The 53,235-nt window shown below is 41.4% G+C and overlaps 1 protein-coding gene across 1 annotated transcript; it reads right to left on the bottom strand.

Moving 5' to 3' along the window:
* Positions 1-17,973: 17,973 nt before the first annotated feature.
* On the bottom strand, positions 17,974-49,765 carry LOC311076903 (uncharacterized protein). Its single transcript, XM_084105417.1, is given in 82 exon segments — positions 17,974-18,096; positions 18,238-18,369; positions 18,486-18,581; positions 18,671-18,775; positions 18,885-19,055; positions 19,144-19,269; positions 20,336-20,539; positions 20,659-20,967; positions 21,072-21,196; positions 21,288-21,420; positions 21,424-21,453; positions 21,549-21,732; positions 21,818-22,014; positions 22,225-22,343; positions 22,546-22,672; positions 22,748-23,137; positions 23,222-23,312; positions 23,397-23,542; positions 23,638-23,814; positions 23,920-24,162; positions 25,965-26,220; positions 26,326-26,462; positions 26,560-26,683; positions 26,778-26,895; positions 26,986-27,073; positions 27,164-27,301; positions 27,303-27,629; positions 27,721-27,891; positions 27,976-28,125; positions 28,222-28,340; positions 28,492-28,630; positions 28,713-28,816; positions 28,898-28,996; positions 29,090-29,153; positions 29,267-29,359; positions 29,514-29,625; positions 29,797-29,824; positions 29,928-30,084; positions 30,169-30,312; positions 30,407-30,621; positions 33,152-33,376; positions 37,341-37,353; positions 37,571-37,702; positions 37,806-38,018; positions 38,022-38,129; positions 38,214-38,384; positions 38,480-38,605; positions 38,688-38,891; positions 39,023-39,331; positions 39,452-39,576; positions 40,052-40,217; positions 40,323-40,506; positions 40,590-40,786; positions 40,879-40,997; positions 41,167-41,293; positions 42,354-42,743; positions 42,829-42,919; positions 43,007-43,152; positions 43,241-43,417; positions 43,524-43,766; positions 43,857-44,112; positions 44,199-44,335; positions 44,441-44,564; positions 44,647-44,764; positions 44,875-44,962; positions 45,062-45,126; positions 45,227-45,527; positions 45,620-45,790; positions 45,878-46,027; positions 46,125-46,243; positions 46,468-46,606; positions 46,687-46,790; positions 46,871-46,969; positions 47,063-47,126; positions 47,249-47,341; positions 47,507-47,609; positions 47,765-47,792; positions 47,899-48,055; positions 48,140-48,283; positions 48,378-48,592; positions 49,508-49,547; positions 49,689-49,765. Coding segments are annotated over 80 exon segments (12,036 nt in total). The 5' UTR covers positions 48,585-48,592; positions 49,508-49,547; positions 49,689-49,765; the 3' UTR covers positions 17,974-18,081.
* Between the last annotated feature and the right edge of the window lie 3,470 nt (positions 49,766-53,235).

The raw sequence follows: 53,235 nt of genomic DNA, 5'->3' as shown, positions 1-53,235 counted from the left end.
GGTCCTCCATCGGGCCACCTCCCTCCTGAGCTTTTGTTTTGTTCCTTGTTCTGTCTTGTAGTGTCTGGGAGCCACTCCGTTGAAGGGGGGTAATGTCACAGTGTCTGGTTGTGTTCCCCGTGTTTCCACTAGATGTCCTCCTTTTCCCCACGGTGTCATGCACATGAACTTCAACTCCCACAATTCCTGTCTGTGTATTACACTCAGGTGTTAATAATTGTAATCACCAGCTGTCTCTCGTTTTCCCCTCGTCATGCATGTATTTAATGCCCTGTTTGTCTTGTGTTCTTTGTGGATCAATGTTGTATGTCACACCACTCCAGTTCTCGTGTTTTTCCTTGCCTGTTTGTTGTTTTGATATTGCCTGTGTAACCCAGGTCACTGACTTGATCAATAGTAATTATAATCATTTTATTTTTATTAATATCTGTTTAGTATTAATAACAAAAGAACGCAGATAAGTTAATTTAAGTTTTATATTATATTATATTACAAAAGAATATCTAGAAAAAGAAATTGGCCAAAGAAAGTTTAGATCGGATGAGGTCGGAGGTTAGCCCCGCCTCCAGGAAGGGAGTTCGTTTTCATAGCGCGGAGAAACAAAAACGAGAGCAGCAGAGAGTGTGACGAAGAAAAAGATGACGCAGATTGACGCTAGACAGCTGCATTGTTCATAACTAGAGATTCAAAATAATCTAAAAATAGATTATTTTAGTGAAAATACCATTAGAAGTCACAATTTAAATGTAATAGTCGGATGTCGGTTTGACAGACGAAGAGATTGAGACGAACGGAAAAAAGTTTGAAGTGCACGTAAAAAAAATTAAGACTGAAACCATCTAGATTGAGGCCAAACCTAAAGAAAACCTTTTTATTTTTCTCTTTCACTTACTTTTTCTTGGTGAGTACCATTTTTGCAATAATATGTGTATACTGAGTGGTTTTGAAATATGGAAAGTTATCATTTGAAATGTAATGTGACAGATATGCATCTAAAAACGCTAATTGAATCTATATTTTCATGATAACTGTGTAAATAATGTTTAAAGGTTCATAATATGTATATTTGTTAAATTTATCTATGAAGAAATGTTACATGTGACGCTAGCTTTGCTAGCTGTGTGCATAGGTTTCAATATACTAAGTGAACATGTGGTTGATTAGCATGTATGTTCAGTGCATTGGAAATTGAGTGATAAACCAGACAACTTAATTTAAACAGTTTATTGAACAGCTGAATAATGATTACTTTTGGCTTTGTTCCTGCAAGGCCGGGTTTTTTTGTTTGTTTTGTTTTGTTTCTCGTTTTCTTGAGCATCGTTGCCTATTGAGTCCTGATCTGTCCCTGCCGTGGATGACTGTTCTGTCGGTGGTTTGGACATGGCGAGCCAACCGTCTGCTTGATCGTACCTGGAAATTAAAAATTCGTTTTGCTGAACTGGTAGGACAAAACATACTCACCTTGAACTGTGCTATTTTGTTTTTTTTTCTCTTTCTGGATTTTCCCTGGATCAATCGTTGGATATTTTCATATGGACTGAACTAAAAATATTCAGTGACAACTGAACATTGAATCCGATTCCCGAAGTTGTTTTTTTTGTTTTTTTTTATACTCTGGACATTGATTTTGAATTGTGAACTTGATCTTGAAACCTAAATTTCCAAATTGAACTAAGGTGTAAATTGTGAACTGAACTACTGTCTAACTTTGCTGTTTATTGTTTATTCATATCATTTTATTTGTCAAAAGATTCAATTCAATTCATTTTTTTTTCCCTTAATAACAATCCCTAGTAATCAACATTTACCTTTGAGTCTGAGTTGCCAAAAGATTCAATTCAATTCATTTTTTTTTCCCTTAATAACAATCCCTAGTAATCAACATTTACCTTTGAGTCTGAGTTGCTTTCTTTCTTTAGTTTCTGTTATAAATTCCCTATACTCCAGTGAGTCGAACCCATCTTCTGTAATCTGGTCCTAGATATAAATAATCGCCTGTACCCACGTTATTATACCATAAAACGAGTAGCTGTGGGTTACAGGTAAAAGTTGGCGAGCCAGACAGCCAGGAGTATACAAATAAATTTTTTAACAGATTTAAACAAACAGTAAGCAATTTGTAGTCATGGAAATTGTGAATAGGGAAAATATCAAAGTTCCGAATTCAGTTATTGTCAGTGGCATAACTCTCTCTGACCTGGACCAAGAGCTGGAAGCCAGTCTGAAGGTATATGGTTCGATCAAGCGCAACTTGCTTATCGATGACCCAGAATCAGAGTACCACCGCAATGCAATTGTGGAGTTTGTTAATGAATCTGCCATGAGTGATCTGGAGCCCTCACTGCCTATGGTTATCCAAAGTATTGAAGATGCAAATGTTGCTTTCCATGTTCGTAGCCTAGGGAGTGTGTATGCCTCTGCAGTTAGTAGCAGTGCTACTGAAGAGTACTTGGAGAGCCTGCAGGCCATCGCCCAAGCCAGTGGAATGTCTCTGCAGGATGTTCTTCAAATTGAGCTGCAAAAGATCTCTGTTTCAAAGTTTCCACCAAACGAACCCTCTAGACCTGGTACTCCTGCACAAGTGATTCTAGAACCTAAAAACCCTGCCAAGGAGAGCACACCGGTAATGTCACCTTACCAGCTGAGAAGCCCTCACACTAGCGTTGCTGAAACAGTGTCTGTGAACCTGCCTACAAGTGCGCTGAATCCTCCAGGTATTCAGCGGGTGGTGATGGAGCATGTAGTGAAAACCAATGATGCAATGTCCTCTTCTCATGCCATTTTGCGTCTTAAAGCTTTCTCAGGAAGGAGTCCAAGACCGAGTACTGAACCTGACTTTGATACTTGGCGGGCCAGCGTTGACTTTCTACTTAACGACCAGTCACTCTCTGACTTGCATAAAACCCGAAGAATTCTTGACAGTCTGCTGCCCCCAGCCTCAGATGTTGTCAGGCATGTTGGTCCAGACGCATTACCAGCACAGTGCCTTGAACTTTTGGAATCTGTGTATGGCTCAGTGGAAGATGGAGATGAGCTGCTAGTGAAGTTCATAAGTGCTCTACAAAACCAGGGAGAAAAACCTTCAACTTACTTGCATCGTCTCCATGTGATGTTGAGCGCCACAATCAGGCGTGGTGGTGTTACAGAAGTTGAACGCCATCGTTGTCTTCTCAAGCAGTTCTGCCGAGGGTGCTGGGACAACAACTTAATTGCCGATCTGCAGCTGGATGGAAGGAAAACGTCACCCCCTTCTTTTGCTGAACTTGTAGTACTCATTCGTACTGCAGAAGACAAACAGTCACTAAAAGAGGAGAGGATGAGGAAACACCTTGGATTAAGTAAGCATGCTCCTGTTCCAGTCAAGTTCCGAACTACCACTCACCAACAGTCTGTCTATTGCAGCAATGTACCTGATGAGCCTAAGGATGAAGTGCAACATAACCCAAGTCAAAAGCAAAAGTCAACTAAGCCTAAAAGTAATGTTGATAAGTCTGAAGTAGATGCACTTAAGAAAGAAGTCGCACGGCTTCAAACCCAGATTTCTATGATGAAGGCTGACCCTGTTAGAAAAGAGAAGACTCATTCTGATGGGAATGAACTTTACGAACTGAAACGTCAAGTAGCTGAGCTCCAAGCTAATCTTGTTCCAAGAGTACCAGAGAAGTATTCAGAGAAACCTTCAGCTTCCAGGAACTTTCCTGTGAAATATAGATCCAGGATGATGGAACCAGAGATGAATGAAAGCACACAACCCATTTGGAATTCAGCCAACAGACCCCGTCCTGGCTATTGCTTTCGGTGTGGAGAGGACGGACATCTTGCAGTCAATTGTGAGAATGATCCAAATCCCCGCAGAGTGGAAGAAAAGCGTCGTGAGCTGAGGGACCGTCAAGCCGCTTGGGACTTGAGGAATTCCTCTAACTTGCAATCTTTAAACTGAGATCAGTCTCTGTCGTGGGGCAGACAGAGACTGGCAAAAGAGAACAATGCCCAAAGAAGCATGGCCGTCTGCACAACCAGAATGTTTATGGCACTCTATGTCATGAGTTACCTGCAGGATTGGTGGGAACCAGGTGTACTGCCAGGATTCAAATTGAAGGAAGAGAAGTCAACTGTCTTCTAGATACCGGATCACAGGTAACCACCATTCCTCGATCCTATTATGAAAGGTATTTATCCAGACATCCCATGAAGTCATTGGAGCATTTGTTAGAAGTTGAAGGAGCCAATGGCCAGGCAGTTCCTTATTTGGGTTATGTGGAGGTCAGTCTGAAGTTTCCCAAAGATTTCCTTGGTATGGAAGCTAAAGTCCCCACCCTGGCATTAATAGTTCCTGATCTGATGAACTCACCACAGATTCTCATTGGAACAAATTCACTTGATGTGTTATATGCCAACTGCACTCAAGGAGAAACATCCACCTGCAAGTCACTCTTCTATGGCTATCAAGCGGTGATAAATGTTCTGGAGAAGAGGAAACAGCAAACTTCTGTTGAAACAGTGGGGTGTGTAAAGTTGAAGGGAAACCAACCAGAAGTTGTGCCAGCAGGATGTACAGTAGTCCTTGATGGCCTTGTTCAAGTGAAAGGTCCTCTGTCTGAGAAATGGGTGTCAGTGGAGTTACCTGCACCATCTTCTTTACCTGGTGGTCTTCTAGTAGCTTGTGGTCTGCACAGTCTACCTGCAAAACAACGTATTACACAGTTACCCGTGGTAATGAGAAATGAAACTCAAACTGACCTAATGATTCCCGCGAAGGCTGTCATTGCTGAAGTTCATGCGGTCCAAAGAGTAATGGGGAAAGAGTTTTTCAAAGGAGTTGAAAGTGAGAAGATGGAGTTAAATCCTCCCATGATCCCTATTGACTTTGGAAATTCCCCTCTATCACCTGAGTGGAAGGAGAGGATAACATCCTTACTGAACTCAATGCCTGATGTTTTTGCATTGAATGATTTGGACTATGGTCACACTGATAAAGTGAAGCACAGAATAAAGCTTAGTGATGAAACCCCATTCAAGCATCGAGTTCGTCCTATTCATCCCCAGGATGTGGACGCAGTCAGAAAGCATCTACAAGAACTTCTCGAAGCAGGTGTCATCAGAGAGTCAGAATCTCCATTTTCGTCTCCAATAGTTGTTGTACGGAAGAAGAATAACTCTGTGCGCCTATGCATTGACTTCCGGAAGTTAAACTCCCAGACTATAAAGGATGCCTACGCCCTTCCTAATCTGGAAGAAGCTTTTTCAGTCTTGACCGGATCAAAATGGTTTTCAGTCCTTGATTTGAAGTCAGGCTATTATCAAATTGAGATGGAAGAGTCTGATAAGCAGAAAACCGCCTTCGTATGCCCACTTGGTTTCTGGGAATTTAATAGGATGCCGCAAGGAATCACCAATGCGCCTAGCACGTTTCAACGGCTGATGGAACGATGTATGGGAGACCTAAACCGGAAGGAAGTTCTTGTGTTCATTGATGACCTCATAGTTTTCTCGAACACTTTGGAGGAACATGAGACAAGATTGATGCAAGTACTCAAAAGACTCAGAGAGTTTGGATTAAAGCTTTCACCGGAGAAGTGTAAGTTTGGTCAAACATCTGTCAGATACTTGGGCCACATCGTATCTCAAAATGGAGTGGAGACTGACCCTTCAAAAGTAGAAGCCCTTAAAACCTGGCCAAGACCTACAAATCTGAAGGAGTTAAGATCTTTCCTCGGATTCTCAGGTTACTACAGGAGGTTTGTACAGGATTATTCGAAGATTGTGAGGCCTCTTAATGATCTTACGACTGGATATCCTCCACTGCAAAAGGATCGCAGAAAGAACATGGATAAGACAAAACAGTACTTCAACCCAAAGGAGCAATTTGGAGAAAGATGGTCCAAAGAGTGTCAGCAAGCGTTCGACACTGTCATTGCAAAACTTACATCGGCTCCAGTGTTAGGATTTGCCAACCCTAAGCTGCCATATGTGTTGCACACTGATGCTAGTACCAGCGGCCTTGGTGCAGCACTGTATCAAGAACAAGACGGGCAGATGAGAGTCATTGCTTTTGCAAGCCGCGGACTTACTAGAAGTGAAGCAAAATATCCAGCACACAAGTTAGAATTTTTGGCATTGAAGTGGGCCGTTACTGCCAAATTCAATGATTACTTATATGGAGCTGACTTCACGGTGGTGACTGACAGTAACCCGCTGACATATATCTTAACCTCCGCAAAACTAGATGCTACCAGCTACAGGTGGTTGTCAAGTCTGTCGACTTTTAGCTTTAAAATCCAATACCGGGCTGGAAGTAGGAATCAGGATGCGGATGGATTGTCAAGACGCCCACAAGAGGAAGTTCCTGATGATCTGGAAACGAGAAAGGAGAGGGAAAGAATCAGGCAGTTTGCTTACCATCACTTGACCGATGCCCCACAGTTGGTTGTTTCACCAGAAGCAATAGAAGCAATCTGTGACCGCCATCAAGTATGGCAGCAGTGTGACGACTCTGATTCCTTGTACCAACCAGTGACTTTAGTGGAATCTCTCGCGGTTGGAGCGGATGCCTTACCTCAAGCGTTCCAGCAGGAAGACACTTACCAGTCTGGAGAAATTTCTCAGTTGTCTGAACAAGACTTAAGGAAAAGACAGCGAGCGGATCCAGAAATTGGAATGGTTATCAAGCAGCTGGAATCCAATGAAAAGCCCTGTTCTAAGACCATGCCCTCTGAATTATCCCTGTGGTTCAGGGAGTGGAATCGTTTGGAGCTTAAAAATGGAGTGTTGTTCAGGAAGAGGCAAGAGCAAGGAGGTGAATCATATCAATTAGCACTACCTGCTGATCTTCGTGATATGGTAATGAAGGAGCTACATGACGAAATGGGTCATTTAGGCATTGAGCGAACTGTGGATCTAGTTCGATCCAGATTCTTCTGGCCTAAGATGTCGTTGGCTGTAGAACAAAAAGTAAAAACCTGTGAGCGATGTGTCAGACGGAAAACTCTGCCAGAGAAAGCTGCTCCATTAGTGAATATCAAAACCAGCAGACCATTGGAGTTAGTTTGTATGGATTTCTTGTCACTTGAGGCGGACCGAAGTAACACCAAGGACATACTGGTGATAACGGACCATTTCACAAAGTATGCTGTGGCTGTACCAACAAGAAATCAGAAAGCCCAGACTGTAGCCAAGAGTCTGTGGGACAATTTTCTAGTACACTATGGGTTTCCTGAGAAACTCCATAGCGACCAAGGTCCAGACTTTGAGTCTCGCACCATAAAAGAGCTGTGCAAAGTAGCAGGAATATCCAAAATAAGAACTACTCCATACCATCCAAGAGGTAATCCGGTAGAACGGTTCAACCGGACCCTCCTACAAATGCTAGGAACTCTGAGTACTAAGGAGAAGTCAAACTGGAAGGATTTCGTCAAACCTCTAGTGCATGCCTACAACTGCACGAGGAATGATGTGACTGGATTCTCGCCTTACGAACTGATGTTCGGAAGACAACCCAGACTACCAGTTGATTTAGCTTTTGGGCTACCAGTCAACAGTCAGCCTGAATCCCACTCAAAGTATGTGCAAAACCTCAAAAACCGACTGGAGGAGAGCTACAAGGTAGCAACAGGAAATGCTTCTAAAGTAGCTGCACGTAACAAGAGGAGATATGATAAACGTGTTGTTGCCTCTGAATTGGATGTGGGTGACCGTGTGCTTGTGAGAAATGTCCGTATAAGGGGAAAGCACAAGCTAGCAGATAGATGGGAATCTGATGTATATGTTGTGATTAAGAAGGCTGGTAACTTACCTGTCTATACAGTCAAACCTGAAAGGAAGGAGGGACCCCTTCGGACATTACATCGGGATTTGTTGCTGCCATGTGGGTTCCTGCAGATGGACAACTCTGAAGAAACACTTACCAAAGAAGTACCTCAGAAACCCAGAACCAGAACGGTTTCTGCCAGAGAACCTGAGGAATTTGAAATCCAAAGTGAGCATTCGGAATCTGACGACGATCCAATTGAGTACAATGTTCCTGAAAGGATACTAGAAATTGAAACTCGAATAGTGTCAAATACAAACCCTGTTACTTCTTCTGGAAGTGGAAGAACTGTGAACTTACCCAATGTGGAACCTGTGTCAGAGAAGGATGCAGAATATCTTATTTGGGAAGAACCTGTTAGTAATGCAAACTTACCTGAACCTGTGGAAGGAAATGTAATGGATTTATCGGAGAATGAAGTTGTTGATGAAGACTTGGAAGAAGAATCTGAAAGAGGGATTGAAGGAGAGCATGATCCAGAGGAACCTCCTGGTGATCATAACAAATCAGCAGAAAACTTAAAAGGAGAAGATAGAAGTGATAAAGCTTTTTCACAAAAAGAAAGTGTTATTTCTGGAATTCCTGAAAGGGGTCAAAATGAAGAAACTGAACCTGTGGGAGGACTAAGACGTACCCAAAGATCCCATGAACCCCCAAAAAGACTTCACTATCCCCAGTTGGGGAATCCTCTCAGTTTGGTGATTCAGTCTTTGTTTTCAAGTTTGAGTACAGCGTTCACTAATTCGCTGGAAGACCCGGACCCCCCTAGCAGTTCACAAGGCATTGTGACTGTCCAACCTCAGATGCAGAGGGACCTGCATACATTCAGGAGGGGAGAGTGTAACCCAGGTCACTGACTTGATCAATAGTAATTATAATCATTTTATTTTTATTAATATCTGTTTAGTATTAATAACAAAAGAACGCAGATAAGTTAATTTAAGTTTTATATTATATTATATTACAAAAGAATATCTAGAAAAAGAAATTGGCCAAAGAAAGTTTAGATCGGATGAGGTCGGAGGTTAGCCCCGCCTCCAGGAAGGGAGTTCGTTTTCATAGCGCGGAGAAACAAAAACGAGAGCAGCAGAGAGTGTGACGAAGAAAAAGATGACGCAGATTGACGCTAGACAGCTGCATTGTTCATAACTAGAGATTCAAAATAATCTAAAAATAGATTATTTTAGTGAAAATACCATTAGAAGTCACAATTTAAATGTAATAGTCGGATGTCGGTTTGACAGACGAAGAGATTGAGACGAACGGAAAAAAGTTTGAAGTGCACGTAAAAAAAATTAAGACTGAAACCATCTAGATTGAGGCCAAACCTAAAGAAAACCTTTTTATTTTTCTCTTTCACTTACTTTTTCTTGGTGAGTACCATTTTTGCAATAATATGTGTATACTGAGTGGTTTTGAAATATGGAAAGTTATCATTTGAAATGTAATGTGACAGATATGCATCTAAAAACGCTAATTGAATCTATATTTTCATGATAACTGTGTAAATAATGTTTAAAGGTTCATAATATGTATATTTGTTAAATTTATCTATGAAGAAATGTTACATGTGACGCTAGCTTTGCTAGCTGTGTGCATAGGTTTCAATATACTAAGTGAACATGTGGTTGATTAGCATGTATGTTCAGTGCATTGGAAATTGAGTGATAAACCAGACAACTTAATTTAAACAGTTTATTGAACAGCTGAATAATGATTACTTTTGGCTTTGTTCCTGCAAGGCCGGGTTTTTTTGTTTGTTTTGTTTTGTTTCTCGTTTTCTTGAGCATCGTTGCCTATTGAGTCCTGATCTGTCCCTGCCGTGGATGACTGTTCTGTCGGTGGTTTGGACATGGCGAGCCAACCGTCTGCTTGATCGTACCTGGAAATTAAAAATTCGTTTTGCTGAACTGGTAGGACAAAACATACTCACCTTGAACTGTGCTATTTTGTTTTTTTTTCTCTTTCTGGATTTTCCCTGGATCAATCGTTGGATATTTTCATATGGACTGAACTAAAAATATTCAGTGACATCTGAACATTGAATCCGATTCCCGAAGTTGTTTTTTTTGTTTTTTTTTATACTCTGGACATTGATTTTGAATTGTGAACTTGATCTTGAAACCTAAATTTCCAAATTGAACTAAGGTGTAAATTGTGAACTGAACTACTGTCTAACTTTGCTGTTTATTGTTTATTCATATCATTTTATTTGTCAAAAGATTCAATTCAATTCATTTTTTTTTCCCTTAATAACAATCCCTAGTAATCAACATTTACCTTTGAGTCTGAGTTGCTTTCTTTCTTTAGTTTCTGTTATAAATTCCCTATACTCCAGTGAGTCGAACCCATCTTCTGTAATCTGGTCCTAGATATAAATAATCGCCTGTACCCACGTTATTATACCATAAAACGAGTAGCTGTGGGTTACACCTGTCTGGATTTTCGACCACTGCCTGTGTTTGGACCTTGATTTTTGGATTGCCCTGAAATAAAGCCTCACCACACTGCATTTGGATCCCGTGCTCTTTTCTCTCTGTGCGGTCGTGACAGCCGGGGCCTGATGAAGACATCGAGCAACCCGTCATGGTCCCGATGGTCGTGGATCACGACTACGGGGCCAGTCGTACTGTATGTGTGGACCGGGAGCGGTATGAAGATGCGTTAAGGGAAATCGAGACGCTGAGAGAGCAGCTCCAAACATTTCATCTTCATCACTCCTTTGGACTTAAACGGTTTGCTTCGTCGCCTGAAGACATCAGATTTTACACCAGGTAAGATAGTTGTAATATCAACATCTTCTCATAACTGTTTACTGAATGACTAACTGACTAAGTTATTAATTTTATCTCTGTCTTTTTAACTAATTTTAATTGTAATACTGTATTTTAGATTCCCCTCATACGAGCATCTGGTGGCGTTCTGGAACCTGATCGAGGCAGCAACAGCAAAAATTGCTAGGGTCACTAGGGCAAAGAACCTATGCTACTACCACAACAATTGAAAGCCCTTTAACCAGACCAACTGTAAGTTTTTTTTTTTTTTTTTTTTTTTTTTTTTTTTTCTCTCTCTCACACACTCTCTCTCTCTCTCTCTCACTCACTCACTCACTCACACACTCACACACTCACACTCACACAGATACCAAAGCATGAAAAGGATGGTTTTGAACTGACACTCATTAATAAAGGTGTAATGATACCCTTTTTTCATGATTCAATACATATGAGATACTGAACTCACAATACAATATTATTGCAATACTTCAAAACATGGAAAAAGGTTAACAAAAATGTACTGTTGATTAAAATGCTAAATTTGGTATTACATTGGGGTGGAAATGAACAGGCTTGCCTTGGTGCTGGTAACGCAATGCACAGGACAATAGAGACACCAGAATAACAATATTCATGATTCTAAAGCTGATACACAGATTTATTGTACACGAATATGCTTGCACTCTGTTACATTTGGCATTATAAGGAACCTCAAATATTCCCCCTTTGTATTATTATACATTATATTCAACATTATATATAGTAGTTTAATGTAGTACTGACACTAAAACTCTGTAAACTGGATTTTATTTTTATCACAGTAATTTTAATTTTGGGTTAACTATACACAAAACAGATATTCACTATCCACGATTCATATTGTTGCATTTTTGTATTGCGATATATTGGTACACCCCTACTCATCTCATTAAACTCATCTCCCCCCAGAAACTGCTGCCGATAGATGAGCTCTTCCTCTTCCTCACATACCTGTCCACTGGCTGTACCCAGAGAGAGTTGGGTCATAGATTCAACATCCACAGAGCAACAGTCAGCCAAATCATTGTGACCTGGGCCAACGTCCTCTACAGCTTACTGGGCTCGGTCTGTATATGGATGTCTCCTGCAGCTGTGAAGGCTAGTCTTCCACACGACTTTGATGGCTGCTACAGCGACACACAAGTAGTGCTTGATTGTACAGAGCTATGGTGTCAAACACCTTCATCCCTTCTCCTTCAGAGTGAAGTTTTTTCCAACTACAAGTCCCACTGCACCTTTAAGGCTATGGTGGGCATGTCCCCTCATGGAGCCCTGACTTTTGTGTCAGCACTCTTTGAGGGTTACATGAGTGACAGGGAGGTGTTTCGTCTGTCAGGGATTACATCACTCTTAACACCTGACATGGCCATAATGGTGGACAAGGGATTCTTGGTGGATGACCTTGTACCCGGACCTGTTCATCGTCCTGCCTTCCTCTCCAAGAGGGCCCAAATGTCAGAGGTGGATGTTCTGAAGATGCAGTCCATTGCCCGTTTGAGGGTGCACATTGAAAGGTTAATCAGAAGAGTAAAAGAGAATAAACTGTTTGATACCACTATCCCTGTCACAGTGTCTGTTGTGTTCCACTGGGTGTCACTAGAGGTCCCTTCTTTCCAGTCTCCATTCTTCCTGGAACCACATTTCCCATGATGTCCTTGTTTGTTCCCATCACTTGTGATTACACCTAGCTGTTCCCATTTATGTTGTTAGTGTCTGTGCATAAATACCCTGTTGTGTTAGTTCATGTCACGGAGTCATTATTGTATGTCACTCGTCTACACTAAGGTCTGTTTCTAGTCTGTTCTCGTTTTTGTTCTTGCTTGTTTTGTTTTATTGTTATTCTGACGGATTAAATGGTTTTCGACACTGGCATGGACGACTACGATTCTGATTATTATAACTTAGACGCTTGCATGGATGACGATGATTTGGACTGCCTTGAGTACTGTGTTGCTGCATTTGGATCCACCCATTTCTCCGCTAGCAATCATGACAGAATGACTCCGTCATCAAGTGGATCCAGCAGCATGAACCTTCTACAGGCTTTTGCGTTTGTGGCCCGTCAAAGGGAGGAGGCCATGACGCTCAGGTTTCCCAAGGACTTTTCGTCCAACGACGGAGAGTCGTTTAGAGGAGAGCGTCTGGCCCGGTTTTCGGGGACCCGTGGAGCTCGCAGAGGAGGAAGTAGTAGAGGTGAGTCCCGGACTCAGTCTCTACTTCGGTCTTCCTTCGACCATGGGTCAGTGATACACAGACCAGAACACCCTTCGCCGCGGGTCCTGTCCCGTCCTGAACCTGCACCTCGCCAGAAGGGACGACGGAGGAGGAGGAAGACTTCCTCCGTGTCTGTTCCGGTGGTCCCAGTTCTGGTGGTCCCGAGTCCGGTGATTCCAAGTCCGGTGGTCCCAGAGGTCCCCGTGCAGCCCGCTGTTGTCCAGGAGGTCTCCTTGCAGCCCGCTGCGGTCCCGGAGGTCCCCGTGCAGCCCGCTGTTGTCCTGCAGGTACCCGTGCAGCCCGCTGTTGTCCCGGAGGTCCCTGTGCAGCCCGCTGTGGTCCTGGAGGGCCCCGAACAGCCCACGGTCTCCCTGGAGGTCGCCCCCGAACAGCCTGCTGTGTTCCCGGAGGATGTCCCAGAACTCCCCATCATCAGTCCTGCCATGGCCAGGAAGGCTGTGTTCCTTTTTTATGTAGTGGCAGTTCTGCAGGCATGGAGGAAGCAGATGAGTTCTGCTGATCCTGAGACTGTTCATGTCACGCCTGTCGATTCAAAGACTGTGGTCACGTCTGCCGAGCCTGTTCACGTCACGTCTGCCGAGCCTGTGTCTTCGGACAAGATGGCCGCCACAGAGATTGTTCATGTCACGTCTGCCGAGCCTGTTCACCTCACGTCTGCCGAGCCTGTGTCTTCAGACAAGATGGCCGCCACAGAGACTGTTCACGTCACGTCTGCCGAGTCTGTTCACGTCACGCCTGCCGAGCCTGTGTCTCCTGACAAGATGGCCGCCGACGAGCCTGTGTCTGTTTCTGAGCCTGAGCCGGTGTGTGTATCTGTTCCTGTTCCTGAGCCGGTGGTGTCTGTTCCTGAGCCGGTGGTGTCTGTTCCTGAGCCGGTGGTGTCTGTTCCTGAGCCGGTGGTGTCTGTTCCTGAGCCGGTGGTGTCTGTTCCTGAGCCGGTGGTGTCTGTTCCAGTTCCTGAGCCGGTGTCGGTGCCAGTTCCTGAGCCGGTGTCGGTGCCAGTTCCTGAGCCGGTGTCGGTGCCAGTTCCTGAGCCGGTGTCGGTGCCAGTTCCTGAGCCGGTGTCGGTTCCTGTGCCATGGCCGCCCGAGGGTTCGTCTCCGCCGTTGCCGCCCGATGGACTGTCTGTTCCGCCCTGGTCGCCCGATGGACTGTCGTCTCCGCCCTGGCCGCCCGATGGACTGTCGTCTCCGCCGTGGCCTCCCGAGGGTTCGTCTCCGCCGTGGCCGCCCGATGGACTGTCTGTTCCGCCCTGGTCGCCCGAGGGAGAGTCTCCGCCCTGGCCGCCCGATGAACTGTCATCCCCTATGTCTATTCCCTCCCATGGTCCTGACCCTCCGTCCCTCCCCCTGATCCCCCACAGTTCCACCTCCCTCCTGGACTTTTGTCGAGTTTTGTTTGCTGTCGTGGAGCGTCTGGTAGCCACTCCGTAGTGGGGGGGTTATGTCACAGTGTCTGTTGTGTTCCACTGGGTGTCACTAGAGGTCCCTTCTTTCCAGTCTCCATTCTTCCTGGAACCACATTTCCCATGATGTTCTTGTTTGTTCCCATCACTTGTGATTACACCCAGCTGTTCCCATTTATGTTGTTAGTGTCTGTGCATAAATACCCTGTTGTGTTAGTTCATGTCACGGAGTCATTATTGTATGTCACTCGTCTACACTAAGGTCTGTTTCTAGTCTGTTCTCATTTTTGTTCTTGCTTGTTTTGTTTTATTGTTATTCTGACGGATTAAATGGTTTTCAACACTGGCATGGACGACTACGATTCTGATTATTATAACTTAGACGCTTGCATGGATGACGATGATTTGGACTGCCCTGAGTACTGTGTTGCTGCATTTGGATCCACCCATTTCTCCGCTAGCAATCATGACAATCCCTCTCTCCATTGCAGGGAGCATAAACCAAATCTTCAGTCGCTTGTCTCCTCTCAAACTACCAAAATGGACCTCTGGTAAAGAAATGGAGTTTATGAATTGAGAAACTGTAGCCATATCTTCTTCCAAAGAGATCGATATTAATTTTTTTTGTGTTCAACATACAGTATTCATAAGAATAACATTATCACTTTGTAAATTGTCTCTAAATTGTCTTGTATATAGTTTTATGAATTGTGAGAACTTGAAGGTGCAACACAATAAAAAACACCTAAAAATCACAGGCATGGTCATGTAATAATTTGCAGTTTAGAGTTGTTAAAGAGGCAGTTGTAGTGCCAGAGACATCCGAGTACAATACTTCTCTTGAGTACAATGGTAATAAATGACTGGTCTTTTTCTTGGGGTGCTCAGTGTTAAAATACTTTTATTGTGCTTAATCATAAAAACATCTGTACCTTTCACATTTCACACAGAACATACAACATTTAATTGGAAACACTACTAACACCAACTCTTGAAGTATTAGACATTAGACATTTCTGTATGTAGACATAGAAATAAAACCTGTCTACATTTTTTCTGATTGCATCCAAAACATCACTGTCTCTGTAAACTCTTTGGATGAGTATGTCTTCCTCAGCTGAAACAACAAAATCACACCAATCCATTCCCGTAATTAGCATCTGCCCCTGCACTTGCCAGTAATAAGCATGGGTTTTTTTTAGCTCCAATTTGCCTGACTCCATTTTCAAATATGGGCAGTCAACGTAGCTTTTAACATTCGGACATTTCATCTCAATCAGCCCAAACGGACATGGCTCTGAAGGGTCAAAGATGATCCCGTCTGGAGACGCCCCCAGCCAAGGAGCATCAGGGTGAATGACCAAACCACAGGGGTAGTGGTTGACCCTTTTTATTTGACTATATTCCCAGATAGCATCCGCCTCTAATTCAAGCCCCCTCTTCATAGCCGCTGTCTGACGGGTCCCTTGCAGTATCCGGATGGCCAGACCTTCTTCAGTCTTTTCCCGAACCTGGCAGATCTCTCTGAATCGTGAGGCAGTCAGTCTATGCCGCCTCAGCTGATGCCATTCCGTACATGAGCTTTGTTCTCTGGTAGCACATTCATATTGGTCTGCCATGTCCCAGGTGACCTCCAGACTCCTATGGTCAAGCTGTTGTGGTTCAGTGCAGACAAACATACAACTGGATGGCTGTAGGCGGTAATTCTGAAGAGGCAAAGATGGTTGTGGTGGGGCAGCATGGAAGGACAGGTTTCGCTTTGCTATTGCTGGTTGTTGGTAGGACAAGGGACTACCGGCTTGAACCTTGCCCAGGGCAGAGCGTTGAGCTCTCTCGGCCACCGTACATATGCATAACAATGCATTTAAAAGTTAATGGCCAAATAACGGATCTTTATAAAAGTTCACGTTGCTGTTGCAGATAAAATAACACGGATAACATTACATAAATATTTTTTATCAGCTTAGCCAAATGGGGTCGACATACGCGACAAACATACGCGTCAGCGCGTTTTGCTGGATTTTTTTTCACATAGCACCAAAATAGACTTAAAATAGGCCTACTCCGTCATTTGTGGTCATACAGACTTAAGAAATATGAAAAAATAAACTGTAAAATGTCTACTTTTGTATGTGTCCACTTACAATCGAAACAAAACATTATGTTTTTGTAAAATAAAGAGAATAAACAGGGTATTTCTGCCTCTCGGTCTCGTGAAGTTTTTTTTTGGAGCACATCTCTAAACTTAAACAAAACTCAGAGAATACTAGTGACACTAGTCACACAGACATGAGCAATATATCTTTGTGAGCATTTAAGTTTCTGCTATTAAATTATCTATTTCAAAACGAAAACAAATATTCTGTTTATGTAATCTGTATGAAAAGAGAGAGATGTCAGTCATTCTGATGGCAACTCATTATCTGCTAATGTGAACACGCCTACGGAGAGCGCAAGCTATTGAAACGCAAATGATCTGAGGCAATCCATGCAAACCTGTCAACGCCCACATCAGCTCGTTAAAACACATCAAGTTTTATCAGATTAATGTACTTTACGTCGTCTTGCGACACTGTAAGGAATAATAATAGCGCAATAGTAATATAATCCTGGAAAAGATTTACCTCAGAAGTGCTGGTTTCGGTTTCATTTCAAGGAGCAACGGATCCAGCTGAGGATTGTGAATATTTAGTTATTTATTCTTAAGTGCTTTGCTCTAATCGCGATATATTGTATGTAAACCGCCAGACTAAAAGACCCCCCAAAAACGAGCGTCAAAGTTTGGCGTGCTGGTGATTCGTGAAAAGTCTAATCTAAAAAATGTCTTAACCAGTCCTAATTAGGACATTTGGGCCTGATGGGTAAGGAGTAAGATTTGGTTTCTGATGGTTGTATTACATCATAAACAGCTTAAACAACTGATTTTTTATTCTGACTGTGGTTTTTGTTCATTTCTGTTTTTGTTTTGTTTATTAATATTGGTACACACTGTGTTTATCTATACTTTTTGTCACTGTTTACACTCTTATTTGTGTTTTAATCAATAAAAAAACCTGGGAGAAAAAAAATGAAAATGAAAAAAAAAACAGGTGGTGTGCCAAAGTTGTAGTTGTAGTTGTGGGTGGAGCGCCGATTCCACATGTAGGTGAATTTATGTCTACACTTCTGTGAAGCCCTGACTCTGCCCCAGTACAGTTTGTGTTAAGCCATCGCATTCGCAAGTCTGGTTGTTTGATGAGAAAGAGATGAAATGTAGTTGAAATAAACGCGTTAGGAATCCGAACAGCTGTTGCAGAGGAGGAGGACTATTATTCTGTAGAGAGGAACTGATGAACAACTGACGGCACGGTTTGATGTCTGGTTGACCAATCAGCGGAAAAATGGGCGTTTCATTCCCGCTCAAATGTAGAGATGAATATTCAAGCTGATTGTTTTCAACCCCAGAATGTAAAAACAAAATATCAAGCCAAAATCTTCTTTTTTTTAAAATGATAAATGAAAAAGACGCAGTGTTCTATATTTCTTTCAATATTAAGTAAAAAAGTGAATGTTCGGAACATATCGTGTTATTCCTGACAAAGCTATTATGTACTTTTATAACTTTAGAAATATTTCAGTACTTAAGTGATAATGTCATTATTTTGATCAATTCATTATTTTGTATTTATTTGTGAGTAACATTCCTCTAAAGATCACTCCAAAACAAAATGTTTGCACATGGTAAGGACAGATTTATTTCAAAAAGAATTTTAAAAGTAATTCTACAGAACAATCATATTATATGACTTCAGTAGAGGCTCCCTTTGGGTTTGGGGGTTTCACTCTTCTTTGGCCTAAAACAAAATGAAGCACATTCATAAGTCATGTAAGTAATCAGTACATTCTCAAGAATAAGCTGAATACTACATATGTTTCTACTCTTTAAATGTGAGAACGCATCTACTGAGTACAGACTCTGAAATTATGCAACTGACCTTTCCAGCATCACGGCTCTTGGCTCTGAGCTTGTTGACCTGAGACTCAGAAATGTCAGCACGCTCCTCAGCCTCCTCAAGCTCATGCTGCACCTTCCTCAACTTGGACAGGTGAGTGTTGGCTTGCTCCTCCTAAAGAGTAAAATTTTTACCATGCTTGTTAACTAAGCTGTGGAGCAGCAGTGATATCTCACCAGTAAATAAATTACTAATTAATTAATAATCAATGTGTAAAAATATATACATAACGCCTCCTCAGACTGCCTCTTGTAGACTTTGACCTTCAGCTGCAGCTTATCAACCAGACCCTGAAGTCTGTTGATGTTCTTCTTGTCCTCCTCAGTCTAAAAACAATTGCATAGATTTATTCTAAATATTTGACTATAAATGCATGTATGAATGACTCAATGGATTTAGTCAGACATGGTCATACCTGATAAGAGAGCTCTTTCACTCTCCTCTCATATTTGCGGACACCTTTAACAGCATCAGCTCCACGTCTCTGCTCAGCTTCAACTTCAGCCTCAAGCTCACGGACCTTTGATAGCACATAAAAATTCTCAGACAAGTACAAGTAGTCATTGGGAACCTGAAATAATGCTTTAATTTTAAAATAATGTTTGTTGTGATCCTTTAAAAGTTCTCACCCTGCTCTCCAACTTCTGGAGTTGTTTCTTTCCTCCTTTCATGGCCAGACTCTCAGCCTCATCCAGACGGTGCTGCAGGTCCTTCACTGTGACCTCCAGATTCTTCTTCATCCTCTCAAGGTGAGAACTGGTGTCCTGCTCCTTCTTCAGCTCTTCTGCCATCATTGCAGCCTTTTGCATTAATACAGAAAGTCATTAGATCCACATTTTTCAAGTAAAGAAACATCTTTTGAAACATTTGGCAGCTACTGTTGCTCACATCAGTGATGGCCTTCTTGGCTTTCTCCTCTGCATTTCTGGCTTCCTGTACAGTGTCATCAACTTCACTCTGGACATGAATAAGGTCAGCTTCAAGCTTCTTCTTGGTGTTCAGGAGACTTGTGTTCTACAAAATTAAAAGCAATAGTTTAACCATTTTGAAATATGCTCTCAATTTCCTTCATTGTAAGTAGGGATTCTCCGATCAGTATTTTTGCAGCCGATCCTGATCATTCAGGCTTTAAAATGTAAGCTCTCTGTTAACTCCTTTCACCCTGAAAGGCATTTTTAATGATTTCACATCTAAGTGGCATACTTTTTCATGCTTGACATGATGATTATTAGAAAGTATACATGACATGTCATAAAATCAAGTTTGAGCTTGTTCACAATCATGTCAACTGCATCTGATCCAAATTCTGTGTTGAAATCTCAAAGCAATCAAAAGTTATGGCATTTAGAACCATGGTAGCCTTTTATCAAAAGTCCAAAAACCTCTCCAAACAAGTGATTTGAGTGTTTTACTGAACATAAGAACTACTTACATGTGTAAATGCCACAAAGCATAAAAATATTTATAATAACATAGAATAAGTAACAAGCAATAAGATCCCAAATGATGACTGATGATCTTCCATCGCTGTTTCAGCTGTGCGCTCCAATTCTATGGCACACAGTAAATCTCCTGTCAATCTGAGCGATCAAACCAATCAAAGTGTGCTCCACATCATCTCTACCCACCATACCCAAGATCCAGTTTCCATTTTTTGAACTTTCAAATGACAATGGAAAAACTGCGTCATTATCGCGACACGATCAGATCCTGGAAGTCCTATAGCTTTAGCCAAGCAGCATGTCATGTTACTCCATAAGGATTTTCTTAAGAGCTACGCATCATGTTATGTTGTGTGGGCTCATTTGAATCGAGACAGCCTGTTCTCAATAAAGATGTGTGATTTACTATGTTTTACTGATGTTTCGCGAAGTTGCAAAACAAAATGTGGCACAAAAGCCTCATCTGTATACTGTTTACATGTTTACAACATTACTGTTTACCATTTTTATGGTATTATGTCAATAAATTGCAATCGGTTTGTGAAATTGGCCAAATTTAGTGACTACCGATAGACTATCGGCCGATACCAATCTGCGGCTGATCGATCAATGCATCCCTAAAAACAAAATGCCCTTACCTGAGAGTGCAGCAGCCCAACACGCTCACTGGCGTCCACCAGCTCTTGTTCAGCCACTTTGCGGCCTCTCTCTGTCTGCTCCAGAGCAGATCTCAGCTCCTCAATCTCAGACTGCATCAGAGTGTTTCTGCGCTCCACCATGGCCACCTGCTCCTTCATGTCTTCATGTCCTCTCTGGGCATCATCAAGGTGCAGTTGGGCATCCTGAACATAACAATAGCTTTAGAATAAGCTTTCAATGTGCTTTCTGGTGACCTTAACCTAACAAAAGTTAGATTATACAAACATATTACTACATCCCAAGTCGAACAGAAGTCAAATACCTTGAGCTGTCCCTGAACGTTCCTGAGCTGTTTCTGGGCCTCAGCAGCCTGGCGATTGGAGTGGCTCAGCTGAATCTCCATCTCATTAAGGTCTCCCTCCATCTTCTTCTTGATTCTCAGGGCATCATTCCTGCTCCTGACTTCAGAGTCCAGAGTGCCCTGCATGGATTCAATGACTCTCTGGCTGTTCCTCTTGATCTGCTCCATCTCCTCATCCTTCTCTGCAAGCTTCCTGTCAATCTCACTTTTGACCTGATTTAGCTCAAGCTGGACACGAAGAATCTTGGACTCCTCATGCTCCAGGGTGCCCTATGAAATATAAAAACAACATGTAATTTCAGAATTAAAATAATATTTAACAACACAGTAAAATGGTTTGAGCAAGAATGACATATTAATCTCCAGATACTCACTTCGGCCTCTTCCAGGGCCGTCTGAATTTCTGACTTCTCAGTCTCCACTGTCTTCTTGGCCTTTTCCAGTTCATGGATGCTCTTACCAGTCTCACCTAACTGCTCTGTCAGATCTGAAATCTCCTCTACAAGTTATAAAGAAAATATTATCAACATAAATATATTGTGAATCACTACATCTAATTAGTAAGTCGCTTTGGATATCTCGAATCTTACGCTGCAGATTCTTGTTCTCTCTCTTGAGGGTCTCCAGATGATCCAGACTCTCCTCATAGGAGTTCTTCATCTTGAACAGTTCAGTACTGAGTGAACGAGCCTCTTTCTGGGCACCTTCCAGCTCTGCCTGACCTTACTCAAATTTCTGCTTCCATTCTGCCAGGACCTTTGGTCCAGATATTTCAGGGTCAGGTTTCATATGTAACATGTTGAACAAAGCCCATTCTGGCCATGCTTTTAAAAAAGAGAAATTGATTGTACCTTGTCAAAGTTTCTCTGCTTCTTGTCAAGGTTGGCAGCCAAACCATTGGCTCTCTCCACATCAATCATGAGGTCCTCCACCTCACCCTGGAGTCTCTGTTTGGTCTTCTCCAGAGATGCACATTTAGAGTTTACAGCCTCAACTTGTTCCTCTGCCTCTTGCAGACGCTGAGCCAGCTTCTTTCTGTTATATTTTTGTAACATTTAGTCAGAAGATGCATGCAATTGCACAAATTATTAACACATATCACTTCTTTTGATGTTCATACTTGGACTCTTCAAGCTCCTCAGTGCGCTGGATGGCATCAGTTTCATATTTGGTTCTCCACTGAGCAACCTCACTGTTGGCCTTTGACATTCCCCGCTGCAGCTCAGCCTTTGCCTCCTGCTCTTCCTCAAACTGCTCACGGAGCAGGTCACAGTCATGACGGGCTGATTGCACAGCATGGGCCAGTGCGGTCTTAGCCTAAAGGACAAAGTCACATTATATTTTCATTAATTCATTTAGCAGACACTTTTATCCAAAGCAATTTACTAATTAGCAATACAAAATGTGATAGCTTTATTGTATTACATTAGCTTTGTTGTATAGTGTTGTTTTAATTTTTTTGCATTATATTAGCTTTGTTGTGTAGTAAGTGGAAATTATGTGTTTGTTTTCATTATGCTATATTACCTTAACCTCCTCTTCAATATGCCTCTTAAGCTCCTCGATTTGCTGAGTGAAAGCTTGTTTGCCTCTGGTGAGCTGAGAAACCAGAGCCTCCTTCTCCTCCAGCTGACGGCCAAACTCACCTGTATAGATTTAAATTCACTGTGTCAGATTGTGCTGTCTCTATCAGTTACTATCAAAACAAACTCTTTGAAAGCAAAATGTAAATAAGTGTGTTTTCTTCTGATAAGACTGTCAGAAATTCAGTGCTATATATAATCTTAATACACCACACTCAGTTACTGTTGGAATACTATTAATTTATTCATGATTGTCATTAGTTACCATTTTCAGTTTGAAGTCTTGCTCTATGAGCACTGAGGTCATTTAACTGGCGGATATTCTCATCATTCTTGGATTTTATTTCACTAAGTTGGTCCTCAAGTGTGCGGCACATCTTCTCAAGATTAGCCTGCAAATACAAAAGTCATTAGATAATTGAAAAACTTCAACATGTTATGTATTCTTTAAACATAAAATTTCCTACTTTTCCTTTGGCAACAGCTTCCATGTTGCTGGAAAGATCGTCAATCTCCATTTTGAATTCGCTCTTCTCTTTCTCAAGCTTCTGCTTGACACGCTGCAGGTTGTCGATTTGCTCTCCCAGCTCGGCCACACTGTCTGCCTGCTTCTTGCGGAGAGCAGCAGCAGTAGCTTCATGCTGGAGGGTGGACTCTTCAAGATCACGACGCAGCTTCTGGAATTCAGCTTCACGCTTCTTATTCATCTCGATCTGAGCAGCAGTGGCTCCTCCAGCCTCCTCAAGCCTCTCACTGATCTCCTCAAGTTCCCTGGAGAGATCAGCTCTCTGCTTCTCAACCTTGGCACGAGCAGCGCGCTCAGCCTCGATCTCTTCCTCAAGTTCCTCAATGCGGGCCTATGGTGGAAAGTAATTCATTTGATTTTTATTGTTCAGCATTTAATTATATTGATCGTAATGTTGAAAAAAATCTCAAAATACCTGAAGCTCCTTGATCTTCTTTTGGAGTTGAGCACCCAGAGATTGTTCATCTTCTATCTTGCTAAGCAGCTGGCTTGTTTCAAAGTCTTTCCTGTGGGTGTTCAACAATGAGTGGTTTGCAAAACAAAAACAAAACTTAACAATAATGTTTTCAAAGATTTTATGCTTTAATTACTTTTTTATTTTCTCCTCTGATTGCTGCTTGTCATTCTCCAGGTCCATGATGGACTCTTGGGCTAATTTCAGGTCTCCTTCAAGCTTTCTCTTGGCTCTCTCCAGGTCCATGCGGAGCTTCTTCTCTTGTTCAAGGGAACCCTCAAGCTACAGGGCAATGATAAATAAAATATGTTCACAGCAAAAAAAACAAAACAAAGCTAATTTGATGAATTAATAACATGTTTACATTATCAACTCACATCATCAACTTGCTGCTCAAGCTTTGTCTTGGATTTGGTCAGGGTGTTGACTTTGTCCTCCTCGGCCTGAAGATCATCCAGTGTCTGCTGATGTGACTCTTGGAGGGCTTTCTTCTCCTTCGTAAGCTTGGCAATGCTCTCATCCTGAGCGGCCATTTCCTCTGTCAAGTTCTTCACCTGTGTGATTTTTGTTCCAAATAAGCTTATATTTTACACTTCATTTTCTATATCAACACATAAAACAGAGATTAAATCTAATCTTAAACCAACTCAATCTCCAACCTTATTCTCAGTGGCATGTTTCTCCTTCTCCACTTTAGCCAAGGTGAGCTCCAAGTCATCAATGTCTTTCTTCAGCTCAGAGCACTCATCCTCCAGTTTCCTCTTCTTGGCTGTCAGTTCAGCATTGATTTCTTCCTCATCTTCCAGTCTCTCAGTTGTCTCTTTGAGTTTAGCTTCAAGCTGGATTTTGCTTTTGATCAGACCCTCACACCTCTCCTCAGCATCTGAGAGATTCTCAGATTCCTGTTAAGAAAATAGGTTGCTATATCATTGGAAACCACATTGCTCATTTTAACGTGTCAGACTGCAACTCATACTGTGTGTGAAGAAAATCTCTCTTGTGTTAAATTTAGGGCAAGTTAACGCGACAATAACGCTTTAACAGTTCAAAAAAATAGTGACGTTAATGTAGGCTTTATTTGACGCTATGAATCACCCGTAGGTCAAGCCAGGGTTGCCAGATCTACGTTTTTCCCTACATCAAACATTATTTGTAGCTCCTCCCGTCCAAAAATAGACAAAATAAGTATATTCTTTCACTTTAATATATCTCGAAAAACATGCATGAATCTCAGAAGGTATTCTGATTTCATATATATATATGAAAGATACAGTATACAACTTACTGAAATCCGTATCATGACTCATAATCACTCAATCTGTGTTTAAACCACGGAAAGATGTCAATAAAACAGCTTGTGAACAATATCACTTAGGGCCCTATTTTAACGATCTGAAACGCAAGTGTCAAAGCGCAAAGCGCAAGTAACTTTGTGGGCGGGTCTCGGCGCTGTTGCTATTTTCCCGGCGGAATAAATGGCTCTTGCGCCCGGCGCAAATCTAAAAGGGGTTGGTCTGAAGTAGCTTCATTATTCATAGGTGTGGTTTGGGTGTAACGTGAAATAAACCAATCAGAGCGTCATCTCACATTCCCTTTAAGAGCAGACGCGCTTTTTCCTTGGCGTATTGCTATTATAATGGCGGATTTGCCAGGCGCGCGCCAGGAGCGGTTCACAGCCGAGGAGAGCAACGCTCTCGTCACGGCCGTAAAAGAGAGAGAAGTGACACTGGGGATGGAGAAACACACCCAAATTAAACAGGCATATAATAATGTGGGTAAATGTGTAAGCTAGATGTATGCTTTTATAATAAATTGTATATCTATCTATCTATCTATCTATCTATCTATCTATCTATCTATCTATCTATCTATCTATCGTTTGTAATAATATGATTTGCAAAAATGAAAACTGCTGCTTCTGTGTAGATTAGAGAATCAAAGTGTATGCGCGTTGTGCACGCTATACATTATGGTCAAGCATGCGCCCTTAAAATAGCATAATGAACAACGCGCGACGCGCCACTGACTTTAGACTAGGTTTTTTCTGGCCAGTGGCACAATTGTTTTATGGAACAGTAAAATAGCACCAGGGATTGTTTGCGCCGGGACACGCCTCCTTTATTGCGCTGAACCGCCCAGGGAGCGCAAGTTCATTCCCTAGTTTAGCGATGTGCTTTTGTGGAGGGAAAAGCGCGCTTTGCGCGGGTGCAAAATAGGAATGAAACATGCGTCGGTGTACAAAGTCAATTGCGCTGGGTGCAAGATAGGGCCCTTAATGTTACATTTACCTCAGGAAAGTTATCAAGTTGTCACTCACAGTTTGTTAGTTAGCTATAAAAACACTAGAGAAGAGCTTATTTACTGTTAATTATATATGTATGTTTGAATAAATTCGCCATGAAGTGTTTATGAAAACTACCTTATAACTAAGTTTTATTTGAGTGTAAATAGCCTATTATATCTGGATATAAATAGCAGTTGAATATAATAGCTCTGTTGTTAATTTAAAAATATAATATTATAGTGTACCAAATGAGAAGGTTCTCTGTATTGTTTGCAGCATTATTTGGGAGAGATTTTTTTTTCCTTAAGGAAAAAACAAATTATTGGTATCAGTACTGGCATCGGCCGATATCATTCTGAATAATCAGCTATCGGTATCAGCAGAGAAATGTATTATCGGTGCATCTCAAAAAATACTCACAGATGCTACTTGTAGCTGTAGATCATTTTTCTCTTGCAGCAGTGATACCATCTTCTCTTCAAGTTCCTTCTTTTTGGCTTCAGCCTTGGCAAGATCTTCTTTGCATTTTACAAAGTCCTCTTTCATGTTTGCCAGCTCTTTCTCAGTTTCGGCACTCTTCAGTAGAGGCTTAACCTTGTAGTAAACCTTCATCCATGGCCAGTGTTTGACATTCATGAATGAACGGATGTTGTATTGGATGGTGTAAATGGACTCCCTGAGAAAAATTCATCATTAAATGCCATAATCATTATAATTATATAAATTATAATTTGTTTCCACAGTTATTGTTGATGTCATCTTTACTAATGACAATACTCACCTCCTTTCCATCATCTTCACAAATTCCCTCCTCATCACGTAGCCACGGCAGAGAGCCTGAGTCATTGTGACCAGAGTAGCCAATTTCTCATCACGCATCTCCTCAAGAACACCCAGAAGACCAGCTTTGAAGAACACCTGAATTTAGGTAAAACAGTAAATCAAAAAATATTGATTTAACCTGTAAATGACCATGATTACCGAATCTTTGAAATTTGTAAAGCTAAATATGAACCTTTGTGGTTCCAAATCTGTACTCGTCATGATTAACGTCGATGGATCCCAGGAGTTTCTCACTGGCCTTCTTGTTATCAATAAACTGTCCCTCTGGGATAACACTGGCATTCAGCACCTTGTATCTATGGAAGATGGGAATATTTATCAAAATGATTTATATCTTCTAATAAAGAGTCTCCAACAGGAAATTGTATTTTCATGTGGTGTCATTTATACCTCTGTTTGAAGTCACCATAGAGGATTCTGCTGGGGAAACCCTTTCTGCAGATTCTGATACCCTCCAGAACACCATTACACCTCAGCTGGTGGATAACCAGGAAGTTCTCCATGAGACCTATAACAAAGTTTACACCATTAACTTGGTAAATTAATTTCATCATATAAATTGAGTGGCAGAATATCTGTAAACTTTTTAATACTTTACCTGGAGTCTTGGACTCATTGGGAATCAAGCAACGCACAAAGTGAGGGTGAGTGCTCCTCAAGTTGGTCATGAGTTTGCCCAAGTTCTCCTGTGAAGAATAGAAAAGGGTTACCATGCTTTGTATTTCTCTTTTTCTTCAAATACAGAAATATTGCTGTGAGGTCATCTCTATACATACCCTGAACTGGGAGGACACAGTCTGCATGGAACCACCCTTCTTCTTGCCTCCTTTTTTACCAGTCTCTATTGAGATAACAAATACAAAGGAACATGTATAAATGCAAAAACAAGAAAGAAAGTGCAAAGCTAAATCAAAGTTTTGTTAAATAGATTTTTTCTTTACCCTCAACAACAGGTGGGTAGAGAGTAGCCAGCAGTTTGACAGAAGACTTCTGGTACAGCTGCACAGCAGAATCATTCAGTGGATCCTTGTTCTTGTCCAGCCAGCCAGAAATGTTGTAGTCCACAGTTCCAGCGTAGTGAACCAGGGAGAAGTGGGCTTCAGCCTTGCCTTTGGCAGGCTTTGGTTTCTGGAAAGCATTGCTCTTGCCAAGATGCTGATCGTATAACTTGTTCTTGAAGGAAGTGTCTGAAGCCTTGGGGAACATGCACTCCTCTTCAAGGATGGAGAAGATACCCATGGGCTGTTTATAAAAGAATGTTGTTTAAGTATTACAATTTTAAGATTTCAAGCATAGAAATTGGAAATGAATAAGGTCATAAACCAGTAAAAACCTTCTCAATGAGCTCAATGCAAGCAGCCAAGTCCATGCCGAAGTCAATGAACTCCCAAACAATGCCCTCCTTCTTGTACTCCTCTTGCTCCAGCACAAACATGTGGTGGTTGAAAAACTGTTGCAGTTTCTCATTGGTGAAGTTGATACACAGCTGCTCCATGCTGTTGAACTGGATGAAGAAACAGAACCATTTACTGACTTCTGAATATCACTCAATGTTCCATTAAAAAAGAGATAAAAGAATCATTCTTACATCAAAGATCTCAAAGCCAGCAATATCCAGCACACCAATGAAGAAGTTTCTTTGTTGTTTTGTGTCCAACATCTGGTTGATACGAATGACCATCCACAAGAACATCCTCTCATAGATAGATTTGGCCAAGGCACTAACAGAGTTGTACACCTGTAAGTAGAATAGAGTGGATATTTCATTCTGCTTCTGCAATAATTAGCCATAATTTGAGGTTAAACACATGGCATGCTGGAAATGTTACTATACCTGTGCCACGGTCTGGCCTTTGGTCACAAACTCATTTCCGACCTTGACTCTGGGGTAGCACAAAGCCTTCAGCATATCAGCAGAGTTCAAACCCAGAAGATAGGCGACTTTGTCAGCCTCTGCAAATAAAAAAGTTGCACAAAAATCCATCCCTTTTCTTGCCATGAAAACTAAATGAAAACCACCCTTTTCTTTGTGAAAATAGAAATAAGGATCTCTCCATTCAAAGCATTGCATGTTATGACACATATTAGTACAATTTAGTCTCACCCTCTGTGCCATCAGGCTCAGCCTGCTCCTCACGCTGCTTCTGCTTGAACTTCATGTTGCCATGATGAAGCACAGCTCCAGTGAACTTGTAGATCCCCATTTTCTCCTCATTAGTAAAGCCCAGAATGTCAATAGCAGTCTGAAAATTACAGAGAAGAATGCACTCTAGGGATCTTTTCTGCCATATAACCATACAGTTTGTCAATATTCAAATGACTCACATCAGTAGCAACCAGCTCCTCTTTATCATCAATGCTGGCCACTGTGATCTGACCCATACTGCACATAGGGTAGTCATAGGGGTTGCTGGTGATTAGCGTCATTTCTGTAAAATAGACAGATTTTTAGAAACAGTGTCTTACAATATTATCTGGCATTTAACAATGAATGAAATGTGTGCACCTACCAAGCAGCTCAGGCTTATGGTTGGTCATCATCTGGTAGAAGATGTGGTAGCCTCTCTCATCTGGAAGCTGGAATGTCACTCTAGACTTCTCCAGCAGATCTGTTGAGAGAATGTTCTTGAGTCACAATCATCTGAAGAGTGACAGATCAAGACAAATGTTCAGGGTGGATCAATGAAATCGTGTCCACCTACATGTCTCAATGTCAGCACTAGCCAGTTTTCCAGTGGTGCCGAAGTGAATTCTGATAAATTTACCCTGTTTGAAACAAAATGGCACAATACATAAATAATCTCTTTATATAAAACTCTGTATAGAAAAATCCAACACAACTGACTAACTTTATTGTAAATAAAAAGTGGTTTACTTACAAAACGAGAGGAGTTGTCATTTCTCACAGTCTTGGCATTACCATAAGCCTCAAGCAGAGGGTTAGCAGCAATGATCTGGTCCTCAAGAGAGCCCTGTGATGTTTGAAGGGTTTTCAGTTATTTTCATTTATTTTCTATTTAATGACTAAACACTATGTATAGGCACTTCACAAATTCACATATAATGTGAGATGAGTGTAAATCACCATCATTCAAAATAAAATGTATGTAGTTTTATATATCATACCTGCATTTTGCCAGGAGTATCTTTCTTCTTTTCACCACCTGCCACTGCAACTGTGGCAAAGTACTGGATGACACGTTTGGTGTTCACAGTCTTTCCAGCACCGGATTCTCCACTGGTTTATGAGAGATTATAGAAAACAGAAATTTAAAAGACATCTAGACTTTTCAAAGTATATTCAGAAGGTCATTCTTAAATTCTGTTTTGTAAATATCTCCATATAGATTTGCCATTTACATTATACTTTAATTTTTGTCATGGTCTGAGATTAAATGAAAATACTTACGTAATCAGGACAGACTGGTTTTCTCTATCTGTTGATTGTAATGTGTAAAATATCCGATAAATATTTCTTATATTAACATCATCAAATTCACCTTAATGAATTCTATAGAATTCAATTCCATAATGTCTTACCAGTCAGCATGAACTGATATGCGTTGTCAGAGACAGAGAAGATGTGGGGTGGAGCCTCCATACGCTTTTTGCCTCTGTAGGCAGACACCACTTCTGCATCATACACTGGGAGCCACTTGTAGGGGTTCACAGTTGCACAGAAGAGTCCAGAGTAGGTCTGAAATGAGCAGAGACGTGGTCAGGTTGCAACAACACAGACCAAATTAACTTAAATGCTTTTGTTTGTTGTTTCAGAACTTACGTAGATCATCCATGCAGCATAACGCTCTTTGAGGTTATACAGCACAGAGGCTTCATTGAGATGGGTCATCATGGCCATGTCCTCAATCTTGTCATACTTGGGAGGATTCATTGGGTAGACGTCATCTTCCTTTACTGTTCTCTCCTTTAAATTTGATAAATTAGATATTAGATATAAAAGAAAACAATGTAATAAGTAATTTAATGAGCATCTACATTAAGTAGAAATTAAAACTCGCCTCCTGAGTGTCAAGCAAAATAACTGTGGCTTTGCCACCGTCTTTGCTCTTGATTGTTCCCTTGAGGTACAACTCTTTGACATCAGCCACATAGCAGGCAGTCTTGGCATCAAACGGTTTGCTCTGAGCCTCAATTCTCTCCCTCTCAGGCTTACGAAGGTAAACGGCAGCCTTGCCATGAACGGCCATCTCAGCGTCCGTACTCATGGTGGCGGCTTACTAAAATTTGGATAAGAAACATTGACATGCTTTTTGAATCAATAAAATAAGTATTGATAATCAAACATACTGTCCACAAACAGTATTCATAGAGGGTCTCATGTAGTTAAGGTCTTTATAGAATATTAAAGTGAAAAGGCCTAAAAAGTGTGAACACAATAGTCCTTAATTTATGGCGTCTCTAATTAAATCATCTGTCACAATATGCATTTTGTTGATACATTATAACACATAAAAAACTGCAAACTAAACTTTTTCAACACTTGTTTTTTTGTATCAGTTATATACCACAGTGTCCATATTTATAAAAAAAAGTGTCAAGAGTCCCACTTAAAATCTGCCAATAGACAAGTATAAAATTCTTAAGTAATTTATCAATAAAAAAAAAAACAGCACATCTACGATAAACTAGAGTCTACATGCATCAGAAAACATGATAATATTCAACCACGTCTTTTTAATGCAGTAATGCAGTGTGTTGCTACCACCTACCTTCCTCCTTTTGAAGACCAGATGAAATTTTAACACCCTGTAAAAGAATTCAGTTTTAAAAAAAACTACATTTAGGCATATATGGTAATAATATCTTTTTAAAGACTTTTTCTGTCATATCAATTCACTTAGTATAATCTCATACTAACAACAACATCAAATGCAAAGTATTTCAGCTTCTTACCACAAGCAGGAACTCCTCTAGGCTCCTATGAGACTGGCTGTGCTCTCTTCAAAACTTATATTGAGGTCAATTTGCACACTAAGCAGAGGCTATAAATGGATAAGTCCTAATTTATGGTAAGAAGCTACACCTATTCTCAGTCATCAACAGATATGACATCATTTTACACATCAGTTATAGGTATCACATAACTTTGACAATGCAATAGTTTGATAATGTGTCCATAATTTAAATAAATTACATGATAGACAATCATATATACTGTATTTTTTTTAATTTACATATTTTTAAATATCTTTTTAATTGACTGACAGGAAAAAAAATCTATTGATTTTAATTTGTGGGGAATTATTTTCATTTGCAGATTAAATTGGAATAATATTAAAACAAACATATAAAGACACATTTGATATTGAATATTTTTCACAAAGTCAAGCACGTATAACAGAAATGGCCATATAAGTGATTGACTGCATGGAAGATCGCCATCCAAGCTGTCTCATAAAAAAATACCATAAAAGCTCCCTCCCAGTGTATGAGTCTAGTGTCTATTTATACCTAATGTTTTTGATGGGTAGACTATATTACTCAATGAGGGGAAAGATTCAGTGATTTTCCATTTGCTTTGTCGTGAACACTGCTGTGTTTCCATTTTTATTTCTGTTTATTGCAATGTTTCCATATTTTAATGTTAGACATCTTTAAACTTAATTAGAAGTGGTACAATAATTTGGACTCATTCAAAGTTTATTCTTTAACATGAATTTTAAGTTCACATGGAACAAATGACAAAGTATTGTTGCAATTAGTCATCACAACAGTAAAGAACGTCTAACCTCAAATTCCAAAGATATTGTCGTGTATGAAGGACCTAAAGGATTTTTTTAAAATCATTGCTCATTTTAAGGTTTTAAAGACTCACTTGTATTTGATTAAAAACACTGAATTAATCTATTCAATCTTACATTTCCAGCATCACAGCCGGAGGCATTGCTTGTAGGGGGAAAGTTGGGAAAGTACAAGGGGCCCAGAGCTTTACATAATATTGACAGTAACAAATATACAATCAGGATAATAACATGAACAGGCAGACAGACGGTGATTATATCACATAAAAAAAAAAAAAGACTAAAAAAAAGTAAGGCATGCGTGCAGATCTGGCGCCAGCCAAGCGCTGATGAGGGGGCGTCTGAAATACCAGATATGCAGTGTATATAAGGCCTACACAATCACATTACCACGGCACGACAACACCACCAAAATCAATGTATGCCTGCTTAACCCACATGCTCAGCTCATTGCGACCCGTTTAACGGAATATTGCGATTAAAACAACCTGAACCGCTACAAAGACAATATAACGCTGACAACTGCGACTAATTATCAAACATTTTAAATCACAAGCAAAATATTTAATCGTACCTTTAGCCTCAGTAGAGCTACAATCTTCTCTTCGATGAGTGAAACCTCCTCAGCAGTAACTCTTTCAATTCGAATTTTCTACTTAGGTCATTTTCCAATGCCAGCTGGATCAAATGTGCTTTTCGTCTATGCAACATGCTGCGTCTGCGCTCAGAAAATACATTCTTCAGCGTTGAGAGAGTTCTCGCACATAGCAGTCGAGGCCCCAAATGTTAGTGCGTGTTTTAAGGCAGCCTGCACCACTGGCATGGCTTGGAAAACGCTGGAGTTATTTGAAAGAAGTTTGAACAACGTCACTTTCTCGTCCTGGCCTGTGCACAGTGTTTGCCAACACTGACGTGAAACGGTGAACTGAGACTCCACCATTTTGGTGTTCGTTAAATCCAATAGTAGTTGCACTTTCCCCGCATTCAAAAAGTTCTCACTACCAGGGTCCAGTGCATCCAAAGCTGCCATGTAGTTGCTATTACATTCGCTGAAACGCACGGACATTTCTCCCAAAACGGAGTCAATAATGCTAAAAAACTGCCGCTTGCACTCCTGTTCAATGTTCACTTCACGCTGACCAACCCTTTCATCCACAATGTAGTCTAGCAGAGTCTTACTGGGCTGTCGCTGCCATTTTGGAGGGGCAGGAACCGCATCATCTGCACCTATACTTTCAGCCCACAGTTTCACAAACTCTGCATCTGATCATAGACTTTCAATGCAAGAAGCGCTGCCAATGAGCCGAATTGCCGTCAATGTATCCGTTTGTTCAGCTTGCTGCATCCTATTCGGTGGATCCATTAGGCCCAAAACTTTGTACATCACACAGGCAAGAAATTTGAAAGTCGGTTCTGTGATGGCCTTGTGAAGTCCAACAGCTTCAATTTTTACGTCAGCACCTTTTCTTGTGGTTGTGATTTCATTCAGATAATCTACAAGTGTGTCGTGCGATTTCAGCACCACGGACACCGCCTCAAGGTGTCCAGTCCATCGTTGATCCAGCAGCCTTTTAAGCTTCTCTCCCTTTTACTGTGCAGCTACAGTTGGCTTTCTCAGAAATTGTTTAATTTTACAATTTTAGAATTCTTGCCAAGGTGTTTTTATTCCCAAGGTGCTGCATGTACTTTTTCATTGTACACTTGTGTTCTCATTTAAGCATCTCTTCTTGACAGACACAGATCTAGCTTCAGTGGCAGGAGAGATCAATATATCAAAGAAAATACAGAAATGATCGGACAATCAATTAAATGTTTAGACCCTTACTGATAAGTAAATCTAGAGTGTGTCCACGATTGTGTGTGGGTCCAGTTACATGCTGAGTCAGATCAAAAGTTTTTAAACAGTTTTGATTTCTTTTGCCATATTGGTTTCTGCATTATCTATGTGAATGTTAAAATCTCCAGCAATGGCAAAACAGTCAAACTCTGCAATTGTTGATAACAGTTCTGTAAAATCCTCAGCAAAGGCTGGATAGTATTTTGGAGGCCTGTAAATAATGATAAGTAAAATGCATGGAGCACCTTTTAACACAATACCCAGATATTCGAAAGACGGGTAATTCCCAAATTATATTTGCTTACATTGATAGATATCTTTAAAAAGAGCAGCTAGACCCCCACCTCTCCTACCCGCTCTGAGTCTGCAGATCTTAGTTTGACGTGTAATAGGCACAAGATTAGTTGGGTTTGCTGTACGGCTATTGAAGGCCTTAGACTTTCTATCTTGTAATAGAACAGCAATAGGCCTATGTCACACTTCCTGCTTCCGGAACGCGGAGTAGGGATTCAGAACTTCCGGTCAACAGTATTTCTCGATAAGGATTTAGATTATCAGCCATAATGTCTAAACCATCCGAGGTAGACTGACCACGAGCTATGAGGTTGTGAAACGAAGGTTTTTGCTCCTGTAGAAGCTATAAGTTCGTATGAAATCAACCTTGTTTTAAGAAAAACATGTTTTATCCGCGATCTTACGGAAAAAAAACTACACTACCCACAATCTTAAGCGTAGCAGCAACGTCTGCTGATTGGTCCAACTCGGTGTTACCATAGAAACGTTTACCTTACTGGCGAACGGCTAGAGCTATAACAACAATGGTTCTCCCAAAAGAACTTGTACCCTTTCCTCAGTTTTGACGTTTCCACTTGAGAGTTTTCATTTACCATCCGAACCACATCGTCATATGTGACTTCAGGCAGGTTGCGGAGAGATTTGGTCCAGCGGTATCTATCGGACTCCGCCATTGTAAAAAGCTAACCGGAAGAGCCATATCCCTACTAAAAGACATACTTCCAGTCTTCAATTTTTCCGTGACATAGGCCTATAGAGAAAGATACAGGCACACTGGGTTTCCGCTTGTTCTGTAAACATTTGAGAAAGTTACTGTTATCATAGCGGGGACCCAACACATATCACTGAGAGCATAGTTAACGAAAACTATGACGGAAAATGTTCGTTGACGACCTGTTTTTCCCTGACTAAGACAAGACGATGAGAGACGACACCCACGTCATTAAACGATAATTGTGACTATATCAACACATGCAATATCGATGACGAAAAAAGACGAGACTGAAATGTGTTTAAAAAATAAAAACTTGACCAAAACTACTTGTTTTTGTCATATAAAGGAGACGACAACACATTGACTGTTTTTACGAGCTTCATGCTTACGGTTGCCGGATTTCAATCATTTAAACCCCCAGTCAGAGCTTTTCTGTTAAAAGAACACGTTTTTTACCCGGTCTTTTCAATAGTATCTGGCAACCATGCGCGCGCACTCTCTCTACACTGCTGAAGAAGCACGGATGATCTGAAAACACAGTGCGTCTCATCGCCATGCCTCCAGGCTGCCTGCACAGTCCCTTCAGACGAAGAAATGGATGACATGTTCTCTAGGCACCCTTTTAAACTTCCTGGTCACACTAGTAGTGACGTCATGGCTGTCGCCGGCCAATACAATTGCAGTGATTATACTGAACTTCAGTCATCAGTCATGCTGAGGCGTTCCCCAAAGTGTCTCAGGATGCAGTGTCTCGTTCCCTGTTCTCAGGGAACAAGAGTTACAGTCGTAACCCGAGACGTTTTTGAACGATGGTGCGCAGAGAGATGAATCCTTTTGTTCTATGCTCTGTATCAAATGTTCTCTGCTTTCTGCAGGAACTATTAGATAAAGGTAGAGCCTTTTCAACAGTATAAGTTCATCTCAGCTTGTCATTTGGGGCTGGATTCAGAAACAATAAGCTAGCACCCCTTAATACAGTATAATGATTTATGAGGGTGTGAGACGGTTACTTCCGGTCACTAAGTCTCTGATCCCATCCTGGGATTTATCTGTGGTTCTGGACGTGTTCTTCCAGCCCCCTATTGAACCATTAAAGAGTATTGATTTACAGTGTCTTTCTTTAAAGACAGCTTTACTGCTTGCTCTCACTACATCAAAGCGGGTGAGTGAATTACACGCTTTGTCTGTACATTCTCACTGTATGCGGTTTTCAGTGGGTGGATCGAAAGTTACACTGAAAACTAATCCGGAGTTTGTTCCTAAAGTCAATGAGACATCAGAAGCACACCTTTTTCTACATCAGAAGAAGAGCGGTTAAACTATCTGTGCCCGCACTTACGTGCAGAGGATGAGTTTGTTACGAAAGAGCAGTCCGCTCTTCGTCTCTTGTGCTGACAATTATAAGGGGGGACCCATTTCGTTTTACCACTCTCTCACTGAGTAGTAAACGTGATTGTAATGTGTTACAAAGACGCAAAAATTTACAATATTTATCAGGGCTTCGAGCTCACTCCAGAAATGGTTTCCTCTTGGGCACTGTTCAGAGGTGTCTATTTAGGACATTTGGAGCTGGCCAGCTGGGCATCACCGCAAACATTTGCGAGATATTATAGACTGGATGTGACTGAGCCATCTCTGGCTCATTCAGTGCTTGGTGTGGGAGCGTTGTGTGATACATCATAGTACTCCACACGTGTCATTCACTCATATTTTTGTATTTCAGAAAAACACCTGGTTGCTTGCTCATTATAGGGTATTATATTATAAATGCATGCATTATATTATAAATTAATTAAATTATATTATATTAAATATAATAATTATAATAAATGTATATATATAAATATATATTATATTATAATATAATATAATTTAATGAAAATGAGAAATGAGATAGGTTACAGATAGCTTTTTCCAGGTATTATATTTACTTTTTAGATCTCTGGATCATCTGTAGAGGCTTAATTGTGCTAACTGGAAGGCTAGTTCACAGAATATTGCAATAGTCAATAACATCAGTCCAGGGTGGAAACTGAAATGTTTGAGCAAATGCATTCAGTAAACATGAGAATTCAATTTTATGAAACCTTTTGAACTTTTATGGAACCTTTAAAAGTTCAAATTTGGTTTCAAGACACTCTTGATACTCAGCACACTTGTGATGTGAATAATAAGGTTTAATGTAATCATATATATCCGATATTAGTGTTGTACTAGTGTATCTTGTTGAAAATCACACAAAGGCTAATTATTTGCTGAAATAAAAAGTTTTATTAAGAAAGGTACTTTTACATTAAACATTCATATTATATGACTTTAATGCTCCTTTCAAGTGTTAAAGATTCATTCTTCTTTGGCCTGGGAAAGAAGGAAGAGTTAAACATTAGTCTTATTAACAAAAATGTTCTTCACTTTACATAATGAAGAGAATACAGATGTGCAAATGTCATACAGGATATGTAACATCAGCAAAATGCAATTACTATAGTTCCACTACTACTTCTAAGAGGTAGTTCATATATTTGGATAAACAAGTTGAATAAATAATGCAAAAAACTAATCTACTTAGTCTAACCTTTCCGGAATCACGGCTCTTTAGTCTGAGCTTGTTGACCTGAGACTCAGAAATGTCAGCACGCTCCTCAGCCTCCTCAAGCTCATGCTGCACCTTCCTCAACTTGGACAGGTGAGTGTTGCCTTGCTCCTCCTAAAGGTTTTTTTTTAATATGGTTCATGTATCACATTTCATCAAATTCGCATTCCAATATAAATAATTACAGTGTCAAAATGTTCTATTAGATTTTACATACCGCCTCTTCAGACTGCCTCTTGTAGACTTTGACCTTCAGCTGCAGTTTGTCAACCAAATCCTGGAGTCTGCTGATGTTCTTCTTGTCCTCGTCAGTCTTCAAAAAATACACATTTACAAAATTAAGCATTGATCCTTTACTAAAAATAGGCATTGTCAGTGCATACACTATTATACAGACTCTTTTGTCTGAACAAACTTGTGAGGAATATGGTCATACCTGATAAGTGAGCTCTTTCACTCTCCTCTCATATTTGCGGACACCTTTAACAGCATCAGCTCCACGTCTCTGCTCAGCTTCAACTTCAGTCTCAAGCTCACGGACCTAAAGAACATATTATTTTTATTCAAACAAATCATAATATAACATACTTCACCTTGCCCATATCATAACTATAAAGAGGCTTACTCTGGACTCCAACTTCTGGAGTTGTTTCTTTCCTCCTTTCATGGCCAGATTCTCAGCCTCATCCAGACGGTGCTGCAGGTCCTTCACTGTGACCTCCAGATTCTTCTTCATCCTCTCAAGGTGAGAACTGGTGTCCTGCTCCTTCTTCAGCTCTTCTGCCATCATTGCAGCCTTTTGCATTAATACAGAAAGTCATTAGATCCACATGTTTTATGTAAAATGTATGTAAGCGTCTTATGCAACATTTGGCAGCTACTGTTTCTCACATCAGTAATGGCCTTCTTGGCCTTCTCCTCTGCATTTCTGGCTTCCTGTACAGTGTCATCAACTTCACTCTGGACATGAATAAGGTCAGCCTCAAGCTTCTTCTTGGTGTTCAGGAGACTTGTGTTCTACAAAATGGAAAGCAACAGTTTGAACATTTTGAATGATGCTCTCAATTCCCTTAATTTCAGGGAAACAATATGCCCTTACCTGAGAGTGCAGCAGCCCAACACGCTCACTGATATCCACCAGCTCTTGTTCAGCCACTTTGCGGCCTCTCTCTGTCTGCTCCAGAGCAGCTCTCAGCTCCTCAATCTCAGCCTGCATCAGAGTGTTTCTGCGCTCCACCATGGCCACCTGCTCCTTCATGTCTTCCTGTCCTCTCTGGGCATCATCAAGGTGCAGTTGGGCATCCTGAACATAACAATAGCTTTAGAATGAGCTTTCGATGTGATTTCTGCTAGGCTGTACTTACCATATGTTAGATTATTTAAAAAAAAATATGAATGCATCCCAAAGTCAAAAAGAAAAATTCCTATGCATACCTTAAGTTGTCCCTGAACGTTCCTGAGCTGTTTCTGGGCCTCAGCAGCCTGGCGATTGGAGTGGCTCAGCTGAATCTCCATCTCATTAAGGTCTCCCTCCATCTTCTTCTTGATTCTCAGGGCATCATTCCTGCTCCTGACTTCAGAGTCCAGAGTGCCCTGCATGGATTCAATGACTCTCTGGCTGTTCCTCTTGATCTGCTCCATCTCCTCATCCTTCTCTGCAAGCTTCCTGTCAATCTCTCCCTTGATCTGGTTTAGCTCAAGCTGGACACGAAGAATCTTGGACTCCTCATGCTCCAGTGTACCCTATGAAAAATAAAACAACATTTAAATATAAGAATGAAAATACACACAGTGTGTTGATGAATACAACAACTCAGTATGATGGTTCTAGCAAGAATTCCATATTGATCTCCAGATACTCACTTCAGCCTCTTCCAAGGCCGTCTGAATCTCTGACTTCTCAGTCTCCACTGTCTTCTTGGCCTTTTCCAGCTCATGGATGCTCTTACCAGTCTCACCTAACTGCTCTGTCAGATCTGAAATTTCCTCTATAGAGAGAAAAACATATAATATGTGTCATAATGCACATGCATTAATCATATGTGCTTACTTTTTAATGTTCACTGATAATTAGAACATTTAAAGGGATAGTTCACCCAAAACTGAAAATGTTATCATTAATTAATTACTCACCCTCGTGTCATTACAAACCCGTAAGACTTTCGTTTATCTTTGGAACGCAAATTTTGATGAAATTTGAAAGTTTTCTGTCCCTCCATAGACAGCTACATAATTGATTCTTTGACACTTCAAAAAGGTTATAAAGAGATCATCAAACTAATCCATATGAATTGAGCTCTCAGATTTCATCAAAAAGATCTTAATTTGTGTTCGGAAGATGAACAAAAGTTTCACGAGTTTGGAACGACATGAGGGTCAGTAATTAGTAAAATAATTTTCATTTTGGGTGAACAATTTGGGTGAAAAAAGTTTTTTTTTCTAATTTAACGGTTTCATTCTTACGCTGCAGATTCTTGTTCTCTCTCTTGAGGGTCTCCAGATGATCCAGACTCTCCTCATAGGAGTTCTTCATCTTGAACAGTTCAGTGCTGAGTGAACGAGCCTCTTTCTGGGCACCTTCCAGCTCGGCCTGACCTTCCTCATATTTCTGCTTCCATTCTGCCAGGACCTTTGGTGGAGATATTTTAGGATAGAGTTTGTTTAAAAAATGTTGAACAAAGCCCATTCCAGCAATACTTTACAAAGAGAATATGATATGACTAAAACTGTTTACCTTGTCGAAGTTCTTCTGCTTCTTGTCAAGGTTGGCAGCCAAACCATTGGCTCTCTCCACATCGATCATGAGGTCCTCCACCTCACCCTGGAGTCTCTGTTTGGTCTTCTCCAGAGATGCACATTTGGAGTTTACGGCCTCAACTTGTTCCTCTGCCTCTTGCAGACGCTGAGCCAGCTTCTTCCTGTTAAGTAATACACATTATTTTTAATTCTAATCTATAAAATAGCTGTGAGAGTTAGGAATATTATACAGTAATATACATACTTGGACTCTTCAAGCTCCTCAGTGCGCTGGATGGCATCAGTTTCATATTTGGTTCTCCACTGAGCAACCTCACTGTTGGCCTTTGACATTCCCCGCTGCAGCTCAGCCTTTGCCTCCTGCTCTTCCTCAAACTGCTCACGGAGCAGGTCACAGTCATGACGGGCTGATTGCACAGCATGGGCCAGTGCGTTCTTAGCCTAAGGGACAAAGTCGCATAATATTATTGTATTATTGTCTCTACAGTAAAGTAATTGACAAGTATGTGCATGAATTGATTATGCTGTACTACCTTAACCTCCTCTTCAATATGCCTCTTAAGCTCCTCAATTTGCTGAGTGGAAGCTTGTTTGCCTCTGGTGAGCTGAGAAACCAGAGCCTCCTTCTCCTCCAGCTGACGGCCAAACTCACCTGTATAGATTTAGATACACTGTGTCAGACTTTTCTATGTCTCTATCAGTTTATTTAAAAACAAATGGATGTAAGATTGTATCAGTGTTACAGTCAGAAATTTTTATAATTATTGTTAATTATTGACATTAATTACTTTTGATATAATATGAATTTGTTCATGAGTTACCATTTTCAGTTTGAAATCTTGCACTTTGAGTACTGAGATCATTTAACTGACGAACGTTCTCGTCATTCTTGGACTTAATTTCACTAAGTTGGTCCTCAAGTGTGCGGCACATCTTCTCAAGATTGCCCTGCAAATACAAAAGTCATTAGATATTTGAAAGAACTTCAAGACTTGTTGTATGTGACCCGTGCTGGCAAAATGAGTCACAATGAGCACATTTTCAAAAATGAGTTATTGTTATTTACTTTTATTCTTATCAAAAAACCTTCATGTACTGTATGATGATGTATGATTTATTGGAATCAGACAAAAAAGGATTGCGCTACACCTATTTGAAGTCAATAGTCAAAAGTATATTTTGAGAAAAACCTAGTTATTCTGAAGGATCCAAAACAAAATCACCCAGCAACCATACCTTAAAATCCATGGTAATACCACCAAATTTGGCACACACCAAATCAAAACCAAATATCTATAGGAAAAATATATATTACATTTTTTTCCATGATACCACAATTGTTTGATTAACATTAATGAGACAGCAGCCTGTCTATTGAGACCTACTGTAGTGCACATATCTAATATAATGTTACATAGCTGATGTTTTTCCCCAACAGTTAACCAAACGTTCACTTAAGGCATAACAGATAAGGTTTACGTGAATATTCGCCAAGACAGATATTTTGAAATACTGCAATTCTGTGGACATGTGTATATTAGGATTGCGTGCTGTCTGAGAGGCGTCTTTGTGCTTTGTGTTGATCTGTCAGTCAGTGCAAGTAAGATCATTTTGTTTACATCAGCATGAGTTTAAAAATCATATTTCATTGGTTCAGACTTAAGCCATCGAGAATTCGCTATGAATATTAAAACTTGTGCTGAGGGGAAGCACCAGTCGTTGAGAAGCGAGTAAAGAAAAATGGCAATTTTTCATGGATTATTAGAACAAAGGAAAGATTTAGGAAGGTACACCTCTCAGAAAACGTAAAAATAAAGATCATTTTAGATGTTTAATTACTATTTGGAGCATTGGGATCGCTAGAAGAGGGCTTAATGAACCAATTTTTGTGAATGAAAATGAAATTCGACCAAAATTTACATTTGGCTGTAGCTCGTAATTAGCACATGCGTATTCCGACACATTTTGCCAGCATGGGTCACATATATTCTTTAGAATATTTCCCAACCTTTGCTTTGGCAACAGCTTCCATGTTGCTGGAAAGATCATCAATCTCCATTTTGAATTCACTCTTCTCTTTCTCAAGCTTCTGCTTGACACGCTGCAGGTTGTCGATTTGCTCTCCCAGCTCGGCCACACTGTCTGCCTGCTTCTTGCGGAGGGCACCAGCAGTAGCTTCATGCTGGAGGGTGGACTCTTCAAGATCACGACGCAGCTTCTGGAATTCAGCTTCACGCTTCTTATTCATCTCGATCTGAGCAGAAGTGGCTCCTCCAGCCTCCTCAAGCCTCTCACTGATCTCCTCAAGTTCCCTGGAGAGATCAGCTCTCTGCTTCTCAATCTTGGCACGAGCAGCGCGCTCAGCCTCGATCTCTTCCTCAAGTTCCTCAATGCGGGCCTATGGTGGAAAGTAGTTCATTCGATTTTTGGTTATCTGTATTTGATCATAATGATGTAATGTTCGAAAAAAAATCTCTAAATACCTGAAGCTCCTTGATTTTCTTCTGGAGTTGAGCACCTAGAGATTGTTCATCTTCAATCTTGCTGAGCAGCTGACCTGTTTCAAAGTCTTTCCTGTTCAACAATAAGTACTTGTAAAAAAAAAACATAACACAACAATAAAAATGTTCAATGTTTTCAAAGATTTCCTGCTTTAATTACTTTTTTATTTTCTCATCAGATTGCTGCTTCTCATTCTCCAGGTCCATGACGGACTCTTGGGATAATTTCAGGTCTCCTTCAAGCTTTCTCTTGGTTCTCTCCAGGTCCATGCGGAGCTTCTTCTCTTGTTCAAGGGAACCCTCAAGCTACAGGGCAATGATATATAAAATATGTTCACAGCAGAAAACAGTTGATTTGATGAATTAATATAATTAATTTACATAATCAACTCACATCATCAACTTGCTGCTCAAGCTTTGTCTTGGCTTTGGTCAGGGTGTTGACTTTGTCCTCCTCGGCCTGAAGATCATCCAGTGTCTGCTGATGTGACTCTTGGAGGGCTTTCTTCTCCTTCGTAAGCTTGGCAATGCTCTCATCCTGAGCGGCCATTTCCTCTGTCAAGTTCTTGACCTGTAGGATTTTTTGTTCCAAGTAAACTTAAATATTACAATTCGTATTCTATATCAATATATAAAATAGAGATTAAATTTAATGTTAAACCAATTCAATCTCTAACCTTATTCTCAGTGGCATGTTTCTCCTTCTCCACTTTAGCCAAGGTGAGCTCCAGGTCATCAATGTCTTTCTTCAGCTCAGAGCACTCATCCTCCAGTTTCCTCTTCTTGGCTGTCAGTTCAGCACTGATTTCTTCCTCATCCTCCAGTCTCTCAGTTGTCTCCTTGAGTTTAGCTTCAAGTTGGATTTTGCTTTTAATCAGACCCTCACACCTCTCCTCAGCATCTGAGAGACCCTCAGATTCCTGTTAGTAAAATAGATTGCTATTACATTGGAAACAACCTTGCTTATTTTTAATGTAGCCAAAATTCAGTTCATTATAAAATATACTCACAGATGCTACTTGCAGCTGCAGATCATTTTTCTCTTGCAACAGTGATACCATCTTCTCTTCAAGCTCCTTCTTTTTGGCTTCAGCCTTAACCAAAGCCTCTTTGCATTTTGTATAGTCCTCTTTCATGTTTGCCAGCTCCTTCTCAGTCTCTGCACTCTGAAGCAGAGGCTTAATCTTGTAATAAACCTTCATCCATGGCCAGTGTTTGACATTCATGAATGAACGGATGTTGTATTGGATGGTGTAAATCGACTCCCTGTGAATAATTCATCATTGAATGGCATAATCATTATTAAGTTTGCAGTTATCATTGATGTCATATTTACTCATGACAATAATCACCTCCTCTCCGTCATTTTCACATACTCCCTCCTCATCACGTAGCCACGGCAGAGAGCCTGAGTCATTGTGACCAGAGCAGCCAGTTTCTCATCACGCATCTCCTCAAGAACACCCAGAAGACCAGCTTTGAAGAACACCTGAATTTATGTAAAACAGTAAATCAAAATATATTGATTTAACCTGTATAAGCTAAATGACCATGATCACTGAATCTTTGAAATTTGTAAAACTAAATAATGAACCTTTGTATGTCCAAATCTGTAGTCGTCATGATTAACGTCGATGGATCCCAGGAGTTTCTCACTGGCCTTCTTGTTATCCATAAACTGTCCCTCTGGGATAACACCGGCATTCAGCACCTTGTATCTGTGGAAAATTTATCAAAATACTTCATATCTTTTAATTAGGAGCCTCCTAGGAAATGTTGTTTTCATGTGGTCCCATTTACCTCTGCTTAAAGTCACCATATTGGATTCTGCTGGGGAAGCCCTTTGTGCAGATTCTGATACCCTCCAGAACACCGTTACACCTCAGCTGGTGGATAACCAGGAAGTTCTGCATGAGACCTAAAACGAACAGTTTACACCATGAACTTGGTAAATTAACTTCATCATATATATTGAGAACCAAAATATTTGTACGTTTTTTTTTTTTTTTTTTTTTATATATACTTTACCTGGAGTCTTGGACTCATTGGGAATCAAGCAACGCACAAAGTGAGGGTGAGTGGCCCTCAAGTTGGTCATGAGTTTGCCCAAGTTCTCCTGTGGAGAATAGAAAAAGTTTGGCATGCTTTGTATTTCTTTATTTTCTTTTTTTTCTAAAATAATGCAATATTGCTGTGATGTCATCTCTATACATACCCTGAACTGGGAGGACACAGTCTGCATGGAGCCACCCTTCTTCTTGCCTCCCTTTTTAGTATTATCTATTGAGATAAAAATACAAAGGAACATGTATAAATGCAAAAACAAGAAAGTTAGTTCAAAACTGAATCAAAGTTTTGTTAAATAGATTTTTTTCTTTACCCTCAACAACAGGTGGGTAGAGAGTAGCCAGCAGTTTGACAGAAGACTTCTGGTACAGCAGCAGAACAGAATCATTCAGTGGATCCTTGTTCTTGTCCAGCCAGCCAGTGACATTGTAGTCCACAGTTCCAGCGTAGTGAACCAGGGAGAAGTGGGCTTCAGCCTTGCCTTTGGCAGGCTTTGGTTTCTCGAAAGCTTTGTTCTTGCCAAGATGCTGATCGTATAACTTGTTCTTGAAGGAAGCGTCTGAAGCCTTGGGGAACATGCACTCCTCTTCAAGGATGGAGAAGATACCCATGGGCTGTTTATAAAAGAATGTTGTTTATTGTCAAAAATTGGAGATTTTGAGAATAGGATCAATGGAAATTAATAAATTCATAAACCATTGATAACCTTCTCAATGAGCTCAATGCAAGAAGCCAAGTCCATGCCGAAGTCAATGAAATCCCAAACAATGCCCTCCTTCTTGTACTCCTCTTGCTCCAGCACAAACATGGTGTGGTTGAAAAACTGTTGCAGTTTCTCATTAGTGAAGTTGATACACAGCTGCTCCATGCTGTTGTACTGGAGGACAAAAAATGACAGAAACATTTACTACCTTCTGAATATCATTCATTTTGACATAAAAAGAGATAAAAGAATCATTCTTACATCAAAGATCTCAAAGCCAGCAATATCCAGCACACCAATGTAGAAATTTCTTTGTTGTTTTGTGTCCAACATCTGGTTGATACGAATGACCATCCACAAGAACATCCTCTCATAGATAGATTTGGCCAAGGCGCTAACAGAGTTGTACACCTGTAAGTAGAATAGAGTGGATATTTCATTCTGCTTCTGCAATAATTAGCCATAATTTGAGGTTTAAACACATGGCATGCTGGAAATGTTACTATACCTGTGCCACGGTCTGGCCTTTGGTCACATACTCATTTCCGACCTTGACTCTGGGGTAGCACAAACCCTTCAGCATTTCAGCAGAGTTCAAACCCAGAAGATAGGCGATTTTGTCAGCCTCTGTTAAATACATTTTAAAATAAATTATCTTTGCTCTATAGAGTCTGTAGTGTAAAATTATAATAAATCAGGCACTAGGTACTTTCCTTTTTATTTTTAGATTTATTGATATGCACGCAACTTCTAGTTTATATTTACACTAAACATTTTATACACAGTTTCTGTTATCAGCAAAGTCAGTGCAATGGTTACTATTTTAAAGCCCAGGATTACACAAGTCTCACCCTCATTGCCATCAGGCTCAGCCTGCTCCTCACGCTGCTTCTGCTTGAACTTCATGTTACCATGATGAAGCACAGCTCCAGTGAACTTGTAGATGCCCATTTTCTCCTCATTTGTGAAACCAAGAATGTCAATAGCTTCCTGTAAATTACAGAGAATAATAAAATATATGATTTGCCATATTTAAATAGAATGTCAATATTTAAATAGCAATGACTCACATCAGTAGCATCCAGCTCAGCTTTATCATCAATGCTGGCCACTGTGATCTGACCCTGACTGCACATGGGGAAGTCATAGGGGTTGGTGGTGATGAGGCACATTTCTGTAAAATACACAGCATTAATGAAAGAGCATCTTACAATATTATCTGAAACATTGAATGAATGAAATATGTGCACCTACCAACAATCTCAGGCTTATGGTTGGTCATCATCTGGAAGAAGATGTGGTAGCCTCTCTCATCTGGAAGCTGGAATGACACTCTAGACTTCTCCAGCAGATCTGTTGAGAAAATGTACTTGAGTCACAATCATCTGAAGAGTGACAGACAAAGACAACTGTTCAGGATGGATCAATGAAATCGTGTCCACCTACATGTCTCAATGTCAGCACTAGCCAGTTTTCCAGTGGTGCCGAAGTGAATTCTGATGAATTTACCCTGTTTAAATCATAATAGCATAATACATACATAATAATTATAATCTCTTTATAGAAAACTCTGTACAGTAAAATTTAACACAACTGACCATCTGTACTGTAAATAAACAGTGGTTAACTTACAAAACGAGAGGAGTTGTCATTTCTCACAGTCTTGGCATTACCATAAGACTCAAGCAGAGGGTTGGCAGCAATGATCTGGTCCTCAAGAGAGCCCTGTGATGTTTGAAGGGTTTTTGTTTATTTTCAATTGTTTTTCTATTTCATGACTAAACACAATTTATAGGCATTTCACAAATTCACATATCGTATAGTTTGTGAGATGAGTGTAAATCATCATTTTTTAAAATAATATATATGACATAGTTTTGTATCTCGTACCTTTATTTTACTGGCCTCTTTCTTGACACCTGACACTGCAACTGTGGCAAAGTACTGGATGACACGTTTGGTGTTCACAGTCTTTCCAGCACCAGATTCTCCGCTGGTTTATAAGAGATTAGAAGACAGAAGATTGAAAGACATGTAGACTTTTCAATGTATATTCAATCTTTGTTCAGTCTTAAATTCTATTTTGTAAATATCTCCAAAAATTTTCCATCTATGTTATATGGTCTGAAATTAAAATAAAATACTTACGTAATCAGGACAGACTGGTTTTCTCTGTCTGTTGATTGAAATTTGTAAAATATCCGGTAAATATTTCTTATATTAACAGCAACATCAAATTCATCTTAATGAATTCTATAGCATTCAATTCCATAATGTCTTACCACACTGCATGAACTGATATGCGTTGTCAGAGACAGAGAAGATGTGGGGTGGGGCCTCCATACGCTTTTTGCCTCTGTAGGCAGACACCACTTCTGCATCATACACTGGGAGCCACTTGTAGGGGTTCACAGTTGCGCAGAAGAGTCCAGAGTAGGTCTGAAATGAGCAGAGACGTGGTCAGGTTGCAACAACACAGAAAAAAATTAACTTAAATGCTTTATATGTCATTTCAGAACTTACGTAGATCATCCATGCAGCATAACGCTCTTTGAGGTTATACAGCACAGAGGCTTCATTGAGATGGGTCATCATGGCCATGTCCTCAATCTTGTCATACTTGGGAGGATTCATTGGGTAGACATCTTCTTCCTTAGCAACTCTCTCCTATAAATTTGATAAATTAGATATTAGATATAAAAGAAAACAATGTAATAAGTAATTTAATGAGTATCTACATGAAATGGAAATTCAAATTTACCTCCTGAGTGTCAAGCAAAACAACTGTGACTTTGTTACCATCTTTGCTCTTGATTGTTCCCTTGAGGTACAACTCTTTGACATCAGCCACATAGCAGGCAGCCTTGGCATCAAACGGTTTGGCCTGAGCCTCCATTCTCTCCCTCTCAGGCTTACGAAGGTAAATGGCAGCTTTGCCATAAGCGGCCATCTCCGCGTCTGTACTCATGGTGGCGGCTTACTAAAGAGAGACTTATCCATTACAAATTTCATAAATATTCAACAAAGGCAAGACACATAAAATATAAAACACATGAATTGTGTTAGGAAAGAGGCATATTCCTAAGTGTAGGCTTACACATGAATACAGACACATAAAACAATACTAGATAAACATTTAGATAGAAATCAAGAAGCAGGTAAGGGGCCCATTAATGGCAAAAATGTCGACTGAATATGTCTTTCTGGTGAAATGATGGTGTCAGGGGATGGCACATACAGTACAATATGAATTATGGCATATATGAAGTTTCAGAACAATACAGAGATTTTCACTGCCAACTATGAGTCTCACTTGTGGTCTCTTTCTGTGATTTTCTGTGACAGATTTGGTTTCATTATATTCACTTTTCTAATGATTTATATTTATGCAAATCTCATGATGGATTATGATAGCAACACTGCATCCCAAGTTTGAATTTAATCAGACCATCAGTTCTGTAGTTTGAACCAATTTCATGTTTTGCTCTATTATAGCATCATCAATTGACCCTTTCCCGCTTCTTTTTCTGTTTCCTCAGACTGAGTCTGCACAGAAATGTGTCAAATGTCCTCTGCATTTGGGCCAAATTTATATAACTTTCCCACAAGAGGTTCTATGGGCTCTCATAGACTCAAAAGTGGAAGAAGAAAAACAGAATACAATACAACACAATAAAAGTGAATACAATAGGTGGTATATTTGGCACAAAAAATAAAGGGTCAATGGGACCCCTTCCTTAAATTCATCTTACTAATACATTTTGAACACATTTCTTTGTAAATAAATTACAGGTTTTTAAAAACAGCATGCTTCACCAGTTTTCATCTATAATACAGACTATAACAACTGTTTTCCTCTATCCTAATCCACACAGTGAATCATAAACTCACTTGCCTTTTGTCCTTGAGACCAGATGAAATGTTCACTACCCTTGGATTTAAAAAATAAATAAATAAAATCAATTTATTAAAATGTATTAATATAAATAAAAACACAATTACTTTGAGTACAGACGCATAAGTGATGATGTTAAATTCCTTTCAGTCACTCACAGTCAACACAGGCTCTTACCACTTGATGGAACTTCTAAGGTCTTCTCTGCATCTCTTCTGGTCTACGCTCTTGGCTTTTATAGAAGTTGATCATGCACACTAAGCAGAATCTATACATGGGCAGCCTGATATATTTTGATTCTTGAAACCTTTATTGCTTCAAAATATATAGGTCACAGCTTCCATCTCAAAGTGCATGTGTATTAGAATAATTTATTTTTAGACTTTTAATATCTTACTTTGACATATGACACACACTGGAGTAAATAAATCCTTTTTTGGGATGAGGGGTACATTCAGCCACCCCTCCCCTCCCCCTTTTTTGAATCAGAAAACATTTCACCTTTTCACCCATGGAAGTTCTTGTAGAAGGCTAATATGGCAGCAATTGGGCTAAACGATAAAATATGTTACAGATCTGACAAGATATATTGTTCAAGAATATAGAAAAAAACTGTAAAATATGTCTAATACAGTGAAAACACACAACAAGTGTGTTTTTCTTTGTAGAAGAAAGCCATGTAGTGATAAAAATGGCACATTCCCATCCTGCAAAAATCCCTTCATTATAATTTCTGCAAATTTTCTGCAAAGATTGTAGACATTTCTTGGTCTTCAACAGCTACAGTCTAAGCCTCAGCCACATGGAGACTAAAATGATTCAAAACCACATGTTCACCCTTGAGTGGTCAAAGCCAGCAAACAATGCTAATTACCATGCTGTAAACAGAATATCTCGTCTGCCGTCTCTCATATCTCTCGTTGTATGTCACTGGATGTTCAGTTTTTGTAAAACTTTTGTAAATGCAGTTGTCACTACCTTAAATTACTAAACTGTGTGTGTACAGAACAGGATGAAGCACTAAAAGGTGAACTGACAGCTGAATTTAGCTGCAGTATGTACGTGGCCTTTGTAGGGTTACAAATTTAAGAATATGTTTTAGACCTGCTGATCCTACTTCCTTACATAACATCACATAAAAAACTAAGCCAGGTGAACTATACTGTATTGGGCATTCAAGGTGAACATGAGGGCATCCATTTACTGTCACGATCCACACTCAGGGAAACACAGGAAGATCCAATAATGCAAAATGGAATTTTAATAGGAAAATCCGTAATCAGAAACTAGTCCAGGCAAGGGTCAAAAATACAAAAAGCAGTCCAAAAACATAAAACAATAAACAGGAACAACAAGTGGAACAGACCTCACAAGTGGCGTGATGAAAAACAAGGAATCCGTAACAAACACAAAACAGGCAGGGTATTTATACACAGGGAAACGACAATGATAATGGGAAACAGGCTGAGTGCAATAATCAGTGATGAGGGACAGCTGAGTGCAATGAACAGACAAGGATCATGGGGAATGTAGTGCAAGAGTGTGCTGGACACCGTGAGGAAGGAGGACATCTAGTGGTGACCCAAGGAACATAAACCAGACACTGTGACATGACCCCCCTTCTACGGAGCGGCTACCAGACGCTCCAAGACATAGAAACAAACAAAACAAGAGTCCAGGCGGGAGGTGGAACGGTGGAGGATCAGGGGGAGGGATGGGGGGGTCAGGTCCATGGAGGGGAACAGGGACGGGGACGACAGTCCATCGGGCGGCCAGGGCGGAGCAGAGGGTCCATCGGGCGGCCAGGACGGAGCAGAGGGTCCATCGGGCGGCCAGGACGGAGCAGAGGGTCCATCGGGCGGCCAGGACGGAGCAGAGGGTCCCTCGGGCGGCCAGGACGGAGCAGAGGGTCCCTCGGGCGGCCAGGGCGGAGACTCTCCCTCGGGCGGCCAGGGCGGAGACTCTCCCTCGGGCGGCCAGGGCGGAGACTCTCCCTCGGGCGGCCAGGGCGGAGACTCTCCCTCGGGCGGCCAGGGCGGAGACTCTCCCTCGGGCGGCCAGGGCGGAGACTCTCCCTCGGGCGGCCAGGGCGGAGACTCTCCCTCGGGCGGCCAGGGCGGAGACTCTCCCTCGGGCGGCCAGGGCGGAGACTCTCCCTCGGGCGGCCAGGGCGGAGACTCTCCCTCGGGCGGCCAGGGCGGAGACTCTCCCTCGGGCGGCCACGGCGGAGACGACCCCTCGGGCGGCCACGGCGGAGACGACCCCTCGGGCGGCCAGGGCTCAGGCCCAGGAACTGGCACCAGCGGCTCAGGCACTGGAACTGGCACCAGCGGCTCAGGCACTGGAACTGGCACCAGCGGCTCAGGCACTGGAACTGGCACCAGCGGCTCAGGCACTGGAACTGGCACCAGCGGCTCAGGCACCGACCTCACCGGCCCAGGAACAGACACTGGCTCCGGCCCAGGAACAGACACTGGCTCCGGCCCAGGAACAGACACTGGCTCCGGCCCAGGAACAGACACTGGCTCCGGCCCAGGAACAGACACTGGCTCCGGCCCAGGAACAGACACTGGCTCCGGCCCAGGAACAGACACTGGCTCCGGCCCAGGAACAGACACTGGCTCCGGCCCAGGAACAGACACTGGCTCCGGCCCAGGAACAGACACTGGCTCCGGCCCAGGAACAGACACTGGCTCCGGCCCAGGAACAGACACTGGCTCCGGCCCAGGAACAGACACTGGCTCCGGCCCAGGAACAGACACTGGCTCCGGCCCAGGAACAGACACTGGCTCCGGCCCAGGAACAGACACTGGCTCCGGCCCAGGAACAGACACTGGCTCCGGCCCAGGAACAGACACTGGCTCCGGCCCAGGAACAGACACTGGCTCCGGCCCAGGAACAGACACTGGCTCCGGCCCAGGAACAGACACTGGCTCCGGCCCAGGAACAGACACTGGCTCCGGCCCAGGAACAGACACTGGCTCCGGCCCAGGAACAGACACTGGCTCCGGCCCAGGAACAGACACTGGCTCCGGCCCAGGAACAGACACTGGCTCCGGCCCAGGAACAGACACTGGCTCCGGCCCAGGAACAGACACTGGCTCCGGCCCAGGAACAGACACTGGCTCCGGCCCAGGAACAGACACTGGCTCCGGCCCAGGAACAGACACTGGCTCCGGCCCAGGAACAGACACTGGCTCCGGCCCAGGAACAGACACTGGCTCCGGCCCAGGAACAGACACTGGCTCCGGCCCAGGAACAGACACTGGCTCCGGCCCAGGAACAGACACTGGCTCCGGCCCAGGAACAGACACTGGCTCCGGCCCAGGAACAGACACTGGCTCCGGCCCAGGAACAGACACTGGCTCCGGCCCAGGAACAGACACTGGCTCCGGCCCAGGAACAGACACTGGCTCCGGCTCAGGAACAGACACTGGCTCCGGCTCAGGAACAGACACTGGCTCCGGCTCAGGAACAGACACTGGCTCCGGCTCAGGAACAGACACTGGCTCCGGCTCAGGAACAGACACTGGCTCCGGCTCAGGAACAGACACTGGCTCCGGCTCAGGAACAGACACTGGCTCCGGCTCAGGAACAGACACTGGCTCCGGCTCAGGAACCGACACTGGCTCCGGCTCAGGAACCGACACTGGCTCCGGCTCACGAACCGACACTGGCTCCGGCTCACGAACCGACACTGGCTCCGGCTCACGAACCGACACTG

Source organism: Abramis brama, assembly GCF_963993115.1.
Source record: "Abramis brama genome assembly, chromosome: 25".
Taxonomy (NCBI): domain Eukaryota; kingdom Metazoa; phylum Chordata; class Actinopteri; order Cypriniformes; family Leuciscidae; genus Abramis; species Abramis brama.
This window is presented reverse-complemented; position numbering and strand designations above follow the sequence as displayed.